Below are 72089 nucleotides of genomic sequence, written 5' to 3'. Positions count from 1 at the left end.
TAGATGGCGGTGTTCTGGAGCTCCCCGGGCAGCCAGCGCTTTTCTGTCCGGCTTTCATGCCACAAACCCGGACACTTTTACGTGCAGGCACCGCTGAACCTCCAGCCCATGGTTCTAATTGGTACTGATTTGGCGAATGCATGTAAATTCGGTATTTTGTGTTGGAGGAATGTTTTAACCCAGATAGCCATGCCATGGAGCATATTAGTGTAATTAAAGACTTTGGCTCCATGGCAATTAAACTGTATTCGTGGGGCAGAGGGGGCGTTATGACGTGCTGACGGCTCTGCGTGCGGCGTCGTTGTGACGGAGGAGGAGGGGCAGCCACCAGGGATGGCATGTTTTGATGCGGCCGCTCCGGGATGAGGTGTCCGTGCTCCCGCTTCAGCCTTGAGGAGTCATTGCAGTCTGCCGTCGGAAAATAAAGCCTTTGACGCCCTCCTGTCTCCAGCCCTGATTAGGAGCTACCCGCTCCCTTTTTTAAGCAAATGCTAAGGTAACTCACCGGAGGAAACACTCTGCCTATATGCCCTCATAAGGTTGCTGTTGCCGCTTCCCACGTGGCAAACGCTGCTCCTTCTGCCAAAGATTCATATTTTTTCTCTACCTTTGTCTATCGACATATTTCAAACGGTAATTCACACTATTAGTGTGCAACTAAATGCTACTAATAACAGCTAATTATCTTATATATCTTATATTCTCATTTTTTGGGGGAGAACGAACAGAACGAACAGCTGTATATTCCTATTTATATTTTTTTTTTTTGTATGCCTACTTATACATCTAAGGGGCAATTGTATACACCACTGTGCAATTCCAAGTGCAATTCCAAGTTTGCATAATTAAAGAGCAACCATACATACTGGTGTGCAACTTCAACTCGGATTTATTTTTTCAATATGGCTTTAAGAAAACCTAATGATACCAAGACTTCATCAAGAAAGGAGAAAAAAGACCTTTCTCAAGACAAATCAATGAACATTTACTTTTCACCTCAACAGAACAAAAATTCTAAATTGACAGTGAATGACATAGATTCTAGTCTTGATATTCCTGAGGCTGAGGGCAGAAAACCTGCTGAAACAGATCAAATTACGCTTACTATATTGCAAACTACCCTCAGAGCGAATCTGGATGAAATAAAGACCGAATTAGCTATGACTGCAGCAGCAATAAAAATAGAAATTAAACAAGAAATAAATGCTCTCGCTGCTAATATGCACAGAATAGAAGACCAATTCAAAGCAATGGATTTTCAAGTTAAAAGTCTTATGCAAGAAAGCACGAACGCTCAAACTAAGATCTCGGCATTAGAACTCGAAATAATTGACTTGGAAGATCGCAGCCGGCGCAGAAATCTACGCTTCAGGAATATACCTGAGACAGACCCACAAGAAGATTTAAAACTAACCTTGTTGGATTTCGCAGAAGTTCTGGGTATTGTGTTTGATCCACATGATCAAATAATAGAAAGATGTCACAGATTATTTAAACCTCACTCAATTCAGAAAAATCTTCCACGGGACATCATCGCCTGTTTTTTTTCATATGAATTTAAAGAATCAATTCTGAAGTCAGCCCGAACAAATCAAATCAACTCTGGTTGTTTTCAAAATGCTCAGGTGTTCCGGGATCTCTCCTTTGAAACCAGACAGAAAAGGAAAATATTTAGTTCTGCAACCCAAATTCTTAGATCTCACAATATAAGATATAGGTGGCTATATCCTTTGAAACTATCGTTGACATATGAAGACAAAAGAGAGACTTTTGATACTAATATAGATTTAGTGGAATGGCTCAAGGGCAAGAAACTAATGTAGCAGCTCCATTAAGTGGTTAAGAAAACAAGGCATATAGGGAGAAAAGAAGTGATATGCTAGGGAAAGGGGGGAGAGGGGAAAAGGGGAAAAAGGAAAAAAAAAAAAGGCGAAAAGATAAGAGAAAGAAATGATAAAAGGGACGTATTTAGAACATATAAAAGGGAAAGGTCTGAACTCTCTATTAGGGGTGTAATTATTATTTAACCCCTTAAGGACTGGACTTTTTTTGCGATGTTGTACATTTGCGACCAGGCATCTTTTTGACACTTTTGTGGTGTTTGTGTTTAGCTGTAATTTTCCGCTCTCTCATTTACTGTTCCCATACAAATTATATATTGTTTTTTTCAGGACAAAAGGGGCTTTCTTTACATACCATTATTTATATAATCTCATCTAATTTAATTTAAAAAAAAATGAAAAAATATGATGAAAAATTGAAAAAAATACACGTTTTTTGAATTTTATGTGAAAAATCTTTTACTCATCTACAAAAGCGAATGAAAAAAACTGCTAAATAGATTCAAAATGTTGTCCTGAGTTCAAAAATACCCAGTGTTTACATGCTTTTTGCTTTTTTTTTGCATGTTATAGGGCTATAAGTACAAGTAGGATATTGCGGTTTCAAAACATACATTTTTAAAATGTATCAATAGTGACATTGTAACACTGTTATCTGTCATAAATTGCTCAATAACACCCCACATGTACATATTTTTTTAAAAGTAGACAACCCAGGGTATTCCATATGGGGTATGTCCAGACTTTTTTAGTAGCCACTTAGTCGCAAACACTGGCCAAAGTTAGCGTTCATATTTGTTTGTGTGTGAAAAAAGTAAAAAACTAAATTGAACGCTAATTTTGGCCAGTGTTTGTGACTAAGTGGTTACTAAAAACGACTGGACTTACCCCATTTGCAATACCTTGGGTTGTCTTCTTTTGCAAATGGTATGCCATCATGGGGGTAATTCTCATTCCTGGGCTACCATATGCTCTCAAAGGCAACGTAACCAACCTGGCCATTTTCAATGTAAAAATATTTGACCTATATATTTGACCCTGTAACTTTCAAAAACGCTATAAAACCTGTACATGGGGGGTCCTGTTCTACTCAGGAGACTTTGCTGAACACAAATATTAGTGTTTCAAAACTGGAAAATGTATCACAACAATTATATCATCAGTAAAAGTGCTGTTTGTGTGTGAAAAATGCAAAAAAAGTCACTTTCACTGACAATATCATCGCTGTGATATGTTTTACTGTTTTGAATCACTAATATTTGTGTTCAGCGAAGTCTCCCGAGTAAAACAGTACCCCCCATGTACATGTTTTAGGGTGTCGTAGAACGTTACAGGGTAAAATACAGTGATAGCAAATTAAATTCTCTGGTCTTTCGGCCTGGGTTGGCAGGCAGGTCCCTTAAATTGCAATCAATAAAATAACTTAATTATGTAAAAATATTACCTAAATACGCACGTAGAATTTAAATATATATGCATATTTATATATTTGAAGTCTACGTGTATATTTATATAATTATTTATGTAATTTTGTATATCGACATATGAATAGTTTGCATTCTTTTTATTTATTTAAATATACATAGATATATATACAATTTCATTCTAAGTGTATTTTGATATAAATATATATATATTAATATCAAAATACAGTTAGAATAAAATTTCGTATAGATATATAATTTTTTTTCAATTTTTTATTATTATTTTTAATTTTTTTAATTTAATTTAAATTATTTATTATTCATATTTTATAATAATATATATATACAATATATATAGTTATTATATATTATATATATACGTGTGCAAATTAATTATAAGTGTATTTTTATATTAATATATGTACATATTAATATAAAAATACACTTAGCATGACATTATATATATGATATATAGACATATATTATATAGGTATAATATATGTCTATATATCATATATATACACATATATAATAATATTTTTTTTTTTAATTAACTATAACTTTACATTTTTTTATGATTTTACAGTTGCAGGGAGACTGCCTGTCAGCACAGACAGTCCCCCTGCAGGCAGAGTCTAGGACACCTATTGTGACCATGTGGTCGCCCTGTTGGGCGATCACAGGGCCCCAGGGGTCCTAAACCGCCATGGGGAGACTGTCTGGGCTGCAGGCAGTCTCCCCACACCGGGAGCACCGCCGATCGCCGCCGGGGGAACGACGGCGATCGGGTAAGTACATTTTAAATTTAGGACGGTTCAGGACCGTCGTCGGTCGGCAACGCAAAAATGCCGATGACGGTCCTGAACCGTCCTGCGTCCTCAAGGGGTTAAAAAAAAAAAAAAAACTCCCTTAAATAATTGCTATGGGCACAATGGTATTATAATATGGATAATGTATCACTCCTCAAACATAATAGTCTATATACATAAAAGTGATATACTCACGGTATTTTGCTTTACTACTATTAGATAATATTGTATGATATGTTAACTTACCTTTATTCACTACTATTAAGAATGTCAAGGTTGATGGTCACATAAAGGATTAGATTATAAAGTTATTACAATTATGCCATGATCACTCAATATTTATATATAGGGGCGATGATTAGTTGATTTTGGATTTTATTCTGCTTAAGTTGAACTAGTAGAGGAAAAGAAAAGTATGAACTAAAGTTTGATGCAATATATATTTATTTATTTATCTATTCATTATTTATTTGCTTTCATAGAGTAATAATTACTCTCCTAAGTAGATTCACATTAGAAATTGTAAAAGTCACGGATAAATCTAAGCTGTTATGGCTTATAGGTTTAAGTAAGTAAGTTGATACACATTAGCAACCCTATAAGCCATGGGTAAATTAAATTGCTATGGCCTATATGTATATAGACACGTTACTGTATATATAAATAAGCGTCATATTCACTCAATTTTGTTTCACTACTAAAAGATAACACTGTGTGAAAATATGAAAATAGGTATAGGGAAAAGAACGTTAATTTTTCAATGCTTAATATCCATACTTATCACTATTTGGAAGCAAATATGGAAGGATGTCTATTGGGACAGATCAGATATTAACGAGTCTATGCATATTTTTATATAAACGTGCACAAATAATTGTCACAGGCACAATGGTATTACATTTGCACGATATTTTTATTCTTTAAATGGTAATGTTGTTGGGGATACACGAATCAAGGAAAAATAAGACAATTTTTTGGGTACGAAATATAAACCCATTGTTATTCACTGCTACTAAGAAGTGGGGGTAGATGGTCACTGATGGGATTAGATTATGAAGTTAATAAATCATGGCATGATCACTTAATAGTTATATATATTGGGGAGGTGATAAGTTGACTTTGGATTTGAGGTGGTTTAAGGGGGTTAAGCTGAATTAGATAACGAAAGGAAAAGTGACGAACCAAAGTCTGATCCAATCCATATTTATTCGTCAACATAGAGTCATAATTACTTTTTTAAGTAGCCCCACATTAGAATCCTATAATGTTACGGGTAAACTCAACCTGCTATGGCCTATACTTTTGATGTTGGAAATCATAGCAGACCCAAATATACCTTTATTCTGTACCTAATTTCTCACTCTTATATAGACAACTGATATGCATATCTAATTTTCTTCTTTTTTTCATCTAAATAACGACCCTGTCTGGTTAAGTGTATTGATACTAAAATATACTGAATACGATTGGTGGGACCATTCTGGAGGTCTCTCTTTCTTCTCGACTGAAATAGAAATAGTGGATGCAAGACTCTCTGAGGCTGTTTTTAGTTTTCCTGGGAGGTTGCCCCTCTTGGTGTAGTGATACTACATTGTCTCTGTTAATTTCTAGTTCTATCTGAAATTTACAGTGTAAGAGAGAAAAGAGGGGGAAGGGGGAAAGGGAAAGAACTAGGGAACTATGTTCTTCAATACTTGTTATATGTTGTTTGTGGCTATTGGATCGATTTCGATTCAATTTTTTTATCATGGGTGGTATATCTCTGTATTTGAGTTGTTTTTTTGTTTTTACTTTAGAGCACACGATACTTTGGAGAAATTCTTGATGACAGTAGTTGTCCAAATCTTTGACTTTAGACGTCTGGACCAAGGACATCAAATACTTTTGAAAACTTTTTATAAAAGATATGATTAAGTTTATGTCTTTAAATGCACAAGGCTTAAATACAAATAGAAAGAGGAGAAGATTGTATGACTCCCTAGTTGAACACAATATACAACTGGCATTCATACAAGAAACCCATTGGCTAAAGGATCTTACCCAGAAATGGGGAGGGGATAAGTTTCCCACCATTGTTCATGCTTCACTAACGAATAACAAAAAAAGAGGGGTTGCAGTTATCTTCAATAGTAATATCAATGTGGAAATCAAGTATATCGAATTGGATACAGAAGCCAGATTTATAATTATTGTCTGTGCCATTGACAATACGGTTTATACTTTAGTCAATGTGTATTTGCCGAATGTAGATCCTATGGCTAAATTTTTGTCAATAATGAAGCAAGTTGATAAAGTACACAAAGGTCACCTAATTATAGCCGGGGACTTTAATTGTGTGAGTGACCCTAAAATGGACAAGTTGTACACATTTGGCACTTTAATCGATAAAAGAACTATTAAGCAGGCTAAAAAACTCTATAATATCTGCAAACAATACAATCTGCACGATATATGGAGAATATTACATCCAACTGATAAAGATTACTCTCACCAATCCTGTGTACACGGTTCATATTCACGGATTGATTTTTGTTTACTAGATGCAAATTCGATTCCTTTATGTAATACAAGTGAAATTAAAGATAGTATCTGGTCAGATCATAGTTTTATACTAATGGAGCTTGGAAACAAATCTCCCCCAGTTCGAAATACTTGGAGATTGAACGATGCTCTTATTAATGATCCAAAGAGTAAGGAGGAACTAACCCAATTACTAAAATATTTTTGGCTAGAAAATAGCTCCTCTGATACATCTCCAGCAAATAATTGGTGTACACATAAATCAGTCATGCGAGGATATTTAATTAAACTAGCCCACATTATGAAGATTAAAACTGGAAAGACTTTAAGTGATCTGTATATCGAGTTTTATAATCTATCGAAATTAAATAAACAGAATCCCTCTGCAGAAATTAAAACTAAGTTAAATGGTTTACAAAAACAAATAAATTTAAAGGTTGAACAGAAAATTAAAATAAATATTCACAAATTAAAACTAAATAATTACCATACGGGGAATAGAGCAAATAAAAATCTGTCTAAACGATTGCAAAATCATAATGCAAAAAATAGAGTCGAACAATTGATCGATGGTCAAAAGGTCTACTCGACCCCTTCTTCAATAGGGGAAAGATTTAATCAATTCTATGAAGATTTGTATAATTTAAAACTGTCCCCTAAGGTTAACGATATCAAAAATTATTTACTCGATACGCAGATACCAAAAGTTACTCACCAGGATTTATTAAACTTAAATAAAATCATTTCGGAGGACGAAGTTCAGTTTCAAATAAACAGATTACCCATTAATAAAACCCCGGGTCCGGATGGTTTTTCAAATTTATATTATAAACATATGCAGTTTTTATTGACTAAACCTTTAACGGAAATGTTTAATCAAATAGCCATAAATGAGTCCTTTCCAACTGAACTACTACAAGCAAATATTATTCCAATACTAAAACAAAATAAAATTAGCACCGATCCTAGTAATTATAGACCTATAGCTCTAATTAACGTAGACATGAAGATATATGCGGCCATAATCGCGGAGAGAATTAAGTCCATAATTATGACCCTGATCCATCCGGATCAGATTGGGTTTGTACCGGGTAGGTTAGCATCTAGCAATACTAGGAGAATAATAGACATCGTAGACTTGGCCAATAGAGATCAGTTCCCCTCCTGGCCCTGTCCCTAGATGCCGAAAAAGCATTTGACAGGGTCGGGTGGGGTTACTTAGCTGAAGTTCTTACTGCTTTTGGGTTTACAGGCTGGATACACAAGGCCATAATGGCTTTGTATTCCGCCCCTTCTGCACGCACTGTGGGCCCTAATATTACCGCAGGGTGGTTTGCACTCAAAAATGGAACGCGTCAAGGGTGTCCGCTCTCCCCCTTGTTGTATATTCTGTCCATTGAGCCTCTGGCTATTAATATCAGGAACAATCCACTGATAAGAGGTGTTCAAATGAATACTCTGGATGCTAAAATATCTCTTTATGCGGACGATGCGCTACTCACGCTCTCCTCTCCAGAGTCGTCTTTGAAATCTTTAATGTCTGAAATTGATAGATACTCCATTATCTCAAATTTCAAATTAAATATTAACAAATCCACAGTAATGTTCATGAATATGAATAGGGAACAAGTCACTATCTTAGCCGACACTTACAAATTCATATGGACAGATTTAGAAATAAACTACTTGGGACTAGTTATAACTGCTAAGCCGGCTGGAATAATGGAGAGGAATATATTTATTTTCATCCGTAACATGAATCTCAAACTTAAAAAATGGAGAAATTTAGAAACCTCATGGCAAGGCAAAATCAATATTATTAACTCATATATTCTACCTAAATGGCTATACTTGTTCTGCATGATTCCACTTAAAGTCCCTGTACCCTGGTTAGCAATGATTCAATCAAGTTTTAATAATTTTATCTGGAACTACAAAAAACCTAGAATTACTCAAAAGATTCTAACCAAAAAGTTGAGTAACGGTGGTCTAAATTTCCCTAGTATTGTATACAGTTATCAAGCGAATATTATTAGGCATATCTATCTTCTCCAGGATCCTAAACAGGTTTCTGAGCCCTGGTATATTATAGAATCCAAAGTGGCTCATTTGAACAAATTACAACATTCTATGTGGACAATTACAAGGACCACTCTTATGAATTCACCCCTAACCAGCTCGTTGATATTATCTCAGACTCTGGAAGAATGGCTTTATATCAAGAAAAAACTAGGCATAAATAATCTTATACCTAAAACATGTACACTTGATATATTGGAAATTCTGATAGAAGACTTCTCGTTAAAGTATTGGAATAATGTTGATAAACTTAGGATTGCAGATATTATGCAGGGAGATAAAATTTTACCTTTCCAAATCATTATAGATACTCTCCACATTCCACGTGGAGAAATCTTTACTTACCTTCGCTTAAAAAATTTCATCTATAAAAACGTTATTAAAACATCTAATATATTGGCAAAGAAATTGGAATTTGTATTTCGTAGTCAATCTATCAGAAAGATCTTGTCTGTTGCAGCGTCCTTGTTGGAGCTGCTTAAAGAATCCCCTCATAGACTGATTAAAACGTGGGAATTAGAATTAGATTTGCAGATTTCTGTAGAAGAGTGGAATTCCTCTCTAAGTCTGGTAAACAAATATATACACTGCCTTAACTTGTCTGAGTGCCATTTTAAAGTTTTATATAGATGGTACTACACTCCAGCCAGACTGGCTAGAATATATGATTCTACTGATCCAACGTGTTGGAGATGTGGAAGTCAGCCAGGTACTTATACACATATATGGTGGACCTGTCCTGTTGTTAAATATCTATGGTCATGGGCTTTTAATATTTTTACAGCTATGACGACAAATAGAATTGAGGAGAATGCCGCTTCGGCCCTCTTACATCTAAATCTGATTTTTAATTCCCAGAAGGATGTTTGTTTTGCCATTCATTGCTTAGTCGCTGTTAAAATTATTATTGCGAGACATTGGAAATCATCAAAGCCGTTTGATAAGCGGCTACTGATCGATCAAGTCATGTTTCAAATGTCAATGGAATATGAGCTGATCAACAATTCGACTTTTATGTCGAAGAGGAAACAATGGTATAAAGATTGGTTAAAAAAATATAAGGGCTTATTTGGACATCCTTCTATCTAGATAGTTTTTTATATCTGTATTCTATTGTGATTATATGTTGGTTTTACTAAGTGATAAATCAAATAGAATATAAAATAGACGTGGAGATATATAGACTAATGTCGAAGAAAATAATTGATCATGTGCTCTAAATTATGTGCTCTAAATTTTGGTAACGGTTCTTGTCTTTTATTTTGTTTTAAGTGTTATTTTATGCTGGTTCCTAGGTGATTATTGTGATAATATGTCTTTGTATAATGCCAAATAATGTGTAATAATTTATTTAAATATTTATTTGTTTGTTACATTATATACGAATTGAATATCTTAGGCCCAGCATAATTGTCTTTCATTGTGAAAAAGAAAAATGCTTCAATAAAAAAAAATAAAAAATAAAAATAAAAATAAAAAATAAATAAACTGTATTCGTGTGGTCTGAGTGCCATTCACCTAATAATGTGCACTCAGACCTGAGCTATCTGGGGATATGTTAAATGTATATATTTACTGTTTTTGTCCCCACGTGTGTAATGGAGTTTTGCCTTTGTCCTGGGAGATAATTGAATTACTTCTCCAGGGCAGAGGGGAGGAAGCCAGGATGCATTGTGGGGATGTTTTACTTCTGTATGTCTGTAATTGGTACTTGTCTGTCCATTGTTACAGTCTCCCATTTGGTCCCCTAGGGGAGTGTCCACCAGGTGGGAGACCTGCATAACTACAGGGGCAGGTAGCCCTCAATAAACAGACCACTGCTTGACCCTCAACACGGAGCCTTGTCTCGTTCTTGGGGGGATTCACTGTATGCTGATAGAGACTGACTGCCAGGAGTGTAAGCCGCTTGGGAGCTTTTCCTGTTCGTCTGCTAGCAGCTATTCGTGAGGTTCCAGTTCGGGAGTTTGGAGTGCTACCTTATTCCCTTGTATGCAGTTCGGGAGTTTGGTGCATTCACTTATATCCAATTTGTGAGTGTTTCTACAGTAGCTGTGCCTGTCTGTGAAAAGGGGATTATTGCCTAAACGGATTTTACCCCTTGTCTGCTGAAACGGTCCGTTACAAGGGGAATTAAATAGTTTGTTAGAGAAGGGTTTATTGAGTGCTTGGTAGGTCATTTTTGACAGTTGCAGGAAAGGAGTCATGGGGTGGGGGATGAGAAACCTGCTGACAGTTTAATTGATATGCTTTAATGAAGAAGTGAGTTTTCAAAGATTTTTTGAAGGAGTGGAGGCTGGGTGAAAGTCTGATTGAGGAGGGAAGGGAGTTCCACAGAATAGGTTCAGCCCTAGAGAAGTCTTGAAGGCGAGCGTCAGAGGTGGGGATCCGGGCAGAGGATAGGCGTAGGTCTTGGGATGAGCGCAGGGGTCTCTACGGGACATACTTGTGTATGAGGGAGGATAGGTATGTTGGAGCAGCATTATGTAGGGATTTGTAAGCAAACGCCAGAATTTTGAATTGGGCCCTATATATATGATGATAAGAAGTGCTAGTCTGCCTTGCAGAGTACTCCAGGATAAGTCCGGGAAGATCTGAAGTTGATTATTTTCTGTTCGGAGTAAAGGGACAGTGCAGGCTTTTTATAATATTTCTTCTTTGAAGGAGTAGTAGTTCTCCCTACATTTTACATACTGGGGTGCATCCCGGGCCAAGCCTTTAGGTTTAAGGGCTCGGTGAGCTCTGTCTAGTACCACTATAGTGGCATATGCAGGTGATAGAGGTGCACTCATTCCTTTGTCCTGGAATTCAGGGTGCTCTAATGGATAAGTCCCAGTACCAAAAGGACCAAATACAGACTTTAAATATAGAAAATAATCCAGGCACTCCAACGAATTCCAAAGCAGAGGCAATTTTTATTGGAACAAGGAACCAAAAAGCAACGTAAAATAGCAATAAAAATATCAATTTTCGCATGCTGATCAATTTCCATGGTGAATTTATTGCTATCCGAACAATTATTGAGGAATTGAAAAAATTCTTCGAGGGTTTCCAACGGGCCACACCACAATGCCAGCACGTCATCCGTATAACGCCACCAGTTTATAATATGCTTTTTGAATAGTTCATTTTGGTATATGATGTTTTCTACTAATTTGGCCATAAATATGCCGGCATATGTGGGGGCCACATTGGAACCCATCGAAGTGCCCTTAGTTTGAATGAAAAATTAATCTCTAAAAGAAAAATAATTTTCGGTCATCAACAATTTAAGCAATTGTAGTAGGAATGATAAAGAGGGGTCTTTAAAACCCAACAATTCAAAAGCCTCACCCATCACTGCTATGCCTTCATCCTGAGGGATGGAAGTATACAAAGAATTAACATCAAAAGTCACCAATGTTATATTCTGTACATTTTCCATCATTTTCACCTTCTCAAGTACCTCAAAAGTATCTTTTACATAAGATTTATTTGATTTAGAAAGGGTCTCGACACCTGGTCTAGAAATTTTGCAAGTGGGGACAAGAGAGACCCTATGCCCACCACTATTGGCCTCCCAGGGGGATTAATAAGAGACTTGTGAATTTTAGGTAAAATATACAATGTGGGAATCACAGGAGAGGTAACAGTAAGATTTTTAAATATCTTTTTGTCAATTGTCAAGTCATGACATGCTAATTTGAAAATCATATCAATTTTCTTTTTTAAGGGTAATGTGGGGTCAGTTGGAAGTTTTTTTTTATAAGTTTCGCTATCACCCAGTTGTCTTTCTATCTCTTTGATGTAGTCAATCCTGTCCAACACCACAATTACTCTGCCCTTATCGGCAGGTTTAATTGTCAAGTTTTGATTTTTTTCTGAAGTGTTATAAGGGCTTTTTGTAGTACCCTAGTTAGATTGTTATAGAAAAACAATAATAATTCTGCTCTTTTTCTCTTTTTCTCCCTTTTTTTCATGTATTGGGCACTTGTAGGTTAAATTATTATTTAAATATTCTCTCATAGTAGGATATATATTTACACACTCTCCATTCTATTCCTAGCAACTGTATAATTGTTTAGTAATTTATGTTTTATTTTTATTTTACTAAGTTATTGTTGTAGTACTATTTGTGAAATTTGGTACAATGAATGTATTATGGGATTTGATCCCTGTATTTATTTTGCAACACTACTGGCACTGATATGTGCCTTTAAATTGCTTTGTATCAATTAGTAACTCCTATTAATTAGTTGAGTTTGATTATTGATTGATTTCCTGTTTGATATTGTTTGTTATATAAGCACTTTTTTCACTATGTGGTGTCAGCTTGAAAAAAAGACCTTACGGTCGAAACGTTGTGTTACATTTTGCTACAATAAAACTGCCTGCGGCTTGAATTCGGAGTGCCTGTGAGTCTCTTTTCTCTACCTATTATCATGGGATTGCTGGTCCTGCTCTGGAGCACCCGTGGCCGCTGGGATTGAGTGCGGTTCCCACCATTTACCCTTGCTGTCACATTGCAGTTTTAAAACTTAACATTTTTTGGGTGATAAAAAGTACATTAGTGGGGTGCTCTTCATATCTGAGAGTCAAATAGAAGCGTCAAATAGTGCAGTTATAGCACAGTTGTAAAAATTCCAATTGTTTTGCTGCTAAACTGCTAAATAGTACATATTGGGCGTGCTCTTCATATCTGAGAGTCAAATAGAAGCGTCAAATACTGCTGTCACATTGCAGTTTTAAAACTTAAATTTTTTTGGGTGCTAAAAAGTACATTAGTGGGGTGCTCTTCATATCTGAGAGTCAAATAGAAGCGTCAAATAGTGCGGCTACAGCGCAGTTGTAAACATTCTAATTGTTTTGCTGCTAAACTGCTAAATAGTAAATTTGGGGTGTCCTCTTAACCCCTTAAGGACCAAACTTCTGTAATAAAAGGGAATCATGACATGTCACACATGTCATGTGTCCTTAAGGGGTTAATATCTGAGAGTCAAATAGAAGCATCAAATAGTGCGGTAACAGCGCAATAGTAAACATTCTTATTTTCTGTGTGCTAATCTGCTTAATAGTAAATTTGGGTGCCGTGCTCTTCATATCTGAGAGTCAAATAGAAGCGTCAAATACTGCTGTCACATTGCAGTTTTAAAACGTTCATTTTTTTGGGTGCTAAAAAGTACATTAGTGGGGTGCTCTTCATGTCTGAGAGTCAAATAGAAGCTTCAAATAGTGCGGTTACAGCGCAGTTGTAAAAATTCTAATTGTTTTGCTGCTAAACTGCTAAAAAGTAAATTTGGGGCGTGCTCTTCATATCTGAGAATCAAATAGAACCGTTAAATAGCGCTGTGACATAGCATTTTTAAACATTCACATTTTTGGGCTGCTAAATAGTACATTTGCGGTCTGCGTTGCACTTCGTACCCGAGAGTCAAATACAACCGTCAAATACTAATATAACAATATTGTATTTCGGGGGCAATACTCTCACAAGTCAAACTGAGAGGTCAGTTTATAAGGAAAACTGTTGCCTGGATACAATTCCAAAACAATTTCCATATGTCCTTTGCAGACTTTACATGCTGAAAAAAAAACAGGTGCCAACTGCTGTGGCTTTCTGCACCTTGCACCTCCATAAAGGTCCTGCTGACAATCTCCTCTGAGGGTGGCTCTCGGTAATATGCCAGGCGCCGTTACACCTCCTTGTGCACTTCCTCCTCATCTCCTGCTGCTCGCCTGTCTGCGCTGCAGCGTAACTTCAACCTTCCCGCTCACCTCCTCATGAGACTGTGCGAGCAGCAGCAGACTTGCCCTTCAATTGATTAGAGTTAAAGGATTTCCAGTGGACTCATCACAATTACAGGGCCTCTAAAGAGTCCTGTATTGTTATTTATCGTCACTACCTTCCCGCGTTGGGAGTAGGTCATTCCTTGCATGTGGTAGCTGTTTCTCAGGCTCCCTCTCAGGAATCAAACCCTGATTGCCCGTTACTCGTGGTCACCATGTTAGGTGCAGTAAATTGCATCGAAAGTTGATATGGATGACATACGAATGCATCGTCGCCTTGTCGTTGGGGAGCCCATTGAAGACGTGCTCTAGCATGACGAGCTGGGTGATCTCCTACGGGAACTTGGCTTGATGGGAGTTTAGTCAGTTCTGGGTGGCCCTTGTGATGTGGCATGCCCAATCCGCATGGGATTCCTTCTCCCCTTTCCGGGTCTCCCTAAACTTTCGGCGGTATTGCTCGGGGGTGACCGCATACCGGGCCAGGAGGATTTCGGTAATAAAGGGATAGTCTCTGATCTGCTCTTCTGGTACAGCCCGGTAAATATCCGCTGCCTTCCCTTCTAGTTTGCTGGTCAGGATTGTGACTCAGTCGCTGGGGTCCACGTCTTGGAGTAGGCACTGGCGCTCAAAGTCTTGTAAAAGGTCACTGATGCCTTCTTCTGCTTCCTTGAAGTCTTTAAAAGCATTGTGGGCTAGGGTGGTTGTGCTTCCTGGCGCCCTCTGCTCAATTCTTCCTTCCAGCACGCACGGGTCAGTCACTCTGCAGAAGAGAGTTGTATTTTTTGGGGGCTATCCCAATTAAAAAAAAAAAAAAAAAAATATATATATATATATATATATATATATATATGTGTGTGTGTAAACCGTGTTGTCTACCTACAAAGCCACAGTCACCGCCTCCTCAACCTATGGGTCACTTAGTATAAACTATGTACACAATAGCAGAGGCGTGCAAAGGCCTTTTCTCCATGCATCAGGAGTTGAGCATTTCTCCATGCATCAGGACTGCAAGAAATGCACCACAGGCTGCAAATGTTTCTTTTTTTATACGTCCAAAATCCCAATATTTTGGGGGCTACCCCAATTAAAAAACAAAACAAAAAAAACAAAGAAAACAAACATAAAAAAAAGTGTTGGCTACCTCCTCCTCCTCCACCACCGCTTCCACCTACACCGCCATGGTCACCACCTCCTCAACCTATGGGTCACGTAGTATAAACTATGTACACAATAGCATAGCAGAGGCTTGTGAAGGCCTTTTCTCCATGCATCAGGAGTTGAGCTCAGTTTGAACAATGAAAGAGAATACCCTGCACTCCAACCCTCTCTCAAATGGATAATTCTGGTGATCCTCCTGACAGCCATGCTTTAGATTTTGATTTATGTTCTTCCAAAGCTAAAATAAAATATTCCATCTAGTGCTATTTTATGGCTCAGCTGTATTTTTAATTTTTATGTTATTTTAAGTGATTTCCTTATCCACATTTGTTTGCAGGGCACTTGTCCTACTTTTACCCCCATTTTACTTCATTTTGAAGCCCTCTAGCCCTTTCCAGAACTTTTTTAGAGGCATTTTTGTTGCCAAAAGTTTGGGTCCACCTTGACTTCAATGGGGTTCGGGGTCAAGTTCGATCCCGAACTTTTTTTCAAAGTTTGGCCGAACCCGCCGAATATCCAGGTGTCCGCTCAACTCTAGTCTTTACTCTGGCCGAGAAACGTTTGTGCGTTTGCGTTGTATTACGCACGCAAATTAGCTATCTGGAGTGATGTATTGTGCGCATGCGCGATATTGCGCCCGCGCATTTATACTTTACCATGTTATACATGCGCTGTTAAGTGCTCCAATAACGTAGTTTAATTTGACCATATGACTGGGAGAATTGGATACATCTGATACGTCAGACGTGGTCACATGATCACATCTAGGTGAGCCCACCCGGAAATGTAAGTGCTCTGTTTCGTTGGTGTTTCGAATTATATTTAATTCATGTTGTTGTATTTAAAGTAATGATAAACACCCTGTCTACAATTAAATGATTAAATAAAATAATTATCTTCTTTATATTTTATTGGCTGAACTACCCTGACATTCCTATTATGTGAGATGATGATTGGAGAGATGATTATGTTTCTATTTATTGCCTGATTATGCTATTAATTAATTATAGTCACTTCACCTGTTATATCACTTGTTAATTTGTTATATACACCTATATATTGTGTGTGGTTTATGTGCTGTAGTATCACTTGTTAATTTGTTACATACACCTATATATTGTGTGTGGTTTATGTGCTAAGGGGTCGAAATGTTGCTTTTTGGTTCCTTGTTCCAATAAAAATTGACTCTGCTTTGGAATTCGTTGGAGTGCCTGGATTATTTTCTATATTTATAGTACCACTATAGTGTCAGGAGGCCTTTGGAGTATTGTATTGAATAGAACTTGGAGCATTTGAAATAAATCTTCTCTAGGTTCTGAGGATTCTTGTAGGCCTCGTATTCGGCGGTTGTTCCTCCTACTCCGGTTGTCTAGGTCTTCGAGGTGTCACATGTTGGTAATGCAATAGTTCATGGCTATTTGGTGCTGTTCCATATTATGGAGGCAAGAGTTTGTTGACATTTTGGATGTCCCGCTGCAGGGATGAGATCTGGTCTTGTACTGAAGATTCTAATTTGGCTAGCATAGATGCTGTGACGGACCACCTGCCACCCCGACTAGGTGCCTCCGTCGGACGATGCTCCTAGTGCTCGCCAAGGACCATCAGCACCGCACTCGACACCATAACCACCGCAAACCCCATGAACCGCCGCAGTTTGGTTTGGGTTTTGTCGTCCTCCACCCACCCTAGACCCAAGACCGGGCTCCAGCTTCCAGTGGGTGAACTTCTCCTTAGTCCAGAGAGCGAATCAGGAACAGGAACAGCTCTTACAAGAGCTAGTGATTATACTCTGGGGAGTATAGTGATTATAGCAATCCCCGGAGTGTAGTTCTCCAATCCCCCAAACATGAGCCAAGACTTCATGAAGGGTAGAACAGGTCTGTTTAATGCAAGCCAGCACTCACAATTTATACAATTCCTCATGCTAGAGGCACACCCCTTGGACCTGATGGAACACAGGCACATAAAGGACACAAACCAATCTGAACAATACAACCATGTCCGACACTCCCACATACAGCACACAAGCCCTCCCCTCTGCCTGTGATACAATTAACTAAGACAATGGACTAACTAAATTAACTCTAAGCAGAAAAAACATAAATTTTTACAAACCCCAAAAAGTACCCCAAAATACACATCACCTGATACCCCAGATCTGGATGAACAACATATCCAAAAATCACCCAGATCGGTTCAGGGGTTCAGGAATTTCCTGGAAGTCTTATTTTTGCCCCACCGTGCACATGGTCCCATGCCTAAAACAGTTCCATACACTCAACGGCAAAACACTGCTGGACAATTTAAGATGGCCGCCGCCACATGTTTGAATCTGTTCCAGTTAAAAGTACAAGCGGCAGAAACAGTGCCTTTAAAATCCAATATGCCCAAATCGTGTTTTTAACCCCTTAAGGACCAATCTTCTGGAATAAAAGGGAATTATGACATGTCACACATGTCATGTATCCTTAAGGGGTTAAAGGGCAATATATCCTGTGGACCATAGTTACAGGGCAAGAGACTGGCAAGCAGGCCTCTCCAAATCCCAGTGACAAAGGTGCTTTCATCACAGATGCCATGTCTGTTCTGGATGGCATATTCTGGAGTAAGGTATGTAAGTCCGTATCTTTGCCGTCGAAGATGGTTCCAAAGCTGCCGGGCTTCGCAGAGGTGAATCACTGCAAAGATGGTGATTATCTCTGAAATATTTGCCCAAATAGACTGATTTTTTTTTTTTTTTTCCTTCAGTTGTTGTGAGTCTGGGATTCTTGAGAGGCGACGGATTTCTTTTTATTGCCCATGTTATGTTTTTCTGTGGTTTAATTGGCTCGGATAAGCTTGTTTCACATGGAGCTATCTGCAAACATGTTCTTCTACATGAGTGTCATGACCATGCATACCCGGGGGTCCCTTGCCGCATCTCTGTCCGCAGCTGCAGTGGTTCCCTCTCAATGCATGCCAATGACTCCAGAGTGCTAAGCTGCAGGGACAGATGGCCGGCATCCCTGTGACACATGGACACAGTGACAAGTTACTGCTCAAACTGCAATTAGAGAACTATGTCAAGATTGCAGACCAGTGGAGGACTACATAAGAGAATTAAAGCGATATGTCACAGACAAACACTGGAATGAGGATGGGCTGATCAATCCATTTCACCTAGGTTTGTCTAAATCATTAAAAGAAGACTTTGTTCATTTTGGTGTGAGTGAGTTATGTTCCAGGTTCTAAAACACCTCCTCAAACTATTAATTTACTTCTTCAACCATGGTTACTTCAACCTCAACAGAAGAACCTATGCAAGTAGGCTTCGTACAAGGAAAGTTACACCCAGTTGAACTACAAAGAATAAGAGAAAACCTGTGTCTCTACTGTGGGCATCCTCATCATACAGTAAGAGCCTGTCCTGAAAAAAACATGGGTCAGTCTTACTACTACAACTTCCGCTTGGGTCACCGATACTCCCTCCTTATCTGTCTCCCTTTCCTTGCAGTGGAATGAAAACAGCTACACATGTCAAGCTCTGATTAACCCCGGGGCCAGTGGCTGTTTCTTAGATGTTGATCTTGCAAATTCATTTTTCATTCCCGTACACAATAAAAGCACTCCATTGCAAATACAACTTGTGGATGGATCCTTTTTGCAATATGGTTCACTTACCAAACAAACTAAACAAAATTAGTGTCAATAGAGAAACATTCTGAGACTCTGACTTTTGATTTGGTTCCTTCTCCATTTTAACCTGTTATTTTGGGTATTCCTTGGCTATGACAACATGATCCTACTATTTCCTGGTCTACTGGTACGGTATCTTTCTCTTCATCTCATTGCTCTCACTACTGTTTAAACACTACTGATACGCTATAACCCGGTGTAGTAAGGGTTAATACCGTTCAGGACATTCACCTTTCGAAGGGAGCAGCAACTCACGAACACTCGAACCCACCGAACTGGAACCATCCGAAATCCTTCTCTCTAGAACAGGAGGATAATCCACAGTAGCAATTCCCCCCAAGTACGAGACAAGGCTCCGTATTGGGGGTAAAACAGAAATCGGGTTTTAATGTGGGCTACCTGCCCGGTATTTATGCAGGTCTCCCATCTGGTGGACACTCCCCGAGGGGACCAGATGGAAGACTGGGACAAAAATGATACAGTAGCCATTGAGCACACTTTGGCTATAAACACTCCCCTTTACACCAGGTAGACCCTCCTCTCTATCCTGGGGATAATTGGGAAGTAATCCAATTATCTCTCAGGATAGAGGCAAAACGCTATTTTACATGGTATAATAAAAAGACATAATACATAATAGGAAAACTACCGAATGGATTATATGCTATTAACGTATCCCCAGATAGCGTAGATCTGAGCGCACATTATTACCGAATGGCACTCAGATCCTATATCCACAGTTCAACCGCCATGGAGTCAAAATCTTTCACATTGTCTTTCTGTATATGAAGGGGCTCCATGGGATGGCTATCTGGGGTAAGTCCATTCGTGGAGAAAGTACCAAACGGACCGGCGTTCGTATGTTGGAAGTCAGAAGAAGGGAGGTCGACAGCATCAGCAGTGTTACGGAGAAATATTATCCGTTTTTAGTTCCATGAACTCATCGACGAACACAGCTGATCATTCGTATAGTCAAGATGGGCGCCGCCTCGTGTTTGGCATACGAACGACGACCACCCGGTCTGCGCTTGATAATTAGGAAGTGCCTGCGGTTAACCTCAATGTTCTGATGGGGCCAAGAGGTCAACAAGCAACACACTTCCCTGCTGGGTGGTTGGTCTTTCGGTAGTTTGTGTGGTAGAAACAAGGGAATAACAGGGAGACCGTACGGAAATAGCCGAACAAACAGACGAATGGAGGGAAAATAAAAGTAATCCATAGACAGATGGTTCTGTCACAACTACCAAAAAGGGTTTTATCCATTCCATATTAGCGATCAAAATTAAAACGGAGCAAGAGGTATTCCTCCCTGAAGCTTCTAAGGAATATCAAGATGTGCTTGATAGAAAAGGAGCAGAGATATTACCACCCCGTCGGATATATGATTGCCCAATCGACTTGCTGCAAGGAGCACCTATTACTTTTGGAAGAATATACCCCTTATTCAAGAAGGAACTACATATCCGAAAGGAATATATACAAGAAAACCTAAAAAAATATCTATGTGGGCACTGTTTTTTTACTAATTTTTCCTTTCATGTCACCTATCGGTCAGGATCAAAAAATCTAAAAGCCGATGCACTCTCAAGGATGTACTCTTGAACTTATACTTATCTGAAACAGAAAAAACTAAATTAGAAACAACATAATTACAGGAATATCACTTTTTTGGTCTCATGTTTCACATCTTACAAGAGCAATTCTGGTGACCTACTCTTCAACAAGATGTCAAGGACTATGTCAGTTCCTGTATCACTTGTGCCCATGCTAAAACAAACACTTCCAAAATTGCTGGATTATTACTACCATTTCCTGTCCCATCCAGACCTTGTCCCATCGTAGACCTACCTACTTCACAAGGATACAATACCATCATGGTTGTTGTAGACTGTCTGACCAAAATAGCACATTTTGTTCCAATCAAGTGACTCCCTTCCGCCAAACGGACTGCCATCTTTTTTGTTCGACAACGTCTTTAAACTACATGGAATTCCCGTATCCATCCTCTCAGATAGAGGAACTTAATTCACTTTAAACTTCTGGAAAGCATTCTGTCAATCACGCAAAATATCCATAGATCTATCGACTGCCTTCCATCCCCAAACCAACAGACAGACCGAGAGAACAAACCAAACCTTGGAAATATATCTCCATTGTTACTGTACTCATTTACAATCCGATTGGAAAGAGTTGCTATCTACATCTGAATTTGCCTATAACTCAAAACATCATGATCCCACCCAATAATCCCCTTTCATGTTAAATTATGGTTTCCATCCAAATACCCTTCCAAGAAGTCCCTTGCTAACGCCCGTTCCAGATGTCACTGCCTCAGGGTTTTCTACAAGCCCAATTGACACTACAAGAGAGTCAAGAAACCTACAAAAAATATGCTATACTCAAGACATACTCCACCGACTTACCAAGTGGGCCAACTGGTCTGGTTATCTACAAGATACTTGAAGTTATCCTGTCCTACCAAGAAATTTAGACCCATTGGCCCATTTTGTATTTCCAAACTTGTCCCTCTTGTCATTGTACGACTAGATCTACCACATCAGTATCGGATATATCCTTCATTCCATGTTTCTCTCATCATACCTGCCAAAGAAATTCCTTTTCCCAACAGAGATACACCACACATATTATGATCACATAATAGTTGATGGAAAACCTAAATATAAAGTTCAGGAGATTCTAGATTCTCGTAGATGCAAAATAAATCTAGAATACCTCATTTACTGGAAGAGTTGTGGTCCTGAGGAAAGGTCTTGGGAACCTGCCTAATACATTTATGCACCCCTACTTATATGAATCTTCCACTCTCAAAATCCTGATCACCCTTATGCCTCCAGAGTCAGCATCATAGAGGGGGTGTTCTGTCATGATCACGCTTTAACTGGGGGTCCCTAGCTGCGGCAGTTCCCTCTCAATGCATGCCAAGAATTCTGGCGTGTTCAGCCACAGGGACAGACGGCCAGTCCCTGTGACACATTCACGCTGTACGCCGCGACCTGCGGGAAGCTCCAGCCAAACCCACCTGTAAACTCCACATACTGTAGGCATGCACCCGTCTCTTAAAGAGACAGAACACCTGAAATTTTCAAAGGGACTAATAACTTTTCAACGAATAGTATGTGAGAGGTGGATACCTCTCCCCTATATAATCCTAATCTTCACTTACCTCAGTGCTCAGTTATACTGTGCTCTTTGGCGCATACCCTTCTGTGAATCCTGTCTTCATCTGACCCTTGACCTATCTGTCTGTTATACTGTTCTTAAACCTGTGCTCCCTGTCTCCGACCTTGGCTTACACTGACTATGAGATCATCTTATCTCTATTTGGTACCTCACTTTTTGCTCACTACTACCTCCTGGGACCCACCTGTCAAAAACACCAACACCCGGATATTTCACTCCCTGGTCTGGTGCGCCCTACACACACTTCCCCACAAACACTGCCCCCCATACAAACACTGCCCCCCATACACACACTGCCCCCCCATACACACACTGCCCCCATACACACACTGCCCCCCATACAAACACTGCCCCCCATACACACACTGCCCCCCATACAAACACTGCCCCCATGCAAACACTGCCCCCATGCAAACACTGCCCCCATACACACACTGCCCCCCATACACACATTGCCCCCATACACACGCTGCCCCACAAACACGATCCCCCATAAAAACTGCCCCCATAAAAAAACTGCCGCCATACAAACTCTGCCCCCCATACAACCACTGCCCCAATACAAACACTGCCCCCCATACACACACTGCCCCCCATACAAACACTTCCCTACAAACACTGCCCCATACAAACACAGCCCCCATACACACACTGCCCCCATACAAACACTGCCCCCCATACAAACACTGCCCCCCATACGCACATTGCCCCCATACACATGCTGCCCCACAAACACGATCCCCCATAAAAAAACTGCCCCCATACAAACAATGCCCCCATACAACCACTGCCCCAATTCAAACACTGCCCCCCATACACACTGCCCCCCATACAAACACTTCCCTACAAACACTGCCCCCATACACACAATCCCCCCATATATATAGTGCCCCACACACACACAATCCCCACACACACACAATCCCCCCATATATATAGTGCCCCCCCACACACACACACACACTGCCCCCCCATACACACACTGACACCCATACACACATGTCCCCACATACACATACAGTGCCCCCATACACACACTGCCCCAAACACACATACAGTGCCCCCATACACACACTGCCCCACACACACACATACAGTGCCCCCCATACACACACTGCCCCACAAGCATACAGTGCCCCCCATACACACACTGCCCCAAACACACATACACTGCAAGCCTCACACACACACTGAAACTCTCACACACACACTGTCCCCTAACACACACACTGCAACCCTGACATACCCTGCAGCCCTCACGCACTTCACCGCTCACAAACACACACACACACATCACAAGGTTACAATGCAGAATAACAGTAACGATAACTCAAAACATGAAAAATCGAACATAAGCAGATAGACTCCAAGGGAAGACTGATTGAAGTAAGGTGACGATCTTCCTTGACAAGGCGATGATGACACCTTGAATGGAGTCTGTATTGTCCTGTTTCATCTGTTTAAACTGAAACGAGAATGTAAAGGGTATTAGATTCCAATATTGGTTGAGTAAAAACAATGAACTGTTTACCCCTTAAGATAAGATAAAACTAGTATTATTAAAATATAGTGAATACATTCATCCCATCTATCGATGCTAACTAACATCCCACCCACATGGCATATAATTAAATGTGCGACAAACCCAACATAGGCAATAGAACTATAATAAAAGGAATAAAGAGATAGACTATGCATGAAACAGAGGGAGGGAAGAGCGAGAGAGAGCAGGGAGGGAAAATACTCGCCTCCTGTCATTATTAAAATTAAGATTATCTGTACACTAAAGCTAGCATAATCTTAAATTTTATCACATGACAGGAGGCTTTGTATTTTGCAATTTCAACACTGAGAAAGTAGAGCAAAAGCCGGATTAGATGGAGGACAGAAATAGAACATCCGAAAGGTGGATTCCCTAGTCCAGTCCGCCGCTCGCAAAATATCTGGAAGGGAGGCCGCTGCTGCGTAGGTGGAAGAGGCTGCGGCACCTCAAACTGAGTGTGCTCCAAAACCCTGGTCTATCCCGGCAAGGGCTAAGAGCCATCTAACCCATCTGGCCGGACATAGGAGATGAGAAGTTGACGATTGGAAGTAGCCCGCAACGTATTGACGGAGAGTAGAGACCACACAGAGTTGGGGTTCTGAGGGGAAAAAAGGATAGAAGATGGAGGAAGAGTCAGACTTCGTGCGCCGAGAAACCTGGAAGGTTACTCCTGCTGAACAAAAGGTAAATGCATGTCAAAAGCGCGTACATTGGAGAACCGACGAAAGGAGACTAGGCAGAGTAGGAAAGTGAATTTCGCCATAAGTTGGAGAAGTAATACATTTTCATCAGAAGGCCAGTCCGGTAAAAACTGTAGAACTATGCCAACGTCCCAGAGTCTTGCGTATTTGGGTTCCGGAGGGCGCCAAGGCGCATGCTGTGGAGGAGTCTACAGATGAGCGGCTTCTGGCCTACTGGTGTTCCTTGAGTCGGCGTATGGGCCGCCGAGTGGCCAAACGTACCACGTTGATGGACCGGTACGATTTCCCAGTTGTGAATAGGGATGTGATGAAGTTCATGATGAAGGGAATAGGTGCCGTAAAGGGATTGAGATCCCGTCCCAGACACCAAGTTGTTCAGCAGTGCCATGCCGATAGATAGCACCTCCTTTTACCTGGTGCCTATGAATCCCGTAGGAGATACCTAGTTTCCTGCGATAAATCCTCGGTTCGCCAGGAACCCCTGAAAGAGTCCAGACCACTAAAGGAAGCCGGTCTTCCCTGAAAAGTGGATGGGGCAGTCCCATCGGGTTCCTGAGAATGGTCGGAGTATCTGGTAGGAGAAGGGGATCCTTTTTCGACAGTTCCAGAAGCTCCGGGAACCACAGTTGGCTCTGCCACAGTGGCGTGATGAGGGTCAGTGTCACCCTCTGTGTCCGGATTCGGTGCAGAACCCTCGTTATCATCAAGAATGGCGGGAATGCGTATGTTGTGGCCATTGTTGTAGGAAAGCGTCCGTCGCTAGACTCTCCAGGTCTGGGAGCCAGCTGAAGAAGTCTTTCGTTTGACGGTTGTTGCGGGAGGCGAATAAATCCAGGGAGAAAGGACCCCTGTGCGTCCAGTATCTTGAAAACCTGAGGGTCTAATTGCCAGTCGCCAGTGGCGTGAGTACCAATCTGCTGTCATGTTGGATTCCCCTGGAAGATGTTCCGCCAACAATGAACTCCTTCGTGAGTTCTACTAGTGCCTGGGAGCGGGTGCCTCCGAGTCGGTTGATGTATCTTACCGCTGAGACATTGTCCATCCGGAGCAGGATGCAACAGTTGGATCGTTCCTTTGCTAGGCTGCGAATGGCAAATGATCCTGCCAAGAGCTCCAGACAGTTGATGTGCATAGAAAGTTCTTGTAGAGTCCACACTCCTCCCGTGGAGGAGGTGTCGTCCGTTGCTCCCCAGCCTGAGCATCTGGCGTCTGACTCCAGTATGAAGTCTGGTTGGTTTCTGGATATGGCCCGGCCGTTCCAAGCCTGCATGCAGTTCAGCCACCATTCCCGAACCTCGTCCAACATAGGGACCGGTTGGTCGTAAGTTGGGTTTCTGCCTTGAGGAGTTGCATGGCTCTGTAATGTAGGGGTCCGGGAAAGATGGCTTGGATGGAGGAGGAGAGAAGGCCCACGATCCTTGCCAGTAGTCGTAAAGGTATGGATGTCAGTTGAAGTACTTTCCGAATTTCTCTGTGGATGGTGGCAATCTTTGCGGCCAGAAGGCGTAGAGTACACGATGTTGAGTCTATCTCGAACCCTAGGAATTCGATCACCTGAGTGGGGATCAGAGATGACTTGGGACCGTTGATAACGAAGCCCAGAGATTCGAATAGGTGTACAGTGTAGGCTGTATGATTCGTTAAGGTCCTTACATCCTCGTCGAATATCAAGATGTCATCGAGGTAGACGATGCATCTTATGCCTTGGGCCCTCAGCTTCGCCATTACCGGTTTCATAATTTGGTGAAACACCATTGCGTTGAACTGAGGCCAAACGGGATACAGGTGAATTGCCAAGGCGTCCCGTGCCAGAGATATGATTGGCTCCTTTCGTGCACGGGGATGGTAAGGTATGTGTCCTTGAGGTCTAGACGCGTGAACCAGTCGTTATCTCGAAGTAGGTCCCGGAGAAGATGGATACCTTCCATCTTGAATTGGCGATATACCATGTAGGAATTGAGTTCCCTGAGGTTGATGACGGGTTGGAATTCTCCGGTCTTCTTCTTGACCAGGAAAATATTGCTGTAAAATCCGGAGGGATCCAGAGCCGGTTGGATGGCACCTTTGGAGTGTAAGTCCTGAAGTTCTGAGTCAGCGTCTGCCTGTGATAGTTGAATCGGGTGAGGTGGGGTCTGTTGGAGCGGTGTCGTCTCAAATTCTATTTGATAGCCCCGTACCGTCCACAGTATCCATGTGTCTGAGGCTAGGTCTGCCCAATTCTGGAAAAAAAGAGAAACATGTCCTGCGATACGGAGATAGGATATAATGGTGACTGACCGTTGGAGAATCTCGCTCTGGAGCGTCCTTGGCAACCACGGCCACGGTCCGATCCCCTAAACTGGTGGAATCGATGGCGGACAGATGAATCCATGTAGAATGGCTGTGTCCTGCTTGTGCAGGGGCCGGATGGCCAGAAACGGCCGGTGGCACGGCCCCTCTGCCGACCAGCCCTCCCAAAAACACCTTGAGTGTTGGATCCGCGGAATACTTTCCGCATGGACGTTTGCGCCTTATTGAGGGATGTAAAGATATTGACCCTCATATTGAGCTCAGTAAGGAAGGCCTCTCCAAACAGTTTGCCCTGTGCCAAGGGGCCCAATTCCTTATCCCCCAGTTCAACAAGCTTGTCGCCAATTCAGAACAGTGCTACTCGGTGCCTCTCGGAAGTGAGGACCACATTAGTGTTCCTGAGGAAGCAGAAGCACCTCTGTGCCCACTCTCGGGTATCTCATGCCCACTCACGCACCATATCTGGGGTGAAATCATCAGCCTTTTCATAGGCATCATCTGCCATATCCATAATCCTCGCCAATGGGCCAATAGCATCCAATAATTTATCTTGGGCTCCCTTGAAGCCACGTTCCACTCCCTTGCGTGGGTCCCGACCTACGCAGGACATAAATGTGGTCATAAGCGGGTCGAATTCGGGAGTGTGTGCTACCTTGTCTGGTAGGCTCGGGCGAGGACATTCAGATCTCATGCGTTTTCTCACTTCCTTGTCGAGAGACTTCCGGAGCCAGAAGTGCATGAATCTGGTCAAGTGTTCGGGTGGTGTCCATTCTTCCTTGGATCGAACATTCGGTGGCCAGAGTTGTCCAGAAATATCTCTGAACCCTCTTGTGGTGTATCCAAAGATGTGGCCACAGAATCCTGGGGCTCACCCAGGGTCTGTTCCCTTACCAGATAAGGGTCAGAATTGGCAGTGGAGTCCCAGTTGGATTCCTCCTAGTCGGAGGCAGCCGCCTGGCATTCGTCCACCACCGCTAGGGTGTGTGACAGTCCTGCATCCTCTTCTCCAGAGGAAGCCTGAGCAGGTTTTTGAGATGACCTGCTTGTGTCTCTTCTGCGTTTAGCAGGGGCTTTTCCTTTGGACTTACGTGGTCCCATGGCTTCGCCTTTCCAATGGTGCTTAGGGGGGCGGGAGCGCTCCCTGGAGGAATCGGAGCCCTCAGAATCTGCCCCATAATGAGCCCGTCTGGGAGTGGGCTTAGATGCCTCTTGTTCCATTTGAATGACTTAGCAAAGGCCTTTTCCATGGACGCAGCTACCGCTGCCGCAATCATGGCCTGGAGATCTGAGGGGTTTTGTGATTCTTCCATGATAACTCACACTCGGGGCTCACCCGGTAATTATGCGTGAGGGCACTTGTGGCACAAGAAACTTGGAGAGGCCTGGGGACCAGGGGTGGTATAAATTTAGGTATGGTTAACCTGAGAGGATTAAGTGACTGGTAGGTCAAATGAGATGATGAGGGCTGTCACTGGGGCTCACCCAGGAATTCAGAATCCTGCATAAACAGGTCCGTTCAGCAGCACATGAATGGGAGCTCACCCCTTGTAACGGAGCTCTGTGTACTCCGACCGAGTACCCTCCGTTGATGGATGCTCCTAGCGCTCTCAGAGGAGTTCAAGCACTGCAGACGACACCACAACCACCGCAGGCTCCACAACCGCCGTAGCTTAACTGGAGCCGCGCCGTCTTCCTTCCACCCTGGAATGAACCTCCAGTATTCAGGACCGTGTGGGGAAGACCTCTCCTCCAGGAGAGCGTATCCGGAACAAACTCTTAAAAGAGCTAAGTGATTAAGCTCAGGGGAATATGCAGAGCATAGCAATCCCCAGTGTGATACAGCAATTCCCTCCAATAACGAGACAAGGCTACGTTTTGAAGGGTCAAGAAGAACTGAGGACTGGGACACCCAGCCTGCTTTTTAGTACAAAAAGGTACATACAGGACACTCCCAGGGGGAGGTTGAAATTAACCAATCACATACATGGTACCACCCCCACGTCTCCTCCCCTCAGATAAACACATAATTATAGCATACAGTAAAATATACAGTTTTCACACATACACTGTAGCTTTAAAACTATACATTCAATCTCCATAAATTACATATTTGAACTCAGCATACATCAAACATAAATACTTCCAAAAATCAGCCAAATCCCTCCAGTGGATCAAAAGTTAGCTGCAGGTCCCTTTATGACCGACCGCAAGCACAATTTCCTGCCCAAAACAGTTCCATAGATTTGGGCTGTGCGGTCGGTCAATTTCATGCCGAAAAACGACTATGTCCCATTTCGAACGGGACTTAGTCTCTGGAGCTGAAAAACGAAGTGTAGGAGAAGGTAAGGGTCAGCGGTGTTCGGCAAAATGTGTAGCCGATTTTTGTTCCACAGAATCTTTAGCATACACCGCTGACCGCATTCGAATGAACAAAGATGGCCGCCGCCACGTGCAATTAACCTGCAGTAACCTCACAGCCTGGGAGGTAAATTGCCTGCATACTTTAACTTCTGGGTGGTCCGCCTGTGTGGTACTTGGTTCAGTAAGCCCTATTTACTGAACCAAGTGGGGGAAAGCCAGGGGCAAGTTATTTTACAGGTCTGGGGACATAGTCTTAAAGGGACATTGTTCACCAAAGTCACAATATGTCCCCAGACGGTTCTTAAAGGGCCATACACACCCAATAAAAGTTAATAAGTTTTCAGGGGCACAATCTTCCAGGGGCCATAGTCATGAGGAAGGAGGCTGGCAAATAGGCTTCTCCACAATCCAGGGAAGCAGGGCAATTTTCCATTTAAAGGGCCAGTTACAAATAGCGACCAACTGGCTTAAACCGACCCCAAGTGCAAAGCACTAACCTGATATTGGTCCCACAGTGAGCAGAGATAAGAAAAACTGGCTTCAGGAGAGTATTCCAGAGTATCTGGCTGTAGAAATTCACAGGAGTCTGTAACAGAGCAGTATTAGCCGTTTAAAATGGCCGCTGGACTAAAGACAGTTAAAATGGGAGGTTTTAGTACCTCCCCTAGGTGTTAGGCGGCAAAAAGGGAGTTACACGAATGCTGGGCGTTCGGGCGCACGAATTAGTCGAATGCACGCACCAATAGATGGTGCGGGCGTTCGGCGCATGAAACGAACACGTTTCATAATACAAAGCGTTCGCGGGAAATTTGCCGAACGCTAGGCGTTCGGCAAAAGAAACAAATTTATACAAATGAACGGTCAAAGTGCCGTTCGAAAAGCGAATACAACGTGCAAATGCAAAGAAAGGGCGGGAAATACCGCGAGAACAAACTGGCACTGGGAGTTAGATGTGAAGATGGCGAAAAAGCCGGTAAGACCTCTAGTAAAGGGAAAGGGACACAATAGAAATTCCCAGAGCCAGGGGAAAAACCCCAGAACTGAGGGGGAAGCCCCCAAAAGGAATATAGAAGATAATAGAGCAATATTATAATAGTAACAGTAGTTTACAAACTGGTATGAAATACAGTAGCAGTGAAAGGACAGAGAGGATAAACCAAATCTGTACTTATCTTGTGATGGAGCAGCAAAGAAAGAGGAAATGATGTCATAGGTTACACCCCTTATACTCTATACTGCATTGTGATTGGTTCTCAGTTATGTCACTCTTTTCTTTGCTGCTATGGAGTTAGTAAAGAAAGATTATGCAAAATACAAAGCCTCCTGTCATGTGATAAAATTGGGAATTTTTCACCAGTGAATTCCCCTAAATGATCACCTCATCATGTAACCTTTAGAAATGATTATCTTTGTTTTGGGCAGTTAAACTGTTAATGTCTTCTACAATTTATCTTGGGAGCCTGTTGCTGAGAACATAATTTTAAAATGTAAATTGTTTTAAATAACTAAAAAACTAAAGAAAGTGAATATCAACGTTCATCTGTGAAGTGTACATTTATTTCTATGGTTCTTGGGAATTATATTCTCTTGTGTAAATCTGAATGTATGTATATAGACTATGGATTATTATATAAGGTGACAGCTCCATGGTTTGTTAGAGAGAGAGCCCTGAACGCAGATAGATAGAGAGCGAGCACAGCTTCCGAGGACCGAGAAGGAAAGAATAACTCTGATGGAGCAACGTCCAGTGATTTTCTGTCTGATCATTCTGTACATTATTGTTAGCGCATTTAACATCCAGAAACCAAACCATCCATGCTTTATAAGGACGTTAGATTATTTAATTGAATATGAATATTATAAAGAAGGGGACATCATCATTGGAGGACTCTTTACAGTGAATATGGCTTTAAGAATTGGATATGGAGATAATAGGAATTCCTTTCCTTTATATAAAATGTGTATGCAGTAAGTATATATATATATATATACATTATTTCTGTACACAGAATTTCCTGAATCTTATCTGTTACCCTGCTTTGTATTTTCTCTATTACAATAAAGGAGTCTATTTGCCGTACTCAGAATTATATTTGAACAGAATGTATCTCCGACTCCAAACTCTTTGTTTTGAAAATATTCATTTTTTTTTAATAATTAGAACTCCAAAACATTTTCTCCAATATAATCACTTTTTTGTGAACTAGCTTAACGTAATATATGTTTATTGAATTCCTTTTCCAAAAATACAGGACTTTACGCTTTGAAAAATGGCAATAAAACACAATCAGTCTGATATACTAGTGTTTCAGTAAACCAGTGCAAGGGATAAAATGATTTATACATGTATTTATTTAAATTACTCTGTGTGATTTAATAGAGACTTGTGGTTAAAAGAAACTTTGAATTGACATAATGGCATAATGCCTTCTAACTCACAATATTATGACATTTGCTGGTGTTAATCAGTGTGAGTGTGCATCATAAAAGGGAATCAGCTATTCCACCAATGTGAGCTTTTATTAAAATTGCACCATTGCATATGCTGAATATAACGGGCAACTGAGAAAGAGTTCTAAAACCCAGCTAATGGCATCATAACTGTGTTCACACATTCTGTAATGGAAAGGTTCAGGAGTGGAGGGTTTTGGTAAGTGGGCAGAGGAGATAGGAGCCGGTGTTTGCAGTGCTATTAGGCGATTGGAGGAGAGTGTCACTGAAAGAACATATTTTACATTTATCTATATACAGTGTTAGTATATAAACCATTCATAGTTTATTGCAGCAGTGTGTCTGAGTGAGTGTTAAAATGGTGACTGAAGTGACTGAATTTGAGGGATTAAGGGATGAGTTGCAGGTAGGCTAATAGTTGTAGAATGGCAGAGAGAGCAGGGCCAGGACAGATCTTATTGTGGATAGGAGTTCTAAACCAGGATCTAGGAGAGTGTGAACCTGTGTTTAGGAAGACCGAGCAATAGAGGAGAGATCTAGAGCCTAAAGTGCCAGGCAATCATGAGGAGGGACAAGTTAAATCAGCAGGACCTACTGTGGGCAGTCTATAGCATTAGCAGTGCAGGGAAGGTCACCAAGGCACACAGGCCAGACATGCAGAAGAGAAGAATAATCAGTACATAAAGGGGGCATTTAACTCGGTTAAACCACCCAGGATCGCCATCAGGGGCTGACAACCAGGACTGTTTTCATGGGAACGGTGGGACTGGGGGGCCCAGCCAACCGGCCCCCACATTCTCCATCTGTAGCGGTTGAACTGCTGCTAGTAACCCCGCAGGGGAGAGAGGAGGCAGTGAGGAGACAGTGAGGAGTGGAGAACCTGCTGACTCCTATCAGCCACAGCCACCCTCCTGCACCCAAAAGGTAAGAAACAGGACTGTGGCTAAAAAATTAGCTACGTGTGTGTCAGTATATATAAGTGTGTCTGTATGTATCTCAGTATGTATGTATGTGTGTTTGTATGTGTTACAAACTGCCATTTGTAACTGGCCCTTTAAATGACAAATTGCCCTGCTTCCCTGGGTTGTGGAGAAGCCTATTTTGCCAGCCTCCTTCCTCATGACTATGGCCCCTGGGAGATTGTGCCCCTGAAAACTTATGGACTTTTATTGGGTGTGTATGGCCCTTTAAGAACCGTCTGGGGACATATTGTGACTTTGTTGAACAATGCCCCTTTAAGACAGTGTCCCCAAACCTTTAATACACTGTGTTCCTGGCTTTCTCCCACTTGGTTCAGTAAATGGGTCTTACTGAACCAAGTATTACACAGGCGGACCACCCAGAAGTGGAAGTGTGCAGGCAATTTACCTCCCAGGCTGTGAGGTTACTGCAGGTTAATTGCCGAGCGCTGGGTGGCCGCTGTTCGTGCAAACGAACATGTGGCGGCGGCCAATTTTGTTCATTCAATGCGGTCAGCGGTATGTGTAGCCAAATCCATGGAACTAAAATCGGCTACACATTTCCGCGAACACCGCTGACCCTTACTTTCTCCTTCATTGAACTTTCAGCTGCAGAGACTAAGTACCGTTCGAAGATTCGAACGCACGTTCAAATGGGACTTAGTCGTTTTTCTGCATGAAATTGACCGACCGCACAGCCCAAATCTATGGAACTGTTTTGGGCAGGAAAATGTGCTTGCGGTCGGTCATAAAGGACTTCCGTTTAACTTTTTATCCACTGCATGGATCTGTGTGATTTTTTTATGTTAAATTTTACTGAATAATAATCTGTAATTTTTATGGAGATTGGATGTATGGTTTTAAAGTTACAGTGTATGTGTAAAAACTGTATTTTTACTGTCTGTGATAATTATGCTAACCCATTGTGTAACATAATTATATCACAGGCAGAGGGGAGGATTTTGTGTGTAATTGCTGGGAGTGTTTTCGGTAATGTACATGTATGATTGGTTGTTTTGTAAAACCCTGTGGCTGGTCCTATCTAAGGGAAACCTGCATAAAAGAAGGTTATTTTGGTGCCAATAAACAGAATTACTTGACCCTCTAACTTAACTTGCAGCCTTGACTCATGTTTGTAGGGGACAGCTATAATCACTACAGGGATTGCTATGCTCTTCATACTCCCTTACCTACTGAGCTCTTGTAAGAGCTCTTGTTCCTGATCCTGCTTCGCTCTACAGAAGGAAGAGGTTCACCTACTGGAACCTGGAGCCAAGTCATAGGCAGGGCCGGCGCGTCCATAAGGCGCACCGGCTCTGGGGGCGCAAAATTCCAGTGACCGGCAGGAGGGAAGTGCTCCCTCCTGCCAGGTCACCTCCTGGATCCCCGGCGCGGCATCAGGCTGAACTGAATTGCGAGGTGGCGAGGGAGCTCTGATCTCTCTGACCGGCTCCCTCGCGCACCTTTTGCTGATGCCGCGGGAGCCGGAATATGACGTCATATTCCGGCTCCCGCGGCATCAGAAAACAGCCTGCGAGGGAGCTGGTCAGAGAGATCAGAGCTCCCTCACCACCTCGCAATTCAGTTCAGCCGGACGCCTCCCAGCAGCCCCCCTGGACCACCAATGAGAGACCCACGCCAGCTCTCCAGGTAGGGAGGCTGGGTGGGAAATTTTAATTAAATTTAAATTATTTATTACTGTGAGTGTGTGTGTGTATGTGAGTGTGTCTGTCAGTGTGTGTGTGATTATGTGTGTCTGTGAGTATGTGTGTCTGTGAGTTTGTGTGTCTGTGAGTTTGTGTGTGTCTGTCAGTGTGTCTGTGAGTTTGTGTGTGTCTGTCAGTGTGTATGTGTGTCTGTGAGTTTGTGTGTGAGTATGTGTGTCTGTGAGTTTGTGTGTCTCTCAGTGTGTGTGTGAGTGAGTGTGTGCATGTGAGTATGTGTGTCTGTGAGTTTGTGTGTGTGTCTGTGAGTTTGTGTGTGTGTGTGTCAGTGTGTGTGAGTGAGTGTGTGTCTGTCGGTGTGTGTGTGTCTGTGTGCATGTGAGTATGTGTATCTGTGTGGGCATGTGAGTGTGTGTGTGTTTGTCAATGAGTCTGTCAGTATTTGTGTGTCTGTCAGTGTGCGTGTGGGTGTCTGTCAATGAATGAGTGTGTCAGATAAGTGAGTCTGGCTGTCAGATACGTCTGTGTTTGTCATTGAGTGTGTGTGACTGTCAGTGTTTATACAGCCCTGACTGTAGCGTGGCCAAGCGGAGTGTACCGTGGTACAGGAACTTCTGTTTCCTGTTCCTGGCAGGACTGACAGGAAAAGCTCACTGTACCGGGATTCGCTCCGCTCAGCCACGCTACAAGAAAGGTAGGAGGCACACCAGGAAGGGGTGGGTGGCGCACCAAGGGACAGGGAGAGGAGGGGAGAGATACCCTGAGGTACAGGAAAAGGAGGGAGGGGGGAGAGGAACACTAAGCGACAGGGAACAGAGGGGGGAGGGGAGAGGAACACCAAGGGACAGGGAAAGGAGGAGAGAGGGGATAGCAACAGTAAGGATCAGAGAAGGGAGGGAAGCATTAAGGGACGGGGAGAGGGGCTGGATGTGAAAAACACACAGCAGGGCTTGAGAAGGAAAGAGACACACACAAAGGAGCTGGGAAGAGTAAAAGACACAAAGGGGCTGGGAGAAAAGGAGTCACACATAGGGTCTGGGAGGAGTAAGACACACAAAATGTGGGAGGATGTAAGAGTCATACAAAGAGGAGAGATAGGAGACACACAGATATTTAAAGACGGCATAAGAAACACAAAAAGGAGGTTAAGAGGCACAGGTGAAGATGTTTTTTTTGGGGGGGGCGGAAAAATGCATCTTCGCCTATGTACCCAAAATTCTTTGCACCGGCCCTGGTCATAGGTCCAGGGCGCAGAGCAAACGGCGAGATACCAGCCCAGCAGCGGTGGTTTGTGGAGTCTGCAGTACTTATGGTGGCTACGCAGTAGTTATGGTGTCTACGGTGCTGATGGTCCTTTGGTGAGCGCTAGGAGCATCCTTTTCTACGGTCCAACTTCCAGCCAGCCTGGAGGCAACCGTAACAGTATGTATCTCAGTATGTATGTGTGTCTGTATGTATATCAGTATGTATGAGTGTCTGTGTGGCAAAACCTAGCCACTTCAGACTATAAAACTGTGTCTCTAAAGGTTGTCCTACACACTGCTGCCATATTGTGTTTAAATGTAATTTGCTTTCTGTATTGAACCGTATGATTACCTGTATTCCTATAGCATTCGTATGCTGGCAGCCGAAAGCCGCTAGCATTTAAATGGTTGTTTCATGAACAGCAACTTTACCGGCTGTTCGTGAAACAAATTAAGTGCCGAACCCAAGCCCACACACTGAGGGTCGTGTGGCACCAATTAACAGATTGCAACATTGTTGGAATCGGTAATTAAGTGCTTTCCTGGGTGGCCGTCGTTCGACTACCAACCACGTGGCGGTCGGCCATCTTGGATCCTTTGTCTCCCCAGCGGTGTTTTGTCGTCGAGTGCCTGGAACTGAAAACGGCTACTCGACGGCACGAACACCGCTGTACTTCCAGGCCGTTCGGGAGCTCCGGTCTTTCCCTATTGTGGTTCCCCATCGCTGTTCGGTACTTTCAGACGATTTTAGTAATAAAGTGTATTTCATGCGGCGTTCGGTTGTTTTAGCTGGGATCTGAGCGATACTCTCACGAAATGTGTACTCAGACCCCAGCTATCTACCGAACGTCCGTATTAAGGGGTAATAAGTATGTAGAGGTTTAGAAAATACCCCTCCCTGTCTCATTAGAGATTTTTTTGCCTAAACTCAATGAAGCAAGGTGAATAGTCAGTGTAGGACCTATCTAAGAGGTTTGTGTTATGACCCCTCTGGCATAAAGGAGTAAAACCGCCGTTTAGTTAAACTTCCCCTTTCGCAATAATGCAAACTCCATTTGTATACTCCAACCGTACGAACTGCAACCAGGGGAATGCACCAATCTCCCGACCGGGACCCGTACGGATCCCAAACTCACGAATAATAAATCCACGAATCGCGGCTAACAGCAGATCAAATATAACATCCAAGCGGCTTACGTTTCCAGTAATTAGTCACCAACCGTGTAGTAAATCTCCCCTCCAATAACGAGACCAAGCTCTGCATTGAGGGTAAAATAAGAACTGAGAAAGAAGGTGGAAGCTAAGGGATAAACACTCAAAAAATGGGGATAACCCACAATAAACTACCAAGGTAGTAACAGGAAAGAGGAGAAAAGCTTAGAGTGCCCTTAATAGAGTTGGATAAGATTAAAATATAACTTTTAATAGTACACAAATATAAAACAAAAAAAAATATAAAACAAACAAAGGGAGAAAATAAAAGTACTAGATGTGCTAGTATAGGACTGATGGCCAATTAGCCATTAAAATATAACGTATCTTAGACAAACCAAGAAAGAGAAACAAGGTACTAAATGTACTGATATAGATCTGATGGCTAGGTAGCAAATATACATGCACCAACACTGTAATAGTGTATTTCAAGAAAAAACAATGTTTACTGGTTGTGCATGCAGTATAACGGCAAGGCATGCCAAAACTCAGTTGGAGTGAAATTCAATGATGCAAAAAATGTATAATAGATAATATACTGATAAGGGTCTGGTGGCCAGATAACAAACATGTGCCAACCCTGTAACCTATGTAGGAAAAAATTATATTTGCTGATAAGGTGTGCAGTATGTATATCGGCAGGTCTACATCAAATCACAGTTAAGATGAAGTTCAAAGTCTATAATAGTAGATGCTAGATCTATGAAGTAAGTGCAAGTATAATAAAATATATATATATATACATACATATAATTGCCACATTTACTAGAAAAAAAGAAACATAAAACGCATGAAAAAACACAGAGGACCTGTTCAAAAGTTTTCAGGATACCTCTGGTACAAATCACTTGCAACTAAACAAAGTTGCAGTACAGACTAAGTATAATAACTGTTATTTGGTAACAACGTGGAATGTTACCGAGGAATACACGTAAATAGTGGAGCCTAAATAGCTCAAAATAGACCACAGAGTCTGTTATAAAGAATAGAGACAGAGAGAGGGGGTAATCAGAACGATAGAATGTATACTTAGGGTGGATAATAATCCCCAGTTTCCTAAGTCTAACCCCACAAGAAGTCTGCTCCGGTCATAACAGAAGTGGTGCACGGGATTCTTGTGAGAGTGCGGTTATATCGATCAAAAGACCGCACAGTGAGCTAGTACACTGAAGGGGGCTATTGGGGGACTATCGGAGATTCAGTGTTCTAGCTCACTGTGCAGTCTTTTGATCGATGTAACCACACTCTTGTGGGGTTAGACTTAGGAAACTGGGGATTATTATCCACCCTAAGTATACATTCTATCGTTATGATTACCCCCTCTCTCTGTCTCTATTCTTTATAACAGACTCTGTGGTCTATTTTGAGCTATTTAGGCTCCACTATTTACGTGTATTCCTCGGTAACATTCCACGTTGTTACCAAATAACAGTTATTATACTTAGTCTGTACTGCAACTTTGTTTAGTTGCAAGTGATTTGTACCAGAGGTATCCTGAAAACTTTTGAACAGGTCCTCTGTGTTTTTTCATGCGTTTTATGTTTCTTTTTTTCTAGTAAATGTAGCAATTATATGTATGTATATATATATTTTTTATTATACTTGCACTTACTTCATAGATCTAGCATCTACTATTATAGACTTTGAACTTCATCTTAACTGTGATTTGATGTAGACCTGCCGATATACATACTGCACACCTTATCAGCAAATATAATTTTTTCCTACATAGGTTACAGGGTTGGCACATGTTTGTTATCTGGCCACCAGAACCTTATCAGTATATTATCTATTATACATTTTTTGCATCATTGAATTTCACTCCAACTGAGTTTTGGCGTGCCTTGCCGTTATACTGCATGCACAACCAGTAACCATTGTTTTTTCTTGAAATACACTATTACAGTGTTGGTGCATGTATATTTGCTACCTAGCTACCACTCCAACTGAGTTTTGGCGTAAAATAAGAACTGGCTTTACTGTGGGCTACCCGCCCGTATTTATGCAGGTCTCCCACTTGGTGGACACTCCCCTAGGGGACCAAATGGGAGACTGTGACAGACAGACATATGGCACTTTTAGACATACAGGCACAAAATATTCCCACAATGCATCCCGGTGTCCTCCCCTCTGCCCTAGAGATAATCAGGAAGTAATTCAATTATCTCCAGGACAGAGGCAAATCGCCATTTTAAATTAGACACAAAAACCATGTAAAATTAAATAAGTTTACAACTACCGAACATATTACATTCGTGCAATGTATCCCCAGATAGCCTGGATCTGAGTGCATATTCTTAGCGAATAGCGCTCAGATCCCATTCGTACAGTTCAATCGCCATGGAGTCAAAGTCTCTTACAGTCTTTCGGTATGCGATTGACTCCATGGGAAGGCTATCTGGGTTAAGTCCATTAGTGTAATCCAAACTCCCGAACGGCAAGTGGTCGCATGCCTTGTCGACTGAGAAGGGCGGTCGGTGATTTCAGCAGTGTTCGGCAGAAAGAGTGTCCATTTTTTAGTTCCATAGAATCTGCGCCGAACACCGCTGGTCTTTTGCATGGTGTAAAATGGCCGCCGCCTCGTGGTCGGCATACGAACGACGACCACCCTGAATACGGGTAGAATGGAGAGGTGTCTGCGGTTAACCACAACGTTCTAATTGGGGCCTAGAGGTTAACCAGCAGCACTCTTCTCTCCCGGGTGGCCGTCCGTTTGGTAGTTTTAATCGGTTCTTATAGGAAACAAACGAACAGGGGTATACGGACAGGCAAATAGATGAAAAGGGGGCAAACAGACGAACCAGCAATCTTAGTCTATACAGATGGGTCTGTCACAGTTTGCCTTGACGTTGCAGGTGGGCTTCCATCTAATTGAAGTTACTAAATAACCTCCATTTATTTAAATATGCATAGGGATTTGGGAAGAGCACAGGTAACTTTCTTTCTTTGGTTTTTAATGTGTCTGTCTGTCTGTATGTATGTATGTATGTCAGTATGTACGAGTGTGTCTGTACATAGCAACAAACAATAGCTGCACTCACGGTCTGTGATAAAATCTTCAATTCTTTATTGGATTCATATTAAAATTGGATCAATGCTTCAGTCCTCCTCATGGACTTTCCTCAGGATCAAACATAAAATTCTAGTATGTCAGATAACAAATATATACATACATAATTACTAACATAAGCACATCTTGGAACTTTATATCATATGCACTTTACACTCGTTTTATGCATGTTCATGATTGGTACTATGGGCACTCAATGAACTTGACCTTAATAGCAGTGTCACTTTAAACATCCGTAATAGTTACTTTAAATATCGGCAATATTCACTTTTGTACAGTGATCCAATGATAGTACTGTTACAAGACGTAAACACTTTATTCATCCTTCTATTTTATTCTCTCACTTAATATTAGTATACAGTTGCAAGAAAAAGTATGTGAACCCTTTGGAATGATTTGGATTTCTGCACAAATTGGTCATAAAATTTCAACCAAACGTTTCCTGTAGTTGCAGATTAGACGTAGACGTGCACAACGGTCAGGAGTAATTCTTGACCATTCCTCTTTACAGAACTGTTTCAGTTCAGCAATATTCTTGGGATGTCTGGTGTGAATCGCTTTCTTGAGGTCATGCCACAGCATCTCAATCGGGTTGAGGTCAGGACTCTGACTGGGCCACTTCAGAAGGCGTATTTTCTTCTGTTTAAGACATTCTGTTGTTGATTTACTTCTATGCTTTGGATCATTGTCCTGTTTCAACATCCATTTTCTGTTGAGCTTCAGCTGGTAGACAGATGGCCTTAAGTTCTCCTGCAAAATGTTTTGATAAACTTGGGAATTCATTTTTCCTTCGATGATCGCAATCCGTCCAGGCCCTGACACAGCAAAGCAGCCCCAAACCATGATGCCCCCACCACCATACTTCACAGTTGGGATCAGGTTTTGATGTTGGTGTGCTGTGCCTCTTTTTTGCCACACATAGTGTTGTGTGTTTCTTACAAACAACTCAACTTTGGTTTCATCTGTCCACAGAATATTTTGCCAGTACTGCTGTGGGACCAGGTGCTCTTGTGCAAACTGTAAACGTGCAGCAATGCTTTGTTTGGACAGCAGTGGCTTCCTCTGTGGTATTCTCCCATGAAATCCATTCTTGTTTAGTGTTTTACATATTGTAGATTCGCTAACAGGGATGTTAGCATTTGCCAGTGACTTTTGTAAGTCTTTAGCTGACACTCTAGGATTCTTCTTCACCTCATTGAGCAGTCTGCGCTGTGCTCTTGCAGTCATCTTTACAGGACGGCCACTCCTAGGGAGAGTAGCAGCAGTGCTGAACTTTCTCCATTTATAGACAATTTGTCTTACCATGGACTGATGAACAGCAAGGCTTTTGGAGATACTTTATAACCCTTTCCAGCTTTATGCAAGTCAACAATTCTTAATCGTAGGTCTTCTGAGAGCTCTTTTGTGTGAGGCATCATTCACATCAGGCAATGCTTCTTGTGAAAAGCAAACCCAGAACTGGCGTGTGTTTTTTATAGGGCAGGGCAGCTGTAACCAACACCTCCAATTCCATCTCATTGATTGGACTGCAGTTGGCTGACATCTCACTCCAATTAGCTCTTGGAGATGTCATTAGTCTAGGGGTTTACATACTTTTTCCACCTGCACTGTGAATGTTTACATGGTGTGTTCAATAAAAACATGGCAACATTTCATTGTTTGTGTGTTATTAGTTTAAGCAGACTGTGATTGTCTATTGTTGTTACTTAGATGATGATCAGATCACATTTTATGACCAATTTGTGTAGAAATCCATATCATTCCAAAGGGTTCACATACTTTTTCTTGCAACTGTATGTACTGGATTTGTACAGTACTCTTAATTCACTGTTGTATCATCGGCAGTTTCCACGAGCACAGTTCGTTTGTTTATAACTTTGCCGTGGAGACGAGCCGACCGTCATCACGCCGGCACGGCATTACATCACTCGAGGGGGCAGAGTCACCACACGCATGCACCTGGGCTTTGGGAGAACACCTGAAGGCAACACACAACACCTGGGGTAAGCTAATATTCACCTTTTTTCACTTCTGTTAGTAATTCTGTATGTATATATTTGTTATCTGGCATACTAGAATTTTATGTTTGATCCTGAGGAAAGTCCATGAGAAGGACTGAAACGTTGATTCAATTTTAATATGAATCCAATAAAGAATTGAAGATTTTATCACAGACCGTGAGTGCAGCTAATGTTTGTTGCTATCTGGATACGCTTGAGCCCTGACTGGCACCTGGCAATTTAGAAAATTTCAGCCTGGGTGCAGGGCAGAAAAATTGTTTTTCTGTGTGTGTCTGTATATATGTCAGTATTTATGTGTGTGTTTGCATGTATGTATGTGTGGGTCTGTATATAGGTCAACATGTATGTGTGGGTCTGTATAAAGGTCAACATGCATGTGTGTGTCTGTATGTATGTCAGTATGTATGTGTGTGTCTGTATAAATGTCAGTATGTCTGTGTGACTGTATGTATGTCAGTGTGTGTCTCTATGTATGTCAGTGTGTTTTAGTATGTATGTCTGTGTGTAAGTCTCCATTATAGATTTATATTATGTTCATACTGCACAGCCCTTGCCCTCACCAAACAGTCTTTCAGGATTACAGTATGACCCAGCACGTAGAACTGTGTAACACAGGAGACCAATAGGTAATGTATACCGGACCTTAGAATGGCCGGACTAACATACCAAAGAATAGTCAGGAACAGCCGAGGTCAGGGGACACAGAAAGAGACACAACGATAAGGAAAAGCCAGGAGTCAGGGGTACGAGAAAACAGGGAAGTCAATATTAATGCCAAAGTCAAATAACCAGAATAATCAGAATACGGAACGCACTCTCGGGTAACCACTAGGGAAACCACAACAGGGCAATGAGGAAAGGTAATTCTAGGCTTTTATACCTGCTTTACCTTTCTGATTGGCCTTGATCGTTCTTTGACCCCAAAACGTGCACGTCAACGTCGTCAGTTACGTGGGCGAGCCTGGGGGTATACTTAGCCTTGGATCTGCAGCGGCCGGCGTCCATTAACATGCCGCGTGTGTCATCTGTGCAGATGCATGGCCACCAACCAAAAGGTGAGGATGAATATGTTACATTACCCCCCACCTGAAGACCGCCCACCGGGTGGGCAGGATCAGGCTTAAGAGGAATGAAAGCATGAAAATAGCTAATCTTGCGGCCAGCATGTATATCAGAGGCTGGAATCCAAGAATGGTCGGCCGGACCATAAACTTTCCAATCTACCAAGTACTGTAAAGTGCCCCTAGAAAACCTGGAATCAATTATGGAAGAGACCTCATACTCCTCCTGTCCAGAAACAACCAAGGGAGGAGGGGGAACACTTGGGACAGTATATTTGTTGCAAATAAGATATTTGAGAAAAGAGACATGAAAGGTGTTAGGAATCTTCAAGGTGGGCGCAAGGGCTAGAGAGTACGAATCAGGATTGAGCCTCCGAAGGACACGAAAAGGCCCAAGGAACCTAGGAGCAAATTTATGCTGGGGACTTTAAGTCTGATGTTGCGCGAAGATAACCAAACCCTCTCACCCACTTGGTAAACAGGGTTGGCACCCGCCGTTTATAACGTATAAAGATCAGTACCAGGTCTTGTGATGACAGCAATTTATTGAGCGGAACAAAATGAGCCATCTTAGAAAAACAGTGAACAACCATGAAGATAGTCATATAACCATTAGAACTAGGAAGTTCAACAATAAAATCCATGGACAAGTGGGATCATGGGACCTCAGGAACAGGAAGAGGTTGCAACAAGCCACAAGGGAGTTTATGAGGAACCTTAGAAACCGCACAAACAGAACAAGACTGCACATACTCCTTAACATCCTTTCTGAGATAATCCCACCAAAATGATCTCATGATCGCAGAAGTGGATTTATTAATACCTGGGTGACCAGCAGTCACATTGTCGTGAAACACTTTCATGATATTAACTCTTTTGCCCAATGGAATGAACAATCTGTCCTGAGGTTTACCGCAGGGCACCTGAGACTGAGCCTCCATGATGGAGCCAAGCAGCGGAGAGGACAATGAAAGGATAGTAGAAGCAATGATACATTCTGGGGGGATGATATGGGATATTTCTAGTTCTTGTATAGACTCAGTATCAAATTATCTGGATAAGGCGTCGGACTTGACATTTTTAGAAACAGGTCTATAAGTTATAAGAAAATTAAAGTGAGAAAGGAATAGTGACCACCTAGCCTGTCAACCGTTTAGCATCACCGATGTAAGCCAGGTTTTTGTGGACAGTAATGATCAAAAGGGGGTCCTTGGAACCTTCCAAAAGATGTCACCACTCCTTGAGAGCAAGAATAATGGCCAACAATTCTCTATTGCCAGTATCATAATTGCACTCAGTAGGGGACAACATTTTTAGAGAAGTAGCCACAAGGATGCAAAGAAGTATTCTGGCTCTCCCTCTAGGAGAGAAAAGCCCCTACGCCCCGTCTCTGAGGCATCAATCTCCAGTATGAAAGGTTTACTGGTGTCTGGATGTATTAATATGTCTGCAAAGGCAAATCTTTGTTTGAGGACTTTAAAAGCTTCTATAGCCTCTTTAGACCATATCGAACTGTTAGCCCCCTTGCGTGTCATATTGGTGATGGGGGCTATATAAACCTTCTGTAATAATTGGCAAAACCAATGAACCTTTGAATGGCTTTTAACCCCATGGGTAAAGGCCACTGTAGAACTGATTCCAGTTTTTTAGGATCCATCTGAAACCCCGAGACAGAAATATTATATCCCAAAAACTGTACTTCTAAATGATCAAAGATGCATTTCTCCAATTTGAAATAAAGGTGATTTTTCAATAAGGTTTGCAAAACTTGTCTGACATGACTGTGGTGAGTTTGGAGGTCAGGGGAATAAATAAGGATGTCATCCAGATAAACCAAGACAAACGAGTAAATGTAATCCCTGAGTATGTCATTAATAAAATCTTGGAAAACCGCTGGAGCGTTGCACAACCCGAATGCCATCACCAGATACTCATAGTGTCCACTTCTGGTATTAGATGCAGTCTTCCATTCATGGTTTTCCTTGATTCTTACTAAATTGTAAGCGCTTCTAAGGTCAAGCTTAGTAAATATTTTAGTGCCTTGGAGCCTGTCAAACAACTCAGCAATAAGAGGAATGGGGTAGGCGTTCTTAATGGTGATTTTGTTCAATGCACTGTAATCGATACAAGGGCGTAACTCACCATCCTTTTTTGACACAAAAATAAACCCTGCACCAGCAAGCGAGGATGATTTGCGTATATGAATGTAAAAAAAAAGGTGACTGAAAATGGGAAAAAAATTGATGATTATTATATCTGTTCAACAGGAGAGGGCTGCATCACATACATGGGAGCGACTTAATCATTAGGATAATCAAAAACAAACAATGGTATGTGAGCGATCCAAATGGTAAACCATAACCACTTAAATACTCTACACCAAAACAGCAGCCGTAGCGTAAAGCTGATATAGATCTGGTAGTAACTCTGGGATAATATGAATAAATGAATTATAACCATAAATGTATCAAATACAAAATATACAAAACATTATTTATTAAACAAACGAAAACAATAATATCTTGATCAGTATTGCTACAAATAAATGTAGCACATAAAAACACAATATGTCCAGAACAGAAGTCCAAGAAAAAACACAGTGTGGAAGTCCAAGTCCAAGTTTGATTTGCGTATATGGCCTTTACTCAGTGTCCTTAATATATTCCTCCATTATTCTACTTTCCTGTGGAGATAGAGCATAAACGGTGGTAAATTTATGGAACAGTCATATGATCTGTGGGGAGGCAATACATTGGACTGAGTCTTGCTAAATACTTCCTTAATATCTTAGCTCAGGAACAACAGGATTGAAGAAACGGGGTGCTAAAGGCATAGTCATACGTCTGGTCTTATTTCTAGTAGCTTCTCTGGTTCTTAGTCTATTGTCAATTTGCATAACAAATGTAATAAACGTGTTAAGTTTCTTGGGTAGATCTTGGGGCAATCTCATCTAGCATATTTTCAGATAGTCCCTTTTTATATGCAGAGATTAGCCAACTGTTAGTCCAGTCTACCTCAGAAGCCAAGGTACAGAATTATATGGCCTACTCCGAGATAGACCGGTTCCCTTATCTGATGTGCATCAGGGCAGTGGAGGCGTCTTCCTCCCTGCCTAATGGTTCAAACGCAAGTTTAAATTCCATAAGGAATTCCTGGTAATTGTGTGCCACACTCCTATTACTCTCCCATAACGGATTGGCCCAAGCTAAAGCTTTACCTTTTAGTTGGTTCATCAGGTAACCAATTTTAGCTCTATCAGTGGGAAAAGACCCCGGTGAGGTCTCAAAATGATACTCTATTTGGTTAATGAATCCCCGGCATTCTTGAATATTATCATCAAAATGCAGAGGAGGAGATAGAGAGATAGTGTGTGTGCCTTGTGTACTATAGGTGGAGGTACATAAGGTGGAGGTGAGACAGTAGGAGAGGCCGCAGATTGCAGATGCCCTGTTAGGGTAAGAAGCGTACTGAAGGCCTGGGCAAATTGATCCGTGCGGTGATCATTCTCCTTTAGTTTCCTTTCACAAGCAGCTATGTGCTCACACAATTCTACAGAATCTATGGCCATGATTACAGTATGATCCAGCACGTAGAACTGTGTAACACAGGAGACCAATAGGTAATGTATACTGGACCTTAGAATGGCCGGACTAATGTACCAATGAATAGTCAGGTATAGCCGATGTCAGGGGACACAGAAAGGGACACAACAATAAAGTAAAGCCGGAGGTCATGGGTACCAGAAAACACGGAAGTCAATATCAATGTCAAAGTCAAATAACCAGAATAATCAGAATAAGGAATGTGCTCTTGGACAACCACTAGGGAAACCACGACAGGGCAATGAGGAAAGGTAATTCTAGGCTCTTATACTTGCTTCACCTTTCTGATTGGCCGTGATCGCTATTTGACCCCAAAACGTGTGTGCGCAGTGCGTGCGCGACGATACATGCGTGCCGATGTCGATAATTATGTGGGCGAGCGTGGCGGTATAATTAGCCTTGGATCCGCAGCGGCCGACATCCATTAACATGCCGCAAGTGTCATCCATGCAGATGCATGGCTGCCGACCGCAAGGTGAGGATGAATATGTTACACAGTCATACTCTCCCTCTCTCATTAGTTCATACTCCCGCAATCCCAGGCATCTCTTTGACATCTTTAACTTTCTTCTTCACCCTGCTGTGGCCACCCCCCAAACTAACCTTACAGCCGATAGCTTTGCATGCTACTTTACCGACAAGATTGAACAGCTAAGGAAAGAATTCTCCCCACCTTGCCTTTCTCTTTCTCAACCACACATAGATCATGCCTTTTCTACCCTTCAGACTTTCTCCCCGGCTACTGAACAAGAGGTGCCTTGCCTGCCCTGTCTCCATAGAGGCCTGCCTTTCCTATCCTGTTTCTAGAGAGGCCTGCCCTGACTTGCCTGTCCTGCTTCCAGAGGCCCTTCTGCTACACTCTGTTATCTGTTGTGTTTGTATTTTATTTAACTGCCTTACCTAATGGTTGTCCTAGAAAGGCTGTTTAATCTATGTTGTTTTATGTGGTTCGCTTAAAAAGGTGATATCATTCATATGGTAGTTTCACGACCAGTGACTTGCAACACTGATCGTGAAACGAACAAAGTACTGAATGGGAGACCACACACAGGAGGTTGTGTGGCTCCCATTAACAGATTGCAACAATGTATCGTTCCTCAGTTAATTGATTTGCAGGGTGGCCGCCGTTCGGATACTGACCACGCGGCGGCGGGCATCTTGGATTCACTTTTAGCCCAGCGGTGTTTGGTCGGCTACTCGATGGCACGAACACCGCTGGACTTCCAGACCACACCGCTGGACTTCGGGAACACCGGTCTTTCGGTACTTTCTCTCAAACTGTGCATACGTGTCTTTTCTGATAAGTTCAGAAAGTATGCGCTCAGATCCCAGCTATCTACCTATATGTCATTCGGTCAAATAGCACGAATAACGTGCAAGTTATATATTTTTAAGTAAAAAGACCGGTTCTGCTGTACAGAGAGATAATCCACTTAACAGGATATTCTTATGAGAGTATCCCTCTCGCACAGCAGTGCATGGTGGGAAAAATGTCCTGTATATTCAGTTCCCCATGTTGGGCTGGTCCGAGCCTGAGGGTTGACCTTGTGCGGTTGCACTAGCGTTAAGGTTGCAGCAGTGTCCATGAGTCCCCTTGCTTCTTGCTCATCTGCGGTTACTCACTGACGATGTCGCCTGCCGCTTGGATGGGATTTACTTTGTGTAAGATTCAACTTGGTGTCAGACGAAAGTCTTCCTAATAACAATGTGTTACAGCCCAAACTGGCTGAGGTGGTGTGCATTCCCAGTTTCCTCTGTTATGGTTTGGGCTATTGTTCCGAAAAGACCATTTGGTGAAAGAGTCTCTGTTACCCTTTCTTAACCCCCCAAATTTTCTTCTGTATTCTTTGGGTGCTACAGCATACCGGGCCAGAAAAATGTCTTTAAACGCTCATAAACGTGTATTTCTTTGTCAGGTACATTTGGTCCTCCCCCTTTAGTAATATTAGGATGACCCTCTTGATACCAAAGGGTGGGTTCTGGGGAGAACTTCACCCGCTGAACATAGGAGTTGGCAGAGTGGGGCAGTAGGATGCCCCCTTATCTTTCATTAAATAGCCCCCACCCACTGACCATATGTGGAGTAGTAGGTGAACAGTGAGTCTTCCACCCTTCATTATTTATTTAAATATCTCCCACCCAATGCCGACAGGTCATTTGACAGAGAGGGCTACATCCCCCCTGTTATATCACATATCCCAACCCATGGGAATGTTCATTTTTAGTTATGTGGCAGCAGGTTTCCCAGTTGCCAGTTTTAGACACCCTCACTTGCCACACAGCAGTTGGTGCATATGTTATAGTAATATGGGGGTTTTATTAACCTGAACATGAAATGTATTTATTTAAATGATTAACTTTTTTAATGTGGCAGTTAGCTAGCAAGTCAACCAACTAACTCACACTGTAGAGGGTTTTTAACTATTTGCACAATGCCCGTTAAGCGGTCCTAGCAGGAAAATTGTTTGGATTTTTTCTGATTTGAGTCTGGATTTCACGCATTCAGTTCCATGTTTAGTCAAGCAGAAAATCCAGACCAAATTTAAACCCATTCAGGGTCTGAATAACAAAATCCAGCAATTGTTAAATAGATTTTGCAGCCCCAATGGCCAGATATGCAGCTGGATGGTTTTGCCCTTAATTGGACTTTAAAGAATAGCCCCGAATATTCCCTGTTACCTAGTGGACTTTTTCAATCAAGCTGATTACTTCTAAGTATTCTATATCCTTAAGTTAAATTAGTTAGTTTTCTTTTTCTCTTTTTTATAAACGGTTCTAGATGCTATAAAATAATACACCTCCATCCAACTAAGGTGTCACAAAGAAATTTAGTTTTTTAGGTTGATGGTCACATGTTATCCATCAGAAGGGTCATACTACTAGTGATTTTTATTTGGCATGGTATAAACTTTGATTACATTTTAATAGGTTACAAATTAGTTAATTGAAACAGTACAATATGATTTAATCCTACAGTCCTCAACCTGCAGAATATCGAAAGCTACTGGCATTTATTTTTGCTGTTGATGGGTTTAACAACCACCCAATGATTTTACCCAATATCACTCTGGGTTACTATGTGTTTGACTCTTGTGGAATAGCTGAAAGATCTATACAAAATATCTTCACAATATTGTCTGGGAAGAAGAGGAATGTTCCAAATTATTCCTGCTGGAAACAGGACAAACTAGCAGGATTTATTGGAGATCTACGGTCAGTTACAACCATGCCAATGGCACAAATTCTAAATTTGTATGGATACACTCACGTAAGTTATATCATATCTTTATAGGAATTGGATTCTGGGAACCCTGTGTAAAAGCATATGGTTAAATCGTATGCATATATATGTGTTTTAATTGCCAAAACATGTTATGTAAATTATGAAATTATTTCAGTTATTAAATTATTTAAGTTCTCATCCAAATGTTAAACGCCAAGGAAATCCAAAACTTAATTTTAGGGCTAGCCACGGAGGCCCATATTGCTCTACTTTTCCTTTAATGTACACCAATAGCAGCAAATAATAAATAGAATATAAAAACAGTACATACAGTGACCCCAGCCAATTCCTATCCAGGTCTCAAAAGGAACCCCCCTGAAACCTTTCTCTTTCTGTCCACAGACAAATAAGTACCTCTAATGTTGCCTTTGATTGAAGTATTATATTTTACTGTTCTTTTGTGCATCTGTGCTATATTGTTTTTTTTTTGTTTGTTTTTGCCTGGCTTTCAGTGTACCCAGACCACTTTTGGGAGTCTTTATATTCTTTAGCAGGGTATTTGTCATTGTTTCCATTTTTTCCCTTGTTCCCCTCAGGCCTTTTGTTGAGATTGTGTTGCCCCTTTGGCTATCTTCCAGGCATTTTTCTTCATTCGGGGCTGTTAGGGCAAATTCAGTGCAAATATGTTTGTATTCAGTCCAAATTCGGTCCGAATTCAGTCCACATTCGGTGTGCATTAGGACCACATTTGGCAGGAATTCTGAGTTATTTAGATGACATTTGCTCGCAGGTCTTGCAAGATTGACATTGTTGTTCTGATCAGCACTCATTCTTCCTACCTCTTCCTGTGGTATGTTCCAGGTCTATGCCAAATTTAAATAATAATAATAATAATAATTGGTGATTTATTTTTTTGTTGACACACATAGCAATTTAAGAATACATGTACTGAGAACGTTAAGGGTTATTGCCAAAAAACACCCCAATAAGTGTTAATTAACAAGTATCTGCTATACCAGCGTTTGTTACATAAATCTTTGTCTTAGTTAACCCCTTAAGTCTTCACTGACTCCCTCCCTTAAGTCTTCACTGACTCTGACCCCTTGAGGCACTCAGCACACAGGCAGAGCATCAGAAGCCTGCCCGATGGCTTACGATGCTCTGCTATACTGCTGGGTGCCACATGGGGCAACCCTGGAAGTGATCGCTCCTGGGGACATCAACGCATAACTGTATTACCCTAAGAGCAGCTGGAAGCATTCACAAACACTTCCAGCACTCATATTTGCTGCAGAAGTACTAGGTATGTCCGCCGTCCTTAAGGACCTTTTTTTTGTCGAATGTAGCTAGTATGTCAGTGGTCCAAAAACGGTTAAAGATCTTTGCACACTAATTGATTAACAGCCCCTTGGATTGTTGACTGAGGGAACTGCATACTTTGTGACTATTGTGGCAAGGTGTTCTTTGCTCATATTGTTCTATATGTGCATACTTTTTTGTGTGTTTCAATGTATTATATTGTACTGTTTTTATCAATAAACATATTTGTGATGGACCGCCTGCTACCCCGACTGTGTGCTCCAAGCACTCCACCAGACACCATAAGCACAGTGGACCCCACGAACCGCCACAGCTTGTTTGGGGTCTTGCCATCCTCCACCCACCCTGGACCCAAGACCAGGATCCATCTTCCAGTGGGTGAACCTCTCCTCCAAGAGAGTATAGCTGTGAAGCTCTTTTATAAGAGCTAGTGATATAGCTTGTATAGCAGGTCCCTACAAACACGAGGCAAGGCTCTATGTTGAGGTTAAAGCAGGACTGCATTTTAATGGTGCCACACTGGAATTTTATGACAATCCCCATGCAAGAGTTATTCCTACATCGACCTTGTTGGGGACTCCAACACAAAGACACAGAGCAATAAGAACAGTGATTAAATGTACAACACTCCCATAACAAAAATGCAATCCCTCCTCTGCCTGGGAGATAATTGAGTCAGATACTGTATCAATTCAATTATCTCTAGGCAGAAGAAACCCTGATCTGGGTGACCAAAATATCCAAAAATCACCCAGATCACTTCAGGGGTTCAGGAATTCTTTGGAAGTCATTTAATTGACCTACTGGAGGCATGATCCCATAGCCAAAAATATTTCAGTAGAATCGCAGCTAAGTGTCGCTGGGGAAATGACCGGTAACTGCAAAGTTTTCATGCCGAAAATAGTTCCAGGGCATTCGCGGCTAAGTCCCCCTGAAGTCTATTCGCGCTTTTGGTCCATGCGAAAAAAATGGCCACCACCCCGTGTTCAAATGGTACTTCAAATGACTTCGGGAGTTCGAAGTGCTGCTTTGAAAGTTTGAATTGTTCCTGTTATAAGTCCAAACAGGCACAAATAGTGTTTTCAATCACGGTTTAACACTGGGACCATAGTCACAGGTTAAGAGGCTAGCAAGTATCCCCGTCCTTCAAGGACCCATGGCAGGGTCCAATCCGTCACAGTATTGAGCCATGATTTTCTTTTTCTTTTCATTCCTTTGTATCTGTGTACCTATCCTCAGGAACATCCCATAAATTTAATTTTTTGCCAGTGGTATATATAAACAGAACAGTACATTTTTGGGTTTCTAGAAGAACTCTAATTATACATTTCTTTGGTATGTATTTGTAGCGGACCCCGGGTAACCTGACTGGTTACCTCCCCTAATACTTTCAGCCACTCAGGAACCACTTAGAATAATAAGAGACCCATTCCCCCCTCCCCCCAGTAACTGGACAAGACACAGCTCTGGGAGTACAACATAATTGTATTGAGGCACACATGCTTTTATGCATATCCCCATGCAAGGGGTCTTCAACACACACAAACAGGGGTTGTATCGCAGGATCCTCTCTCCCTGGGAGCCCAAGCGCCGGAATGGGGGGATCGCTCTTCCTTTGTCTCCCAAATATGGAAAGCCTGCCACTCAGACGAGGTGTCTCCCGCACAGGACAACCGGGGGTCTTCATCCCATGAGCCTCTGTGACTGGGAGCCAAGGCGCAGGAAAAGAGATCATCCTTTTGTCTCCCAGGCACTGAAAAGCCAGCCAAGATAACCAGTGCCCCAAAGTGTTACCACCATCCTCAGATGACCTCACAATGGTACATTCTCCGATCAATCTCAAGGTTTCTGTGCTGAAACACAGGGAAACACATAACACCATGGGAAAACACACAAATAGGCAGTGGTTCTGCCACAGAATTTCGAATGTATTCAATGATGTTTGGCACCCTTTGTGTTTGGATTTTTGGTATTATGCTTAGATGGTGGTCCAGTGTAAACTGCCAGGAAATTTCCCAGTGGCCCAAGGGGCTGGCTGGGTGACCAATTGTCCAAACAACATAAATATAAATAAAAAAATAACATTTATGATTTAATATTTCCCTTGGAATGTCCAAAATCTTAGATAATTGCGAAGGCATTGGGGGGCCAGTGCAGAAGCCGTCATGATAGGCCACATTTAGGTTGCTGGCACAATGGCAAACTTTTACAAGCAGCAGGCCAGCACCCTATGGAGTGAAGGAGCACTGTGCATCTTGTGCTGTAACAGTAACTATCTGTACAGCCTATCTATCATGCTCACTCATGTTTTCTATATTTCCAGCTGGCTGGATGGAAACAGTGAGGGAGTGTGAGTGATATACAATGTAGACAGTCACAGCGCCAGATGCACAGTGCTCCCTTGTGCTTCAATATCATGTACAATTTAGATGGGGGCCAAAGAGATGTATTACATTTTTTGTGATCCTTGGTAGCCTCCATTTAACACTGCTTTAGGCTGACAGGCACTTAGCCCATACCTCCACATAACCAATGTGTGCCCATTGGGCTTCAACCACTTGTATTGCTCCCCCTTCAAGGTCTAGTGACAGATGTATCATGAGAATCAGATTAAGGCTCTCTGACTTATCTCTACACTTACATTACCAGTGACTAACAGACACAGCACCAGTCCAGGCAGCAGCTCAGCACACCTACAGAGAACTGTTGTCCCCAGATAGACCGTGAGGTGCATAAATAATCTGTAAATGTATTACCTATGACACATTTAGAACATATTTCTGTAATACATATCACACAATATGACATAAGGTGGTATATGTTAAACATCTGGTGAAAAGTTCTAAAAGTGGAGCATTTGGACATTCTATTGGTTTCTATGGTGATTGCTCAACATTTTGAATCTTGCTGTAGAGGTTTATACATAACCCCCATAATGTCATATATTGTGTGATATGCTATATATCATTACTGCAATATCACAATCACATCCATCCATTTCCACACTGTAACTTTAAGACACCTCCTGTCATTTGGAAGGTACTCTAATAACATACTCTGGGTATGTTTGAGTATACAACAAATGTCTACTCTGCTCTAACACTCCCCCAGCCCCCGCGCTACCCCCTGCTTGCCAGTCCTAGCTGTAAATTCCTTCAAATAACTGTGTATCCCTATCTGTAAGACCAAATTTCACATCCATCGTAAACAAAGCTATTTCATTACTACTCTATTCTACCCACCCACCCACCATAGTTCCTTCTATCTATATAGCATGATCTTCCAGCTGTTTGAACTCACAGTCAATCACTTCCTCATTCCCCATCACATATTGTCTGTTACAGCATTTATATTAATAAAGGGACACTATAGGCACCCTTCAGCACATTGAAGTGGTCTGGGTGCTGTGTCCCTATTGCACTTAGTGTTGCAATGTAAAACATTGCAGTGCCAGAGAGCTGCAAAGTTTACATTGGAGCTCTACGTCTGCCCACAGTGGATATCTACCAGACAGCCACTACAGGGCTTTCTGCATCAAAACTGACCTTTGGTCTAGTATCTGACGCAAGACATCCTCACGCTCTGCATGAGGGCCTCCAGTGTCAGATTGTTTCCCATAGGAAAGCATATATTAATGCATTCCTATGGGGAAATCCTAATGTGAAAGTGGCCATTGCCGCGCATGTGCATTAGGTTTCCCCACCGGCTGATGTCGGTGGGTGAGGAGCATGAGCGGAGCCTGAACCAGCACTGAGGGACATCAGCGCTGGATTCAGGTAAGTGACAGAAGGGGTTTTAACTAGGGATAGACCGATATTGATTTTTTAGAGCCGATACCGATAAGCTGTGAACTTTCAGGCCAATAGCTGATAACTTGCCGATATTCTGTACATTTACCAATTTGAAAAAAAATAAACTAATTCTAAAGGTAAATGCACAAAATATACTTGCCACATGTAGTGGATGAAGTGTGTTTAGACAGGGGAGCTGTGTGTGTTTGTGTAGTTGATACCGGAGAAACTGACGGAAGCAAAGCACAGAGAGATGGACACAGGTTTCTTCAGGAAGGAAGAGATTCTTTATTGGATCACCGATCGGGACTCAGAGGGACTAGTGTCACCAAAATACAGCAAGTTCTGAGCCCCGGACAATAGTGCAGGCTCCTTATATAGGCACATAACTCCTCCCATATTAAGCTCCACCCGCACATTCTCTTGACCAATCAATACAAATAAGAATTAACTTCCTGCTTGACCGCATGGCTTGTCCAGCACAATGGAGGAGGGGAATACTACATCCTGTATTCTTGCACATGCTCCGTACACTACTGATCGTATCTTGCCTCGTGCAACCAACTGATCGATACGTCAGCATATGCACGTACACATGCCACGTGGTAATCTCGGCCTACTAAATTTATTTTTACCGAGATTCCACCACATTCCCCCCTTTGATGCCTCTTGATATTTTCCAATTACTTAAGGCATCACTTAACCTTGGTTTGCATACACCGCAAGTTACCTTGAACCAGACCAGACTTATCTTATGATGTGAATCTTCAACACTCATCTTCCTGCATTGGTTCTTCCTGATCTAGAGCCTTATATCTATAAATTGCCATTATCTGTGCAGCAGCCTTCCTCTCTGCTATATTTTCTATCAGGCTTTGCACAGACCTAACTACTAAGGGTATAAGGCACGGCAGGAGTAGACACAACATTAAAATCAGTAGGACTCCACCTACTACTGCCTTGAGCCCTCCAAACCACTCATACCAGCTACCAAACCAACTGCTTGGATTGTACCCTTTCCATACCTGAGTAGGCACATGCGCTAGTTTAACCATATGGCTAGTAAGCTCAGCTATTGCTTGCCCTTCGTCATCTATTTGAAGACAGCAATTGCTCAGGTTAAACTTCCCACATACACCTCCCTCTACTGCCAAAAGGTAATCCAAGGCTAATCTATTTTGGTAGACTGCTGTCCTCATCCTGGTATTATGCTTCGCTAGAAGATTGAGCGCTTGTGATGTTTCGTTAGTAATGATCTCAACCACTGCCTGTAATCTTATAATACGGTTGAGCATATAAATAGGGGTTCTATAACCAAAAGTACCATCCTCTGCCCACGTGGCTGGCCCATAATAATCTATAATACGCTGGGGAGGCCATTCATTATCTTCCCAGGTACCTATCTCTATGGGTCCCCTTTTCTTCCTATGATTCACATCATACACTTTAACACCTAAAGTCTCACCTGTTTCAATAGGTAACAAGAAGAAGGATGGTTTGAGCATACCCAACACACATGCCCCTTCCCAGTCCTGTGGCAACTCCGAATAGGCTTTCTTACCACAGATCCAGTACAAATTTGCTGGGGCTCTCCAGTTAGATGTGATGGATAAATCAAACCACACATCCTTTAAATTGGCGTATCTAGCAAACGGGTTAGATGGTTCTGAGACATTTGAAGCCGACCACCAAGTTGTATTCTTTGTATCATCATCATAAGCTTTTTGCCCTAGACAAGTTAATTCTCCTACAGAAGTATTATAGATTATTCCTTTCCTCGCTATGCAAACATAACCTATGATGGAGGTCTTTAATCTCCACTCAGATTTACCTCTAACACTCATATGATAATCGGCTTGTGTAGATATTAATTGGTCAACTGCCTCAGAACCGGACATTACCTCCTTTGCTTCCCAAGGCCATTGGTCTCCCATGTTAGTACCTCCACACACATAGCAGTTGGTAACATTAAGACTACCGGCAATACTTTCGGCTAAATCTATGAACAGGTTTTTAGCATTATGGGGGATCTTATTATCTAAGCTCATCTCTTCATAAAAGGAATGGTATACTTGATGAGTTTGGGAGGTTACCGTATCAGTCTCTATCCCTATAAACAATATTGTCCCAGGATCTAAACCCGTCCCATATATTTGAAACCCAAATAAATTACCATATTTATCTAAGAACTTGTCGGGGTTATTTATAAGTATATGGATTGGATTGCATTCCATAGACTTACAGTATGGACTGGTAGGCAACTTAGTTACAATCATATCCTTATCTGCTGTCTGTCCCCAAGTTGCCCACCCCACACAAGACCAATATGGGCAAAAGTTATAATCTCTATTTGGGCATCTAGGACTCACATATTTATTTTTATTACTGGGACAAATATATTTATCATTAGACCCATACGTTCTCTCCCATCTAAGATCCCCACATATATTCCACGGCTTTCTACCACTTGATATCGCTTTACACGCATCAAATAGCAGAACACCTGAAGAATATACGGATTCTAATACTGTCTTGTTAATTAGGGTCCCCTGAGGATCTCCATTCCTGAGAGTCAACCAAATTGTACGGGGTTGATACTCTGGACTGAAGCACTTAGGTTCTCCTACTCCTAAATGGCACACACTATATTCTATATTTAAGTATCTACATCTTGATACATCTCCTTTACACTCATATTGCGAATGCCAAATTAGGGTCTGGGATATATGGTTACCTGTTCTTGTAGTCTTAATGCATACCTCACAGCTAGGAGTGTCGGTACCTCTACCTTCCTGAATATAAAAACACACATATAAAAACATTATCATAAACACATCTTTTGTCGTCATCCTCAGTCTTCGTCCGTGCGAAGGCACCTCAGCTTCCAGGATGTAAGGGCTGCAGGGAATGGAGTTCTGCTCGTCTTCACAGGGGTCCCTTCGAGACTTTCCTGACTTATCTACTCGTTGGTGGGTGGACAGGCTTTATTATGGCCGTCTAAACACTCACTCTACCAAATCTCTGAAACAATAAAATTTGTAATCCACAAGGTTCCTCGTCACTCCGACTGAGTCGTGCGTTTTAACCGGATCTTGCAGGGATTCTCTGGATCTGCTGTAACTTGCCAAGAATCGACTGCTGCTGGTTTAACCCTGGAGTGATGTATCCACGGAGTCACTTCGGCTACTTTTATCGCTGTAGGGGTAGACAAAAGAACAACATAAGGACCTCTCCACTTGGGCCCTAACGGTACATTATTCCACTCTTTAATCCACACTTGGTCTCCTGGGTGGTAACTATGAACTGGGGGATAAATATTCACAGGTAATCTATCTTGTACCCATTTCTGTACCTCCTCCATAGTCTTACCCAACTCTACAACCTGCTGCCGGGAAATTCCTTCTCCCAACTGACTCAAATCCCCCCTTAAGTTACCAAGTACGGGAGGTGGTCGCCCATACATGATTTCAAAAGGAGAGAGGCCCATCCTTCTGGTAGGTGTACTGCGGATTCGTAATAGAGCTATGGGCAAGAGAACGTTCCACTTAAGTTGGGTTTCCTGACACATTTTAGCCAACTGATTCTTAATAGTTCTATTCATTCTCTCTACCTTACCAGAACTCTGGGGTCTATATGCCGTATGAAGCCTCCACTTTATACCAAGCATATGAGTCAGTTGTTGTAGGCACTGATGAACAAAAGCTGGACCATTGTCCGATCCTATAGAGCAGGGTAGTCCATATCTGGGTATTATTTCTCGTAGCAGGAATCTCACAACTTCTCCTGCTTTCTCTGTACGAGTAGGACATGCTTCTACCCAGCCTGAATAGGTACACACAACTACCAACAGGTAGCGATGGCCACCCGATTTAGGCATCACTGTATAGTCAATTTGTAAATCGGACATGGGGAGTCCCCCCATAAACTGGACTCCTGGTGGCTTTACTGGTCCTTGTCTTGCATTATTTTTAGCACACGTTACACATCTTCGTACAATGGCCTGAGTCAAGTTGGACAATCTTGGTATGTAGAAATGTTTTCTGAGAGATTCTTCTGTGCTATCTCTCCCAGAATGTGTCCCGTTATGATAGTTCTGGACAATTTCTACCGCTAGTGATGCTGGAATGACTATTCTTCCATCTTCTAACTGATACCATTTGTTCTCCAAATACTTTCCAGGTTCAGTCTTTAACCACTCCTCTTCTTGAGCTGTATAAACTGGAGTCCATTGAGACAGGGGAGTTGGTATAAGAGCAGCTATATGCCCCACATATTCCTGTCTTCCTGATTCAGCAGCACGCTTAGCTGCACTATCTGCCATCCGATTTCCTTTGGTCACATCACCATCTCCTCTCAGATGCGCTCGACAATGAATAATACCGACTTCTTTCGGCTCCCACACTGCTTCCAATAGTTGTAGGATTTCAGCTGCGTACTTAATTTCTTTGCCTTCTGAATTCAATAGTCCTCTTTCTTTATACAAAGCTCCGTGGGCATGAGTGGTTAAAAACGCATACTTGGAGTCCGTGTAGATGTTCACTCCTAAACCTTCAGCCAATTGTAACGCTCGTGTCAGTGCTATCAATTCTGCCTTTTGTGCTGATGTTCCTTTTGCCAGTGGCCGAGCTTCTATCACCTTGTCTATCGTTGTTACTGCATATCCTGCATAGCGGATCCCTTCTTTCACATAACTACTGCCGTCAGTGTAATATTGAACATCGGGGTTCTGGATGGGAAAATCACGAAGATCTGGTCTACTTGAAAATACTTCATCCATTACTTCCAAACAATCATGTTGACTTTCAGTAGGTTGTGGCAAAAGGGTAGCTGGATTTAAGGTGTTTATAGTCTCTAAATGCACTCTTGGGTTTTCACACAACATTGCTTGATACTTGGTCATACGGCTGTTACTAAACCAATGATTTCCTTTGTAATCCAACAATGTCTGCACTGCATGTGGGACTCGTACATAACCCAGAGTGAGTTTATCGGCTTCAGCTACTAGCAGGGCGGCTGCAGCTACGGCTCTTAGACAAGGTGGAAGTCCGCTGGCCACTGCATCCAGTTGCTTAGACATATAGGTAACAGGTCTTTGCCATGATCCCAAGTACTGTGTCAATACTCCCACAGCCATTCTTCTTTGCTCGTGTACATACAGGTAGAATGGCCGTGTGTGATCAGGTAGACCTAATGCTGGGGCACTCATCAAAGCCTTCTTCACATCTTCAAATGCCGTTTGCTGTTCTTGGGTCCATAGGAAGGGGTCGTGCTCTGTACCTTTGATAGCTGCGTACAGAGGTTTTGCCAGTATCGCATAGCTGGGAATCCATATCCTACAGAAGCCTGCTGCCCCCAAGAATTCTCGCACTTGTCTTCTATTCTTGGGTATTGGTATTTGGCAGACAGCTTCTTTTCTCTCTGGCCCCATAATTCTTTGACCTTCAGAGATATGGAATCCCAGATACTTGACAGTTGGCAAACACAACTGAGCCTTCTTTCTAGACACCTTGTATCCTGCCTTCCAGAGAATGTGTAGTAGATCGTGCGTTGCTTGCTGACATATTTCTTTTGTAACTGCTGCTATCAACAAGTCATCTACATATTGTAACAATACACACTCTCCTGGGATAGACTCGAAATCCAGTAGATCTTGACTTAGAGCTGAACCAAATAGGGTAGGTGAATTTTTAAACCCTTGGGGCAGTCTTGTCCAGGTCATTTGGCGTTTTGAGCCCGTTACAGCGTTTTCCCATTGGAAAGCGAAGATACATTGGCTTTCTGCGGCAATTCGGAGGCAAAAGAAGGCATCTTTGAGGTCTAAGACTGTAAAATAGGTAGCCCCGCCCGGAATTAAAGCAAGCAGGTTATATGGGTTGGGCACAACTGGATGTATACTAACAACCGCATCATTGACTGCTCTCAAGTCCTGCACAGGTCGATACTCATCTGTACCGGGCTTTTGAACAGGCAGCAATGGGGTGTTCCAGGGGGAAGTACAGAATTTTAGGATACCATACCGTATGAACTTATCCAGATAGGATTGGATGTTCTTCTTAGCCTTCTGCGGGATGTGATATTGCCTTAGGCTTACTGGATAAACCCCAAGTTTTAGTTCGATTTTAATAGGTGGAATATTGCGGGCCAGTCCTGGTGGGTTGTTCTCTGCCCAAACTCCTGGTATGTTGAATAAGGATTCATCACTCCTAGGGTTTTGGCTAGTCAACGCTGTATAAAGTCGCCACTCTTCTTCCTTTGGTACGGATAATGTCATAATACCTGAAGGTCCATTAAACTTTAAAGATGTTGTTCCATTTGGGAGGAACGTAATCTGTGCTTGTAATTTAGATAGCATATCACGTCCCAGCAATTGGACTGGACATTCAGGCATATAAAGGAATTGATGTTTTACTACCTCCCAATGTACAGAGTCGACTTTTAAGAACCGGTTTTTCAGCACTTCTCCCAGTTGCTCCTATTACAGTAATAGTTCTTCCAGATGGAGGAGCAACTAGATTAGTCACCACCGAATGTTCAGCACCAGTGTCGATCATGAACGCACTCCTTTTTCCCCCTATTGATACATCGACCATAGGCTCCGCTCGACCAAGGGGGATGGAGCCCGGTCGGTATCAATAGTCCTCCATGACCGTGTCAGCCAATCCTACAAAGTCCCTACCTTCTCTATCGCGGGACCTTTGCGCTGCTGGGAAATACCTATCTTCCCTAACACTTCCTCTATTCCCATTGCTCCCTCTATTACCATTACTCCCTCTGGGGCCTCCTCTACCTCTCGCTCTGCCTCTAAAGTTTCCGTAACCTGCCCTGGGTTGGTCTCTCTCGTACTGCTCTCTTTGTGGACACTCGTTCCTCCAATGCCCTTCTTCCTTGCAATACGCGCACTGATTCCTACTCAAAGGCTCCCTATTCCATCTACTATCACCTCTATCTGGGCCCCGTCTATCTACGCCTGCGATCGCTACCGCTAGCATATCTGCCTTTTTACGCATCTTGCGCTCTTCCTCTTTCTTACTTTCTGTTTCCCTATTCATGTATACCTTATTCGCTACCTCCATTAGTTGGGTGATAGACATTCCTGCAAACCCTTCTAACTTCTGTAGCTTGCGCTTAATATCTCCGTAAGCTTGGCTGACAAAGGCGGAGTTTACCATTCGGGAATTATCAGTGTCTTCCGGATTAAAGGGGGTATACAAGCGGTATGCCTCCAATAATCGGTCATAAAAGACACTGGGCGCTTCATCACTTTTCTGAATCACCTCAACTGTCTTCGACATATTTATGGCTTTCTTTCCTCCGGCTTTCATGCCAGCAATTATAGCATCTCTATAGGCTCTGAGCTGAACCATATCTGCGCCATTTACATTCCAGTCGGGATCGGTATTAGGATAATGTGTTGCGGCCCATGCTGCCGGATTGGCTTGATTCAAAGCACGGGCTCTATCCTCTAGCGCTTTAATGGCCGCTTGATTAATCCTTGTCCTTTCCTCATTATTAAACAAAGTCATTAATAACTGCTGGCAATCAGCCCATGTCGGGTTATGTGTCTGCACTATCGAGGTGAACAGATCAGTCATAGCTTGTGGTTTCTCGGTGTACGAGGAATTGTGGGTCTTCCAATTCAAGAGATCGGTAGTAGTGAACGGGACATATACAAAGACTGGGTCAGCATGCGCCATTTGACCTTCGGCATTGATATAAGCTGACCCAGGATTCAGACGAAGAGGCATCTGATAATGTTTTAACTGTTGGGTACCGGTCAGTTGTCGGGTTAGTATGGGGCTACGTGGAAGGGCGTCAGTTAGGGGTTCCAGTCGGGAGGTAATAGAGCATGAGGATGTGGGAACTTGGTTTTGGGAAAAGTTTGTAAATAGAACACTTCGAGCCGAGCTAGAAGAAGCTTGACTGGAAGTCTGAAGTGGCGCCAAATCAGGATATTCGGATCTAATGGGGGTTGATCCTGGTTCCGGAAGGGGAGATTTAGTACGAGAGGGGGTGGATTCTGTACTGGAGGAGGAAGCGGAAGTGGATGGGGACAATAGGGGAAGGGGTGCAGAACTTCCTGCATTTGCGTCACTTCCTCTTAAAGGAAAGTAAGGGGGCGGCAAAGGGATCTCGGACTCAGGGGGCGTGTCCAAAATGGGCCTAACACCAGTCCTAGTGGACAAACAAGTCCTCGCCACCATGAGGCGACATTGCTCCTCGTGGCATATCTGGATCCATTTTGGCGAGTCATTTACGGCCTGTCTCCAACAATCAATATATGGAAACTGCCCGTAAAGTTCAGGCCTACCTGATACAGCCACGTGTACGCGCTGTACCAGAGTTGGATCCAAACTACCACGTGGCGGCCATGCCGCAACCAAAGTAGGCCACTCCCTAGTGCACAAGGTGACCAAACGTACAGGAGACATTTTAACCCCAAAATCACAGGTTTTGAATCCCTTTTTAAAATGCTTCACCATACAACCTAAGGGATCCGGAATCGTTGACTCCGACGCGCCCATACTTAGCAATGGAACGTCGTTGACAACGAATACTATACACGCGTTCTATTCAACAGTCACACCCGTTTCCTCTGGCAACAGCACCACGTGGTACGGTTACCAAGTGAAACGTACACAATAACACAATAAACACTCAGGGAATTCCCGTACACACACAGCTGTTACACCAGTCACTAGATAATCAATATTATGCCCTTTGGCGAAACTATACAGTCACCCACGCTATAATTCTCTATATATGAATTACCCGTCTATAACACACCCCAGTAACATCGTCTTTTACAAATAGCGGTTACAGTACGGTTAGCATAGGTCAAAGCACAATTTAAGGTCACAATACAATTATTAGTGGTTATGGTGTTAAACATGCATTAGACGACAATGATTAGTACTTATATACAGTGTCAGTAAATATACAGGGTTATGGTACCGTGCACTATGATACAGCAACACACTATTAACACTCTCGCTAGACGGCTGAGCTCGCGCTATCTAACAAGATATACACTTTACTAAACAATCTTTAACACATTTACAATCCCAACTAAACTATTGGCCAGTACCTTGAATGGACTACCTAAAACTATATACACCCGTTTTGGTTAGCCACACTGCCCAAGCACCACATATAGCGAGCTAGAGGACCGAATTTACACAGGCGCCTCTTAGTCGATTACTATCAAAAATCTAGTGGGTTCCAAATTTACACGCCTTCCCACTTAGCCAAGATAGGTTGAGAGCTAGCGAACCGAATTTACACAGGCGCCGCTTAGTCTCCCGGTCCCTCCGACCTAGCGAACGTAATATACACCCTAGAATGCTAGTCTAGACAAGACACCGGTGTCCGGCTAGGGCTATTTACACAGGACCCCGCCTGACTAACCAAATCAAACGGTCTTTCTAAAGAGCGTTCGATTGAGCGGTGCGCCTTCGCTCCTTCCCTCCGACAGAGGGGGCAGATTCCATACACAATTCAAACCCCTTATGGGCCTACCGCACAATCGGTATACCCCTAGTGGGTCCGCCGTCTAAAACAGCAGTTGTCTTACCTCCTCGTTCCTGAACCTGAGTTCACACTCATCGACGGGGACACCCCAGCACTTCTTACGTAGAGGCCGATGATCTCCTGGACAACAGACCAGTGGCGCCGAGACGAAGGGAGGTCCACGCAGAAGTTCAGGGGTGCAGCCGTAGAGAACGTGGGCAAAGATAGACCGTCTCAAGCCTCTGCCTCTCAGCTACCGTTGAACGATGAGCTTCCCGGCCAATGCACCAAATGATACCGGAGAAACTGACGGAAGCAAAGCACAGAGAGATGGACACAGGTTTCTTCAGGAAGGAAGAGATTCTTTATTGGATCACCGATCGGGACTCAGAGGGACTAGTGTCACCAAAATACAGCAAGTTCTGAGCCCCGGACAATAGTGCAGGCTCCTTATATAGGCACATGACTCCTCCCATATTAAGCTCCACCCGCACATTCTCTTGACCAATCAATACAAATAAGAATTAACTTCCTGCTTGACCGCATGGCTTGTCCAGCACAATGGAGGAGGGGAATACTACATCCTGTATTCTTGCACATGCTCCGTACACTACTGATCGTATCTTGCCTCGTGCAACCAACTGATCGATACGTCAGCATATGCACGTACACATGCCACGTGGTAATCTCGGCCTACTAAATTTATTTTTACAGAGATTCCACCACATAGTGTGTGTGTGTAGTGGATGCAGTGTGTATTTGTGTAGTGTGTGTGTATATAATCAATGCAGAGTGTGTTTGTGTAGTGGGTATAGTGAATGCAGTGAGTGTTTGTGAAGTGTGTATATATAGTGAATGCAGTGTGTGTGTGTGTGTGTATAGTGAATGCAGTGAGTGTTTGTGTAGTGTGTATATATAGTGAATGCAGAGTGTGTTTGTGTAGTGTGTGTATAGTGAATGCAGAGTGTGTTTGTGTAGTGTGTGTGTAGTGGATGCAGTGTGTATTTGTGTAGTGTGTGTATATAAATTGCAATAATAATAATAATGCAGAGTGTGTTTGTGTAGTGTGTATAGTGAAAGCAGTGAGTGTTTGTGTAGTTTGTAAATATAGTGAATGCATAGTGTGTTTGTGTAGTGTGTGTATAGTGAATGCAGAGTGTGTGTTTGTGTAGTGTGTATGGTGAATGCAGAGTGTGTTTGTGTAGTGTGTATACTGAATGCAGTGTGTGTTTGTGTAGTGTGTATAGTGAATGCAGTGTGTGTGTGTGTAGTGTGGGTAAAGTGAATGCATTGTGTGTGTATATAATGCAGTGTGTGTGTCTGTGTAGTGTGTATATAATGCAGTGTGTGTAGTGTGTATATAATGCAGTGTGTTTGTGTAGTGTGTGTATATAATTCAGTTTGTGTAGTGTGTGTATGTGTATATAATGCATTGTGTGTGTGTGTGTAGTGTGTGTATATATTGCAGTGTTTGTTTGTGTAGTGTGTGTGCATATAATGCAGTGTGTGTATATAATGCTGTGTGTGTGTTTGTGTAGTGTGTGTGTGTGTGTATAGTGCAGATTGTGTGTGTTTGTGTAGTGTGTGTATATATAATGTTGTGTGTGTGTTTGTGTAGTGTGTGTATATATAATGCAGTGTGTGTTTTTGTAGTGTGTGTATATATAATGCAGTGTGTGTGTTTGTGTAGTGTGTGTATATATAATGCAGTGTGTGTGTTTGTGTAGTGTGTGTATATATAATGCAGTGTGTGTGTTTGTGTAGTGTATGTATATAATGCAGTGTGTGTGTGTGTTTGTGTAGTGATGTAATTTGTGTAAAATGGGGGGCATTTTTTTTCATATTTAAATGTTTTTTTTGTTTGTTTGTTTTGTCCCCCTGCCTCCTTCTTACCAGTGGCTTGTTAAGTACTGCGGGTGGGGGGGCACAGGAAGCTCTTACTTACCTTCCCAGCAGCTTCCCCAGCGTAACTCTCGCGGCCCTTAGTGCTGCATGGAGCGTTGCCATGGTTACCCAGGAGGAGCTGCTGGGAAGGTAATTAAGTAGAACATATTTCTGTAATACAGATCACACAATATGACATAAGGTGGTTATACGTCAAACATCTGGTGAAAAGTTCTAAAAGTGGTGCACTTGGGCTCATAATGGCCCGTCGGTCCGAGGAGGTAATATCGGTATCTATATTGCCGAAAATACCGAATATCGGCCGATAATATCGGTAAAACCGATAATCGGTCAATCCCTAGTTTTAACCCCTTCAGCGCCGCTGGAGGGGGGGTGCGAGGGAGCTTTGTTTTCCTGGCACTATAGAATCCCTTTAATTCTCTCCAAATTCCATCAACTCCAAATTCCTCTGCTCTCCCCATTTTACCTTTAGACTGTAAGCTCATGGGCAGTGTCCTCTACCTGTTATATTGGTCTGTTTATTTTGTGTTGTGTTTTTCTGAATTGTGCAGCACTGCAGAATATGTTGCCCCTTTATAAATGCCTTTAATAAATGTATATATATATATTTTAAAATGTTGTATATTTTGGAGTATACAACACACCAGGATTTTAGGCAGGGCTCTCTGTCCCTATATCTTGTGTGTTTTGTTAGAATTTAAAGGTTGTCCTATTTACATATTGTGCAGATCTGGAGAATATGTTGATCTAACGTGTGCATAGAGGACCCAGTGTTTGTGAGAGGTGTAGTGTGAGTGGATGTGTGAAGCCTGTATTATATGTGTTTGGGGGTGGGGTGAGGGGATTAATTAATAAAGAAATAAATACAATATCTATAAATCACTTAAAAAAAAAAAATATTATAAAACTAAAAATAAGTTTTATTCCCCCCTCAGTTCTTTTTACCTTTGACAAGGTTAAAAGCCCTGATGGTCCGGTGATTTTTGGTGTCTGTAGACCTGCAGCTTTGCCTGGTGCAGGCCGAGATCACTCTTTTCGTGATCTCCAGCAGTGTTCTGTGTCAGAGCGTTAAAATGCTCCAAACTGTGGAGCTTACAGGAGGAATACTCTGCACCCAGCAGAGGTGCATGTTAGAGCCTCCCTGGTCCCATCTCATTGTGCTAATCTCCACACTAGCCATGTATAGATCAAGCGAGGCTTGTACTGACCCTGTATAGGTCAGCATGGGAGATCTTTTTATCTCCTCTGTCAGCCTTGGCCTATGGGATGGCAAGCAAAAATAAATAAATAAGGAAAGAACATTTCAAAGCAGTTAAATCAGATAAACCAGAGGCAAGATATATAAGATAGAAGAAAGCCAATAATAAATGCAAAACGGCGATTAGATTAGCTAAACTATAACATGTGAAAGTGATAGCCAACGAGAGCAAAAGCAACCTACAAAAATGTAAGTATATAAATTCTTTTTTTTTTGCATTGAATACTTTTTTATTGGATTTTCAAACGACGTTCACAATGTATGCATATATGTGCACATAACAATGAAAAATTAATCCACAAACATGGGTTTACTTGGGGAGGTTTAGAAAACATGTTTCATAAGTAAAAAGCACTTCCACATGCCATGACTAGAGTCCACATGTTCCAGCACTAGAAAATGATAAAAACTTGAAAACAAAAACTAAACAAAGAACACAGCAATACACACAAATTGTAATACACATACATGTAAAGTGTACATATGCCAGAGTTTACCTTTGGAGTATATCGTGTTATTGAACCAACAAGAAAGACATTATTTAGTAGGGAATCTAACTGGAGTTGATAATTCCCCGAAGGAGATATTTACTATATGCCACTTTGCCCATGAGATATGGACGAAAACATAATTGGTGTCTGCCATTCTGTGGAACATTTCTTCGTACATATTGATGGTATTCTTCTACTGCCCAGCTACACTACATTTCAGCAGCCATCAATACATGAATGGTGTCCATTAAAACCCTGTAGCACACTGCCATTGGTTTAAGAACCCTCCCCTTCCCCAAACACAACGTACCAAAGTCGCTAGGTTTCCTATAAACAATGTGTTCTGTGCTGTGTTTGGACAGTATGTGTTTGACTCTCAGATACGTAAATATTTATTTATTTGGTATGTTGTAGTGAACACAAGTCTGCACATGTTGTCAAGCAGTCGAGCAATTCTTGTAATCCCGGCATTTACCCATGAGAGTAATGAAAGATCTGTTGTGTAGTAGTGTAAAGAGTGTTTAGTTGTAGATAGTGGGTCGATGTTAGTGGGTTGGACGTAATGGGGTATCCATATTAGTTTTATTATTGAATGGGTTCCACTTATAGAATTTTCTAGTTTATAATTACACATATTATGAGGAGTGACAATTTGAGCAAGAACTGCTGCAACATAATACTTGATTGTTCCCATGGCATAACAGAGAAAGATCTGGTGCATATGTAGAATTTTTTTTGTCTCCCTAACTTTCTTGAACATGCAATGTTTTGATTGTCCAAATATAATGCAGTGTAAGACTATATATGGTTATAGCTCTCACTGCCAGGTCTCATCTATATCCCTGTGATCAGTACACTGTGCTCCGTGTGAGGATGGTAGGGGGCAGGAAGTGACATCACATCCCTGCTCTCCTCTCCTCTCCCACGGATCACGGGTGGATAGTGAAAACTGGAGCCTGGCACAGCAGTTCCCTCCCATCCCCCAGGTGCTGCTTGAGGAAAAAAAACCTGAAACTGGTGCATGTAAGCAGGCTGGGGAGAAAAGGAGAGAGAAACATGTGTGATTAAAGGATTAGACACAGGGTGTTTTTGTAGAGATTTCAAATTCACCACTTACTCATACACTCTGACACAGGTCTCAAATACACCTCTCATTCACACACACAGACACAGGTCTCAAATACACCTCTCATTCACACACACAGACACAGGTCTCAAATACACCTCTCATTCACACACACAGACACAGGTCTCAAATACACCTCTCATTCACACACACAGACACAGGTCTCAAATACACCTCTCATTCACACACACAGACACAGGTCTCAAATACACCTCTCATTCATCATTCACACACACAGACACAGGTCTCAAATACACCTCTCATTCACACACACAGACACAGGTCTCAAATACACCTCTCATTCACACACACAGACACAGGTCTCAAATACACCTCTCATTCACACACACACAGACACAGGTCTCAAATACACCTCTCATTCACACACACACAGACACCGTTTTCAAATACACTTCTCATTTACACATACACACTGACACAGGTTTCAAATACAGTGCCTTGCAAAAGTATTCACACCCCCCTCCACCCCCCTCCCCCTTCCTTGGCACTTTTCGTGTTTTGTTCCCTCACAGCCTGGAATTAACATGGATTGTTTGAGGATTTGCATCATTTAATTTACAGAACATGCCCACAACTTTGAATATTTTTTTTTTTTAATTTTATTGTGAAGCAAACAACAATTAGGACAAAATAACAGAAAAAGTCAATGTGCATAACTATTCACCCCCCTAAAGTCAATACTTTGTAGAGCCCCCCTTTGCGGCAATCATAGCTCCAAGTTGCTTTGGATAAGTCTCTATGAGCTTACCACAACTTACCACTGGTATTTTTGCCCATTCCTCCTTGCAAAACTGCTCCAGCTCCTTCAAGTTGGATGGTTTTCACTTGTGAACAGGAATCTTCTTTTTTTTCTATTGGATTGAGGTCTGGGCTTTGACTAGACCATTCAAAACATATTTACATGTTTCACCTTAAAGGACTCAAATGCTGCTTAAGCAGTGTACATAGGTGTGCGCAACCTATTGTATAAGGGTGTGCACCCTAAAGCAGAAACACACACGCCCCGTATATATATATATATATATATATATATATATATATATATATATATATATATATATATATATATATATACATACATACATACACACTATACATATACATACACACACACACACACACATACTGCTGTTTGTGTGTGTGAGGATGCTGTGTGTAGGTGCTGTGTGTGTGTGTAGGCTCTGTGTGTGTGTGTGTAGGTGCTGTGTGTGAAGGCGCTGTGTGTGTGAAGGCGCTGTGTGTGTCTAAGGGTGCTGTGTGTGTAAGGGTGCTGTGTGTGTGCTCTGTATGTGTAAGGGTGATGTATGTGTGTGTGTGCTGTTTGTGTGTAATGTGTGGGGTGGGGGCATCGTTTAGTTGATATCCCCCCTCCCTTCTTACCTTATGTAGGGAGGGGGATCCTTGTTGCTGCTGCCATCCCTAGTGGTCCAGTGGAGAGTGAACTCTAGCCCCACAGGGGGCTAGAGTTCACTCTCGCGGGATCTGAGCGTTGCCGCGGGAGAGGAACCCGGCGGTGCTGCTGGCAAGAGCTCCCCGGGTCCTCTCCTGCCTCCCTCACTGTCTGTGAGCTGATGAGGGAGATCTTTGATCTCCCTTACCGGCCCATGGAGGGAGGCACATAGAAACATAGAAACATAGAAACATAGAAACATAGAAACATAGAATGTAAGAACCATTCGGCCCATCTAGTTTGCCCAGTTTTCTAAATACTTTCATTAGTCCCTGGCCTTATCTTATAGTTAGGATAGCCTTATGCCTATCCCACGCATGCTTAAACTCCTTTACTGTGTTAACCTCTACCACTTCAGCTGGAAGGCTATTCCATGCATCCACTACCCTCTCAGTAAAGTAATACTTCCTGATATTATTTTTAAACCTTTGTCCCTCTAATTTAAGACTATGTCCTCTTGTTGTGGTAGTTTTTCTTCTTTTAAATATAGTTTCCTCCTTTACTGTGTTGATTCCCTTTATGTATTTAAATGTTTCTATCATATCCCCCCTGTCTCGTCTTTCCTCCAAGCTATACATGTTAAGATCCTTTAACCTTTCCTGGTAAGTTTTATCCTGCAATCCATGAACCAGTTTAGTAGCCCTTCTTTGAACTCTCTCTAAGGTATCAATATCCTTCTGAAGATAGGGTCTCCAGTACTGTGTACAGTACTCCAAGTGAGGTCTCACCAGTGTTCTGTACAGTGGCATGAGCACTTCCCTCTTTCTACTGCTACTACCTCTCCCTATACAACCAAGCATTCTGCTAGCATTTCCTGCTGCTCTATTACATTGTCTGCCTACCTTTAAGTCATCAGAAATAATCACCCCTAAATCCCTTTCCTCAGATGTTGAGGTTAGGACTCTATCAAATATTTTGTACTCTACCCTTGGGTTTTTACGTCCAAGATGCATTATCTTGCACTTATCCACATTAAATGTCAGTTGCCACAACTCTGACCATTTTTCTAGTTTACCTAAATCATTTTCCATTTGGCTTATCCCTCCTGGAACATCAACCCTGTTACATATCTTAGTATCATCCGCAAAAAGACACACCTTACCATCAAGACCTTCTGCAATATCACTAATAAAAATATTAAAGAGAATGGGTCCAAGTACAGATCCCTGAGGTACCCCACTGGTAACAAGCCCAAGCTTCGAATATACTCCATTGACTACAACCCTCTGTTGCCTGTCACTCAGCCACTGCCTTACCCATTCAACAATATTGGAATCCAAACTCAAAGATTGTAGTTTATTGATAAGCCTTCTATGTGCAACAGTGTCAAAAGCCTTACTGAAATCTAG

The sequence above is a fragment of the Pelobates fuscus genome, chromosome 6 (genome assembly GCF_036172605.1).
Source record: "Pelobates fuscus isolate aPelFus1 chromosome 6, aPelFus1.pri, whole genome shotgun sequence".
Classification (NCBI taxonomy): Eukaryota; Metazoa; Chordata; class Amphibia; order Anura; family Pelobatidae; genus Pelobates; species Pelobates fuscus.
The sequence above is the reverse complement of the archived record's forward strand: the minus strand, read 5'-3'. Positions refer to the sequence as shown.